The sequence below is a fragment of the Nyctereutes procyonoides genome, unplaced genomic scaffold (genome assembly GCF_905146905.1).
Source record: "Nyctereutes procyonoides isolate TBG_1078 unplaced genomic scaffold, NYPRO_anot_genome, whole genome shotgun sequence".
Taxonomy (NCBI): domain Eukaryota; kingdom Metazoa; phylum Chordata; class Mammalia; order Carnivora; family Canidae; genus Nyctereutes; species Nyctereutes procyonoides.
Genome location: NW_026575134.1, coordinates 25042149 through 25108860, shown reverse-complemented (window position 1 = coordinate 25108860; position 66712 = coordinate 25042149). Strand labels below are relative to the sequence as shown.

The 66712-nt window shown below is 53.1% G+C and overlaps 6 protein-coding genes and 1 long non-coding RNA gene across 13 annotated transcripts in view; 3 read left to right on the top strand and 4 right to left on the bottom strand.

Moving 5' to 3' along the window:
• The first annotated feature begins 12312 nt into the window (after positions 1-12312).
• On the top strand, positions 12313-14040 carry LOC129494304 (uncharacterized). The gene is made up of 2 exons (XR_008661322.1): positions 12313-12720; positions 13875-14040. It is a non-coding gene; the product is annotated as an uncharacterized LOC129494304 (long non-coding RNA).
• Positions 14041-14321: 281 nt separating this feature from the next.
• PSMD13 (proteasome 26S subunit, non-ATPase 13) lies at positions 14322-27970 on the bottom strand. Its single transcript, XM_055301140.1, has 13 exons — positions 27837-27970; positions 25399-25477; positions 21850-21884; positions 21705-21760; positions 21203-21246; positions 20937-21023; positions 18998-19169; positions 17772-17851; positions 17562-17687; positions 16182-16244; positions 15571-15651; positions 15299-15415; positions 14322-14780 (listed from the first exon to the last, which is right to left on the bottom strand). Exons 1-13 carry the CDS (start codon positions 27929-27931, stop codon positions 14685-14687), a joined length of 1131 nt encoding a protein of 376 aa, XP_055157115.1. The 5' UTR covers positions 27932-27970; the 3' UTR covers positions 14322-14684.
• Positions 27841-49615, top strand: SIRT3 (sirtuin 3). 5 transcript variants are annotated; one of them, XM_055301142.1, is made up of 9 exons: positions 31629-31908; positions 32356-32539; positions 33631-33778; positions 34701-34889; positions 34979-35211; positions 36934-37034; positions 43226-43387; positions 47495-47704; positions 49087-49615. In XM_055301142.1, the coding sequence occupies exons 3-9, from the start codon at positions 33702-33704 to the stop codon at positions 49105-49107; spliced, it is 993 nt and encodes a 330-aa protein (XP_055157117.1). In that variant the 5' UTR covers positions 31629-31908; positions 32356-32539; positions 33631-33701; the 3' UTR covers positions 49108-49615. The 5 variants fall into 5 exon arrangements, with proteins under 5 accessions (XP_055157119.1, XP_055157121.1, XP_055157116.1 ...); XM_055301144.1 differs by lacking the exons at positions 31629-31908; positions 32356-32539 and adding an exon at positions 27841-27918; XM_055301146.1 differs by lacking the exons at positions 31629-31908; positions 32356-32539 and adding an exon at positions 27841-27918 and having other exon boundaries at positions 33631-33893.
• Positions 49366-55798, bottom strand: RIC8A (RIC8 guanine nucleotide exchange factor A). 2 transcript variants are annotated; one of them, XR_008661321.1, is made up of 11 exons: positions 55574-55798; positions 55334-55381; positions 54661-55248; positions 54125-54216; positions 53452-53602; positions 52320-52415; positions 52093-52237; positions 51875-52019; positions 51360-51479; positions 50422-50946; positions 49366-49503 (listed from the first exon to the last, which is right to left on the bottom strand). XR_008661321.1 is itself a non-coding variant. In XM_055301139.1 (10 exons), exons 1-10 carry the CDS (start codon positions 55655-55657, stop codon positions 50826-50828), a joined length of 1590 nt encoding a protein of 529 aa, XP_055157114.1. In that variant the 5' UTR covers positions 55658-55798; the 3' UTR covers positions 50160-50825. The 2 variants fall into 2 exon arrangements, 1 of the variants encoding a protein (XP_055157114.1); XM_055301139.1 differs by lacking the exon at positions 49366-49503 and having other exon boundaries at positions 50160-50946.
• A 1182-nt stretch (positions 55799-56980) lies between these two features.
• BET1L (Bet1 golgi vesicular membrane trafficking protein like) lies at positions 56981-60374 on the top strand. The gene is made up of 4 exons (XM_055301320.1): positions 56981-57100; positions 57616-57707; positions 57918-57974; positions 58096-60374. The coding sequence occupies exons 1-4, from the start codon at positions 57082-57084 to the stop codon at positions 58261-58263; spliced, it is 336 nt and encodes a 111-aa protein (XP_055157295.1). The 5' UTR covers positions 56981-57081; the 3' UTR covers positions 58264-60374.
• Positions 60375-61752: 1378 nt separating this feature from the next.
• On the bottom strand, positions 61753-64519 carry ODF3 (outer dense fiber of sperm tails 3). Of its 2 annotated transcripts, XM_055301315.1 has the most exons (6): positions 64411-64519; positions 63878-64078; positions 63449-63550; positions 63136-63257; positions 62231-62371; positions 61753-61842 (listed from the first exon to the last, which is right to left on the bottom strand). In XM_055301315.1, exons 1-6 carry the CDS (start codon positions 64517-64519, stop codon positions 61753-61755), a joined length of 765 nt encoding a protein of 254 aa, XP_055157290.1. The 2 variants fall into 2 exon arrangements, with proteins under 2 accessions (XP_055157290.1, XP_055157291.1); XM_055301316.1 differs by lacking the exon at positions 62231-62371.
• Positions 64520-66034: 1515 nt separating this feature from the next.
• The window catches only part of SCGB1C1 (secretoglobin family 1C member 1), a 2246-nt gene continuing 1568 nt past the window's right edge, over positions 66035-66712 (bottom strand). The window contains exons 2-3 of the mRNA XM_055300760.1: positions 66638-66712; positions 66035-66183 (exon numbers count right to left, since the gene is read on the bottom strand). The exon at positions 66638-66712 is cut by the window's right edge and continues 125 nt beyond it. Coding sequence (XP_055156735.1) covers positions 66151-66183; positions 66638-66712 — 108 coding nt within the window. The 3' untranslated portion in view covers positions 66035-66150. The remainder of the gene's footprint in view (positions 66184-66637) is intronic.

Below are 66712 nucleotides of genomic sequence, written 5' to 3'. Positions count from 1 at the left end.
CTGGAAAAGTTTGTGCAAGATTGCTACTATTTCTTTCCCTAAATTTTGGCAAAATTTACCAGTGAATCTATCTGGGGCTTGAGTTTTCTTTCTCTCTCTCTCTCTCTCTCTCTCTCTCTCTCTCTCTCTCTCTCTCTTTTTTTAAGGTTTTATTTATTTATTCCTGAGAGTCACAGAGAGAGGCAGAGACACAGGGAGAGGGAGAAGCAGGCCCCATGCGGGGAGCCCGATGCAGGACTCGATTCTGGGACCTGAGCCAAAGGCAGACGCTCAACCGCCGAGCCACTCGGAGGTCCCAGGGCTTGAGTTTTCTTTGTATAAAAGGTGAGGTACAATTCACTGGTGAAGCCATTTGAACCTCAAATTTTTCTTTGTGCAGAGGCTTTAAATTATAAATTCATTTTCTTTATTACATTTCCAGAAATAAAATTACCTAGATTTTCTATTATTTCTCACAACAAAATAATTTTTTATACTTGCATTTTTTCTGTGAACTTGTCAAATTTCATCTATATTTTCATTTTATTAACATAAAGTCCACAATATTCTCTTATTAATTTTTATTTGTAAGGTCTATAATAATGCCCCCTTTTCGTTCTTTTTATTAAAACTGGAAATTGGGGCCCCTGGGTAGCTCATTTGGTTAAGCATCCGACTCTTAGTTTCAGATCAGGTTGTGATCTCAGGGTCATGAGATTGAGCCCTGGGTCCAGCTTTGCGCTCAGTGAGGAGTCTGCTTGGAGATTCTCTCCATCTGCCCCTCCTCTCCTCAAATAAATAAATAAAATCTTAAAAAAATAAATTTGGGGACTATAATGGGAAATGGAAGTTTACAAAAGATGTGAAAGGAAAAGCTCAAAGTCCCTGGAATAATCCTCTTCTCCTCACCCCTTCCCTTGGAGGTGGAGACAGAAGTCCCAGATCAAGAGACAGTTTCATTCTGGATCCCACTTTTTTCATACAGGTAAAGTCAGGACAGAGGACTTGAAGTAGAAGAGGAAAAAAAAAAAAAAAAAGAAAGAAAAAAACACCACCAAAATGTGAGGTAGTAAAATGAGGGAGAAATGGGAAAGACCATTCCTTCCCCCCTTTATCTTGTGGACGGGGTAGGATTTAAGTAGTGGATGTGTTTTTGTTAGTGATTTGTTATAGTTGTTATGGCTTGTTTGTTTGATTTTTAATGCCCAAGTTCTAGGCAATAGGTAGAATGGTGCAGTTCAGCTGATTATAGGGCTAGGGAAACACTGGGTCATTTCTCAAAAGTTATAACTGACTTAAAATTTTGTATTAGTTTCAGGTGTACAATATAATGATTTGTTAGTTGTAAATATTGCAAAATGATCACCACCATAAATCTAGTTAACATCCATCATCACACGTTACAAAATTTTTTCTTGTGTTAAGAATTTTAAGATCGACTATCTTAGAAAATTTCAAATACACAGTACATAGGATAGTCACAATAACAACTGTCACCATAATGCCGTACATCAAATCCCCATGATTTATTTCTTTTATAACTTTTGGCCTCCTTCACCCATTTTGTCCACTCACCATCCCCCTTCTGTGGCAACCATTAATCTATTCTCTGTATCTAAGAGTTTAGTTTTTGTTTGTTTGTTTAGATTCCACATATAAGTGAAATTGTATGGTATTTTTCTTTCTCTGTCATATTTATTTTACTTAGCATAATGGCATAATGGTACATCCATGTTGTTGCAAATGGTAAGATTTCCTTGTGTGTTTGTGTGTGTGTGTGTGTTTGTGTGACTCAATAACAGTCCTTTGTGTATTTATGCCACTCCTTTAAAGTGGTATAAACTTTGGTTTATTGGTTGATTCATTGGTTGATTAACACGTTTCCATGTCTTGGACATTGTAAATAATGCCGCAAGGAAAATGAGGGTTTAGATATCTTTTCAAGTTAGTATTTTAATTTCCTTTGGGTAAATATCCAGTAATGGAATTACTGGATCATCTGGTAGTTCTGTCTTTAACTTTTCGAGGAAGCTTTGTACCATTTTCCACAGAGGCTGCATCAATTTACATTCCCACCAACAGTGCACAAGGCTTTTTGTTTCTCCACATCTTCACCAATATTTATTTCTTGTCTTTTTGATAGTAGCCGTTTTGACAGGTGAGAGGTGATACATCACTGTGGTTTTGGTTTTTATTTCCCTGATGATGTTGAGCATCTTTTCATGTACCTGTTGGACATCTGGATGTCTTGTTTGGACAAATATCTGTTCAGACCTTCTGGCCATTTCTTAATCATATTGTTTCTTTTTTTTTCTTTTTGCTATTGAGTTGTATGATATATATATATATATATATATATATATATATACATACATATATATATGATTTATTCATTTATTTTATGTTTTTTTTTTAATTTTTTTTATCCATTTATGATAGTCACACAGAGAGAGAGAGAGAGGCAGAGACACAGGCAGAGGGAGAAGCAGGCTCCATGCCCCGGGAGCCCGACGTGGGATTCGATCCGGGGTCTCCAGGATCGCGCCCTGGGCCAAAGACAGGCGCCAAACCACTGCGCCACCCAGGGATCCCTATTCATTTATTTTAGAGAAAGAGAACATATGAACTGGCAGAGGGCAGAGGGAGAGGAAGAGAGGAAGCAGACTTCACACTGAGCAGGGAGTCCATGCAGGGCTCCATCTCTGGAGCCAGAAATCAGGACCTGAGCCAAAATCAAGAGTTGGACGCTGAACCAACTGAGTCACCCAGGTGCCCCTATCTATTTATATATTTTAAATATTAACTCATTATCACATGTATGATTTGCAAGTATTTGCTCCCATTCAGCAGGTTTCCTTTTTGTTGTGTCAATGGTTCTCTGGCTGTGCAGAAGCTTTCTTGTTTGGTGTAGTCCCACTTGTTTAGTTTTGCGTCCTTTGCCATTGCTTCTGGTGTCAAATCCAGCAATCATGTCCAAGACTGGGGTCAAGGAGCTTACTGCCTGGGTTTTCTTCTAGAACTTTTATGGTTTCGGGTCATACATTCATGTCTTTAATCCATTCTGAGCTGATTTTTGTCTGTGGTGTAAGAAAGGGGTCCAATCTGATTCTTCTGCATGAGAATGAGACTGGACCAACACTGGCTGTCCAGTGTTTCTGGCACCATTAGTTGAAGAGACTGTCCTCTCCCCACTGTATGTTCTTGGCTCTTTTGTCATAAATTATATGACCATATGTGTATGGATATATTTCTGGACTCTATTGGGTTCCATTGGGTACATTGATTCTGTGTCTGTTTTATATCAATATCAGACTGTTTTGATTGCTATAGCTTTGTAATATAGTCTGAAATTAGGGAGCATGGTAACTCCAGCTTTTTTTTTTTTTGTCGGGATTGTTTTGACTATTCAAGGTCTTTTGTGGTTCCATACAAATTTTTTGGGTTGTTTATTCTATTTCTGTGAAAAATGCCATTGGAATTTTAATAGAGATTGCACTGAATCTGTAGATCACTTTGGTACTATGGACATTGTAATGGTGTTAACTCTTCCAAAATATGAGCACAGAATGTCTTTCCATTTACTTGTGTCATCTTCACTTCCTTTCATCAATGTCTTATAATTATCAGTATACAAGTCTTTCTCTTCCTTGGTTACTTTTATTCCTAAGTATTTTACTCTTTTTGATGGAATTGTACATGGAATTGTTTCCTTAGTTTGTCTTTCTGATAGTTTGCTATTAGTGTATAGAAACACAACAGATTTTTTGTAGATTGATTTTGTATCCTGCAACTTTCCTTAATTCACTTATTAGTTCTAACAGTTGTTTGGTGGAGTCTTTAGACATTCTGTATATAATATGTCATTTACAAATATTGACAGTTTTACTTCTTTTTTTATTTGGACGCATTTTATTTCTTTTTCTTGCCTAATTGCAATGGCTAGGACTCCCAATACTATGCTGAATAAAAGTAGCAAGAATGGGTATCCTTGTCTTGTTCCTGGTCTTAGAGGGAAAGCCCTCAGTCTTTCACTGTTGAGTATGATCTTACCTACGGGCTTATCATATATGGCCTTATGTTGAGGTATGTTTCCCCACTACCCACTGTACTGAGAATTTTTATCACAAATAGATGTTAAATTTTGTCAAGTGCTTTCTTTTCCTGCATCTTTTGGGATGATCATATAATTTTTATTCTTCATTTTGTTAATGTGGTTATCACACTAATTGGTTTGTGGATGTTGAACCACTATGGCATCCCTGGAATAAATCCCACTTGATTGTGGCATATGACCCTTTTACTGTTGAATTTTGGGTTTGTTAATATTTTGTTGAGGATTTTTGTTTCTGTGTTCATTGTTTTTCGTTATTGAAATTGGCTATTTGTATCTTCTCTTCTTTTCTTGAATAGTTTATACCTGGAATATCTCTATTAATTGCTTAAAGAATAAAATTTTCACCTCTCTTGTGCATTTATTTTCTACATTTATTTATTTATTCCTTTTACTTCTTGGAGTACATGGAATGTGCTCTTTTTAATATGCTTAATATACTGTTTTTCCACCTAAATTATTGAGAAATTCTTAGATCGTTGGTTTTCAGTTTTTCTTCTTTTGTATGTATCCTTTTAAAACCGTAAGTTTCCCTCAAGGCATGAGTTTAGCTGCATCTCACAAGTTTTCATATGCTGTATTTTTTAAAAGGGTTTATTTATTAATTTGAGAGAGAGAGAGAGAGAGCCTAGAGCGACAAGAGAGAACACAAGTGGTGGAGAGGGTCAGAGGCAGAGGGAGAGGGAAAAGCATACTCCCCAGTGAGCATGGAGTCTGATGCAGGGCTTGATCCCAGGACCCTGGGATCAGGACCTGAGCTGAAGACAGACACTTATTTGACTGAGTCACCTAGATACTCCTTCATATGCTGTATTTTCATTATTCTTTATTTTTAAATGTATTTTTGCATGTATTCTTTTTCTTTTCTTTTCCCTTTTTTTATATAACTGTTTAAAAATGTAAAAAACAAAACAAAACAAAACCATTCTTTACTCACAGGAGATACCAAAACCAGATGTGACCTGAATTTTCTCATAGGTGATGGTTTGCCAATCCTTGAGGTTGACTGTAGGTTGCTGAGCCTGGCCCTTTCACTCAGTGTAGTTTGATTCATCCATGTGGTAACACATCTGTTCCTTTTTATTGATGAATAGTATCCCATTGTGTGGATATGATATGATGCTTCTTAATTTGTTTTTTAACCAACCAATATGGTTTGGACATCTTTTCCATGTTGGTGTATATAAATATATCTCATTCTTTTCACCCTTCATTGACCACAAGTTATTTAACTAGTATCTTACTAATGCAAACTAGATTATTCCCATTTTCTCCATACTATAAACATAGCTCTAGGAAACAACTTGATGCATGAGACTGTTTATGGTCAGACCAGGAACTTACTCATATCGCTTCCATTCAGAATCGTGTGGTCAATCCTAACAGCAGGAAAGGGTGGGAAAGGTAGTGCAGCCATGTGTCCGGGAAGGCAGTTATGTTACTCATTTGTGTTTTCTATTGAGTTGGCTTTCTACTGTATAAGCTGGAGTGACACACTGCAGTTTCTTTGCCTCTATCTGTACAGGCTCCACTCATTTCCTGTTACTGGGGTCAGCGCCTTCCCCCACTCCCTTCACAGAGATTGTTTCATATATGTATAATGGGATTGTTTCATATATGTAACCTTTGTTCCACACGAGGAGTCCCTGAGATCCTAATGATATTTTAAAATTTGCACACATTAATGTTCACTCTTTGGGCTGTGACGTTCTATGAATTTTGACAAATGCATTAAGTCATGTGTCTACCCACTGCCCAGATCTTGGTTTCTAGTGCTATTCACCAATAAAAGGGACCAGGTCTCCTTGGCTTATTTTCAGACTGGGGCAAAAAATAGGCAAGATGAGGCTGGAGCATTTTATCATGCCAGGAACTGAGGAAGTGCTCAAAACAAACAAAGGAAGAAACAAGCCATAACGATCAGGCTATGTATGTGAAAGGGATACAGGAGCCAAAAGAAGGAACTCTCAATGCCAAAAAAATTGAGCAAATAAAGTAAAATAGTATTGGTTATAATCCAACATATAAAGCAAAGCCCATGAGTTCATACTGACATAAATAACTGAATAAATAATAAGTGGATAAAACAATAAATAGGAATAAATGGGAGACAAATATCTCATGTAATAATTCCAAATAATTTATGCAGATATTCCACCCTTTAGAGGTGGATCATAACCCTGCACTTTTTAAGTGTGGGCTGCGCAGAGGGCCCTCCTCCCAAAGAGCACAGGATGGAAGAGGGGGCGGTGAGCAGCGTCACGCAGGAGGCCCCGACGAGCACGCACAGCCAGGCCATCCAGGGCGGCACCACTTGCTGAGTCACGGCAACGTGCACACCTGTGACAAGACGTGATGCAAGTGGCACTTGGCCTCTGCGCACATCCTCCCAAACCCCACAACCCCAGCCTAATGGGGAGAAAAACCGCCGACACATTGCAATACCGCAACCTCCTACAGCATACCCGACCCGGCCTCCTCCAGACTGTCAAGGTCATCAAAACCCAAAAGCGTGAGAAGCTGTCACAGCCCAGAGGGGCCTCGGGAGACACGAGGACTGAACATTATGTCCTGGGTGAGGTCTTGGAATAGGAAGAGGACATTAGGGGGAAACTGAGGAAATCTGAATAGAGTGTGGACTTTTTGTTTTTAAAGATTTTATTTATTTATTAGAGAGAGAGAGAGCATAAGCAGGAGGAGCAGCAGAGGGAGAGGGAGAAGCAGACTCTCCTCTGAGCAGGGAGCCCAACACAGAGCTTGATCCCAGGACCCCTGGATCATGACCTGAGCCCAAGGCAGACACTTCACTGACTGAGCCAGCTAGGCACCCCAAAAGTGTAGACTTTAGTTAATAATGATGCATCAATATTCGCTCATTAATTGTGACAAATGTACCCCACTAATTGCATTAGCCAGGGTTCTCCAGGGAAACAGAGCTAACAGGATGCAGACAGTTATAGATTTGTTACAAGGAATTGGCTCACATGATGGTGGAGACTGAAGTCCCAAGATCTGCAGTTGACATGCTGGGGCCCCAGGAGACCTGATGATGAAGTTCCAGGGTTTGTTTTTTTTTTTTTAAGATTTTATTTATTTATCCATGAGAGACACAGAGAGAGGCAGAGACAGAGGCAGAGGGAGAAGCAGGCTCCATGCAGGGAGCTCGATGCAGGACTCGATCCCAGGACCCCGGGATCATGACCTGAGCCAAAGGCAGACACTCAACCGCTGAGCTACCCAGGGATCTCCTGAAGTTCCAGTTTGAAAGTGGCAGGCCTGAAACCCTGAAAGAGCAGAAAGGGATCCCTGGGTGGCTCAGCGGTTTAGCACCTGCCTTTAGCCCAGAGCGTGACCCTGGAGGCCCGGGAGACCTGGGATCGAGTCTATGTCGGGCTCTCTGCATGGAGCCTGCTTCTCCCTCTGCCTCTGTCTCTGCCTCTCTCTCTCTCTCTCTCTCTCTCTCTCTCTCTCTGTGTGTGTGTCTCTCATGAATAAATAAATAAAATCTTTTTTAAAAATGCCAGAAGGATTTGAAGCAAGAAAGATTCTCTTGCTGGCCTTGAAATAGCAAACAAGATGTTATGAATTACTTCTTGAGGGAGCGAGGATCCAAGGGTGGCCTCCGTGAGCAGAGACCCCGGCCGACGGCCAGCCAGGGGTCAGGACTTCAGCCCTACTCCCTCGAGGACCTCAACTCTGCCAACCAGCCGACCTTGGAGGAGGACCCTGAGCCTCGGATGGGAACCATGGCCTCAGGACTCCTGAGGTCAGCAGGTGAGACCTGAGCAAAGGACCAGCAACCACACCGGGGCTGCTGACCCCGGAACCCCGGAGACGGTCAGCACACCGTTCTGGGCTGCTACATCTGTAACCGCTCTTGACACAGCCAGAGAAAGTGGTGCTTCAGGTGTCGATGGTGTGAAGCGTTTCTGCTAGTGGCATGTCTGGGTTACATTAGCATCATTTAGTATGATCCACATTAAAGACAGGAAAGTGTAATAATTGTATTTTTATTGCCAAAGGTGAAAGGACAAAGCAGCTAAAGGGCTTCTGTTCTGGCACAGTCTTTTTTTTTTAATTTTATTTATTTATTCATGAGAGACACACAGAGAGAGAGAGAGAGAGAGAGGCAGAGACACAGGCAGAGGGAGAAGCAGGCTTCCTGCAGGGAGCCCGACTTGGGACTCGATCCCAGGACCCCAGGGTCACGCTCAGAGCTGAAGGCAGGTGCTCCACTGCTGAGCCCCCAGGGGCCCTCTGCTGGCACAGCCCTGTGACCGTATTCATTAGGGTCCTACCACAGAGTCAGGACCAACAGGGTGTGTGGGGCTGGGGTAGGGGTTACTTTAAGGAATGGGCTCATGTGACTGTGGAAGACTCCAAAATGGGCCGGGTGGGCCAGCAGTCTGGAGGCCCAGGGAGGAGCTGATGCTGTGCCTCGAGTCCAAAGGCCATCTGCTGGCAGGATTCCTTCTTGCTTGGGGAATCAGTCTTTGTTCTGTCAAGGCCTTTAACTGATTGAACGAGGCCCACCCACATTGTGCAGGGTGATCTGCTTTACTCTAAGTCCACCCATTTAAATGTTAGTCTCAACCAAAAATCGCCTTCACAGGAACATCCAGAATAATGCTTGACCCAATATCTGGGCATCGGGGCCCGGCAGAGCTGACACATGCAATTAGCCGTCATGCCAGAGAACGGGGTGCTGGTGAAGTACTGACTGTGGAGTGGCCCGGAGTGTCTGCGGGCACGTCCCACATGGGCAGGCCCCTCTGAGAGCGGGCTCCAGGGCAGTGAGGCAGAGGTGGGCTGAGGAAGGCACGGCTGGAGACTCCATCTCTACCCGCAAGCTGAGTGTTCACTAGGTGCTGCATGGCTGAGAAGCACGAAGTGGACCTGTGTCTGTGGATAAAGGGAAGGGGCTGAGTTTTGCCGTCTGGGTGAGAGTTTAATCTTTTTGGAAGTGGAAATTTAGTTTTGAACAAAATAGCATGAAGCATAAATTTTTATATGACACAAAATGGTTCTTAGCCATATATGTGCATCATAGTTCCCTAGGAAGGCTATTGTCACGGCAGCCGAGACGACCAGACTTCCTAAATGAGTTCTAGAAGTTTCCAGGTGACACTGATGCTGCTGGTCCACGGGCCAGACTTTGAGAACCGACGTTTTAAGTGATGAAATCGATTTTCAAAAGTTTGGGGCACCTGGGTGGTGCGGTTGTTTGAGCATCTGCCTCTTGATTCGAGGTCGTGATCTCTGGGTCGTGGAATCGAGCCCTGTGTCGGGCTCTGCACTCAGCACTCAGTCTGCTTCTCCCTCTCCCTCTGCTCCTCCCCCTGCACCTGCTCTCTGTCTCTAAAATAAGTTAATAGAATCTAAAAATGAGTAATATGCACGTTTGCATGCACGTGCCTGTTTTCTGGGTCCCTGACGCTAGAACCTGTGCCTCAAGGTCAGCCTCTCTGCTTTGTCTCCTGTGGTTCCAGGTACGGACACAGGGTGGTGCCATGTGCCCACAGTGTGACCCCAGACCTTCCAGGAAGCCTTGAGAGGGAGGATGTGTGCAGGTGGCTGGTCTCCCACGTCAACCCCCAGGGGCGGTAGGGTGAGGGCAAGGGCAGGGGAAGCTATGTGCCAGGTGTGGGTGGAGGAGGGAGATGGGGGTGAAGATCCAGGCGACAGGGTATGTCGAGCTTCCAGAGCCCTCGGGAGCCCTTCCTGATGCAACTCCTGCCACGACAGGTGGGACCAGGCCTGGCTCTACCTGGTCCCTGGGCCCTGCTCCTTTTCCAAGCCTTGATTTCTCCTACAGTTACGGGGGGGACTCATCCCACCCTGCACCCCTCAGAGCCTTTTACTGTCTTATTCAACATGACCCCTCATCCCCCACTTGGCCACCGCCCCTTTCTCTGTGGGTCATCGCACTGTCCTTCCAGGTGGAGGAGAGTCCGGCGCACAGAGCAGCACTCTGTGGGGGCATCGTGCGGCCTTGGGGCAATGAAGGGGGGCCGTGCCAGGCTCCCCACCTCCGGCGGCATCTGTGTGTGATGCGGGCAGGACGGATCTGTGTAGGGTTTGGTTTGAACCCTGAAAACGTGGTCATGGTGAAGTCTGAAGCTCACTGTGGTGGCCGGAGGAGCCCCCAAAGCGACATGAGCACCGAGATGCGGAAGGCACGTCTGCGCCGGGGGAAGGCTGGAGAGCCCAGGCCTCTGGGGATGCAGGCAAAGGGGGTCAGGCTGGTGCGCAGAGGTCCTCTGGAGAGGGGGGGATGCTTCCCGCCCTTGGGCCGCGGCCCCCAGCAGGGCGTCCTCCATGTGGCGGCACCCCACCCCTACACCCCGGCCCCCCAGGCTGGGGACGCGGAGGAGCCCTCCCTGGGAGCCAGGCCTGGGTGCCTGGGGACAGCGGGCCTCCTTCGTGCAGGAAGAAACACTGTAGGCGCGTGACGGATCGTGACCCGCGGCCTATTCCCGACCAGACCCCAAAGCTGTGATTAAGGGCTTAGGCGGAAGGGATTACTGCAGAGGAGGGACCGAGGTCACAGGGCAGCCGTCCTCCCGCCCCGAGCGCTTCCTCCTCCTCGCGGGAGAGCCAAGCCGCTGGGGCTGCGGGCGGGGGGCGGGCGGCTCGGCATCTGCACCCCGCGGCTTCCAGGAAGAACCACCACGGAGTCAGGCGTCAGCCTGCCCGGAGGCCGACGAGCTGCGCGCCGTGGCCGCGGGGATGACGGTGGCCGTGCTCCTGGGCCCGACAGCCACGGAGCGCCCGGGCTGCGCATGCCCATCCAGGCTGCGCTGACGGTGCAGCGAACTGCTGCCGGGCCTCGTGTCCCCAAGTCACGCCAGTACCGGCCACGCTCGGGCCTGTCCCTGCCGCCCCGCGGCCACACCGGCCCCTGCGGCCTTCCGCAGCGCTGCTCGCCCACCAGGCCCAGCCGCTCAGGGCAGCCAGCAGGGCCTGGTCCTCATGGCTCGGGCCGCCGGGAGCAGCCCATCAGCACATGGGTGTGACCAAGGGGAGGCCGTGGGGACATTGGGACGGGGCCCGAGGCCTCGGAAACAGGAGGCAAAGGCTGCCCAGGTGAGGCCGCAGGAGGGTGTAGGGCAGCAGCTGAGGGCCCCGAAGCCAGGGGAGCAGCTGGGTGGGGCACGGGTGGGCAGGGCGGCGGCTCCCCGAGGGCCACCCTGGCCGCTGGGTGGGGCCCCTGGGCTGGCAGCCTCGGAGCACACGGTCAAGGTTGGACTGGGCGGGGCTGGGGCCTATGGAGTGTGAGCAGCGGAGGAAATGGGCACGGTGCTCACACTTGGACCCGAACAGCCGGGCAGGGGACGGGCCGGCCCGGACGGTCCGCAGGGCCTCGGCCAGTGCGCTCAGGGCGGGGACAGCGGTCATGAGCGTCGGCACACCCTAAATACCATGGCCGGTCAGCAGCTGCAACCCCGAGGCCCACGTGTTCAGCAGGAGGTGGACGGGCTGGCAGCACTCAGGCAGGACTTGGAGCAGGGGTTCAGCATCCAGTGAGCAGGGACAGAGGGCTGCAGCAGCTGCTGGGGACGCGAGCTTGGCCGCGACTCAGCCCAGGGGCTCAGGGCCACTGCTGTCCTGGAGCAGAGTCACTGCGGTCGACAATGGGTCACATCTGGTCACGTCTGTGACTTCGGGGAAATGAGCAGCGGGAGCAGAGGGTTGTACAGTGAAACGGGGGGACACAACCCCTCAGAGCAGGAAAACAAATTCTCGAGTAGATGATCGTTGTGGGAAGACACGAGCGACGCAGTCTCTGAAGAGAAGAGAGACCGGGAGGCTCCGAGCTCACACGCGGTGTGGGGTGGCTCACAGGCCGACTCCCCGGGGCCGCTGGGCATCGCAGCCCCAGCACAAGTGGCCCTGGGACCCTTCACAAGCGACGTGGGCCCAGAGCGCCCCGGGCCTCCTCGGGGCTCAGCGCGTCTGCTCAGCTTCCCTGGGCTTCCCGGCGCTGCAGACCCGGGGTCCCCTCTGGGGGCGAGGCTGCACCGCTTGGACTCGCAGCCGGGCCCGGGACGGAGATCCACAGGCCGGGCAGCTCAGCCTGGAATCCCGAAGTTGGAGAACTTTAAAATAGCTCCACAGGGCGCTGTAAGTGGCCACTCCAGGAACTTGGGTTCCTCTTAAATCCTGTCACTTCTCCCCCTGCTTTCTCAAATTCTCCGACTTCCCCAGTCCTGCCGCTTTGTCGGACGCCTTCTTGACGGAGACCTGCAGGCTGTTCGCAGAGAAGGCCAAGCCTGCCTGCGCGGGGACAGGCTCGAAGCCCCTGGGGGCCACAGCACAGGCTGGGCCTGGAGGCTGCAGCCTGATGCCGCCGGTCTCCCGCTTCCAAGCTGGTGTCCTGTCGGCCAAGCGCCGTGACAGGAGGGGACAGCTGCTGCTCCCCACTTGAGCTATAAAAAGCCCCAGCGCCCGAGTGAGCAGAGGACGCGCTGAGCGGATACACGGACCTTGCTGGACTCCCGGAGTGCGGCTGGACCACCATGCTCAGGTTGGCCTTGGCCCCCAGGCTGCTGCAGACGCCCCTGAGGGGCTGGGTGGTCCCCAGGGCACACGTCTCCGCCAAGCCGGCCAGGACGCCCACTTCTCCCATGGTAAGAACCTCCACGGAGGGGTGCTGGCTGGAGCACGGGGAGTGGGCAGTCCTGCGTTGTTTTGCAGATGAGGTGGGTTTGGGGGCAGGACACGGGAGGCCAGGCTGATAAAGGGGAGGAAACTTGTATTCTCAGGCTCACAGATCCCAAAGGTGATCCTCGCGCTAGAAATCAGCCCCCACCCCGGGAAGGGGGAAGGGGGTCCTTGGGTCCATCGCCTGGAGGTCAGGCTCCCAAAGCAGCTAGCGGTCAGCTGGGGATGCTGGTCTTTCTGTTCTCAGGCCCCCATTTGCCCTCCGGCCAATGGCAGAGCTTGAAGGGCACTCAGTGTACACTCCAGCTTCACCGCCCACGGGTGGGGAAAGTGGGCTGCTCGGAGGGCCCGGGAGAGCACAGGCGAAAACACAGCCCTCAGGCTCCCTCGGGCTCCGGGAGAGCACACAACTACCTCTGGGTTAAGCAGCAATAAACTAAGTCTAGAAGGTCATCTGTTCAAGGTCACGTGGTGAGGCTAAGCTCAGAACCCCGCCTAAAGGCCTCGTTCTGGGCTCACGTTGCTTTGAAACCACTGGGAGGCAAATTCAAGAGGAAGGACTGGTCTCCAACCTGGCGTCTGACTGCTTAAGGGAACAGGCAGGGATGATTGGGCCCAGGCTGTTTCAGGAGGAAACTGAGTGAAGGTGTAGTGTAGTAGGTTCTTTGGAACCGGGCCCCGGGTGGGATGGCACACAGTGCAGGGAGTCCCGTCTCCTCCGTCCAGGCTTCTGAGCAGGACCGCCATTTAGGGAAAATGACCCTGCCCTTGTATGGCCGGAATCCGTCCCGCACAGCACCTGACGTGCACATGTTTTGCCAGGTCAGGAGTTCAAGGTTGAGGCACACAAGGCCAGGCCCAGCAGGCTCTTGGGGGGTTGCTGAGGAGAGGGTCCTGCTGCATAGACAGAGGGCTGCCAGCCCAAGTCCACGCTGAGGACCAGTGTCCCCATTCACACACCAGATGTCAGGCTGGGCCGAGGGGTCCCATGGGAGCACAGGGGGTGGGGCAGAACGTCCCTAAGTGTGGACTGCCACTCTGGTTGCCAGGGGTCCACACTGCGGTGACCCAGGAATGTTGGTACTGGCCTGGTGGACTCACATGTGCTTTCCTCACCCAGGAGCAAGCCATCGGGCTATCCGTGATGTTCCTCAGCTTCCTGACCCCCGCGGGCTGGGTCCTGTTCCACCTGGAGAGCTACAAGACAGGCTCCACCAAATGAAGGCCCTGCAGCTCAGGATCCAGGCACTGGATGAAAGATCGCATTAAACCTTCCCTCCACCTAGTGTTCACTTGGTGATTCTTTCTATATGAGCATCCCCCCTCCCTGGATGCCCTGGGCTGAGGGCCAGCTGGGTGGTAGTGGGTGGACGACTCTGTCGATCTCAGTGGACACGTCTGTGCCCAGCTCTGCTCAGTGGCCGTACATGCAGAGACGCCCTTTTCCCAGGGTAGGAGAGGAGGGCCGAAGCCAGACCCCCACCAAGCCATCTTCCATCTCCTGCTTTCTTATCTCTTGGGCCCAGGCTTGACCTGGGAGCTAAGACTAAGAAAGCAGAACCACAAATAGACAAAACAAAGGCGTTTATTACAGGAACATTCTTGAACAACAGCAAGAGATGTTCACACAGGTAGATGGTGGAGATGAGCCTGAGTGGCGTCCCCACACACTTGAGGGCTACTCCTCGTTCCTTGGGGCACACACACACTCTTGCCCGCCTCCTCCTCACTGGAGACCCGTGACCCCTCCCCACCGAGAGCTACAGGACACCCCCACAAAGGAGGCTTCTCTCTGCAGGCGGGCCCCCCATGAGTGACGTCCTGATTTCACAGCAGGGAGAACAGTCCCCACTCCACAAACACAATCCCACCCCCTACTCCCTCAGGAACACAGGTCTTCCCAGCTGCCACAGACGGTGAGGCAGGAGCACTAGGTGAGGATGTCGTGGGCCTGGTGCTCCACCAGCATCTCCATGCTCCTCACATCGGTGCACCAGAACTCCAGGCGGTCCTTCATCCCCTTGATCTGAGGCAAAGCAGGACCAGGATGTTAGGATACTTGGGAATCACAGCTGCACCTCTCCAGCTAATTCTATGGTGCATCAGAGCTGGGGGAGTGGGCTGTGCGAGATGGGATTATCCCAGGTAGTTCTTATCACAATGACATTTAAAAAAAAACCTGCATGAAAGAAAGCAGGCAAGAATAGAGGAAATCCACAGGATTAAATTTCCAGCAAATATGGACAAATGGACCTGAGCTCAAACCACAGAACTAGGAACATATTTGATCTGAGTACCAATTTTAAGATTAAAAGGCATCATCAGCACAGCCAACACTGTAATTAGGATAAGCTTTTAAACACAGGGTTCAAACCCAGGCTTGCATTAAATTAGGTTCTTTGAAAAACCCCTATTCCAAACAGCAGTAACAGATTCTCCAGAATCCCCCGTCAATACTGCTTTCTTCCTAATGGCTTCCATCCAAGTGAAACCGAGACAAGCACAGAGAGCATACGAACCACCCACGGACATGAACTGTGTTACCTGCTGCAGATCCAGCACACGGGGCTGCACCCAGGTCATGTGAACCCGCTTATCCACCTCGTCAATGCTGCCTTTCACCAGCCCCACTGAGAGCGCCTTCATCACCAGCAACTCCACCTGCGCAGAGAGCGGCCGTGGGAGACAGCCCAAGGCCCCGTGTGTGGGGGGACATGACACCATGTCTTCTGTGGTCTGGGGCCTGGAGCAGTGCTCACAGGAGGCCCGATCCCTCTGGGCTTTCCCACTGACCCTCCTGAATCCAACAGCTGTACCTCGTTCACAGTGATTTTAGCACTTTTGGCAATTTCTTCAAAAGTGAGTTGTCTGTGATTGGCAGGTCGTGTGAAAGTCATCTGAAAAACATTTTTTTTGTTTGTTAACTATTTTTCCAAATAAAGACTGTCAGAGAGCTGACTCATAAGGATGCTTCTGATAATACAACTATTACTATCGCATACACTAAACTCTTCCTTAACTGTAGTAGCCGTGGATCTTATTAGGAGCGAGCTTTCCATGCTTAGATGACACAGTGAACTGAACTCCACAGCTACTGTCGGCAACGGTCAGTATTCATGCCCTGAGCAAGTGCTTGAGCTGGGGACAGTGTGCTGGCCCAGACCCACAAGGCTGCTTTCCTTAAGAAGCTTACACTCTACAGGGAAAGAGAGACCAGCATGTTGATGAAGAATGGTGCATACAACGAGGCGGCAGCTACTCTAGCGCAGTCATCATCGAAGATGAGACCCACATACAAACTTAAAAATGCAAATGGTGACAGAAAAAAAGGGAAGGTGATGGAGAGGGGGTGCAGCCTAGAGTGTGCAGGACCCCGAGGGCTCATCTGCAGGGTCTGAAATCAGAGTAGTTCCTGCAGCTTGCTTACCTCCATGAGGCACAACAATTGGATTTTCCTCAGCAGCTGGGCCTCGTTGGCTGCCAAATCAGGCTGAAAAGGAGAAAGACATCACTTACCTAACCTGGGCTTTGAAATTCTTTCTACAGCAGATCAAACGAAAACACCATATACTGCAGGGTCCCGGAGGCTCACTTCTCTCAAGACATCACTAACTGGTGCATCCCTGAAAAACCGTGCTCCTGCATAAGCCATTTAAGAGGTAAGATTTACACTAATGCCAGGGACACCAGGGGCCAGGACCCAGGTGCAGGCCTTTCAAGGAGACTCGTGGGTCATGGGTTACTGATGGGCAGAGACAAAAAGGAGGATGAGTGCCCTGATTCAATCATCTAGGAACTCACACCCCAACACAGGCAGAGCTCCTGGGGCCATTTCTGCCACAGAGACAAGGCAGGAAAAGTTCTTCAGAAAGAGCCCACTCCCCTGAAATGGGCCCTCGCTGCTTCGATAGCGCTGGCAACACACCCCTGAAGTTCTTTTTCCTTAGGTTTCTACAGCCAGTCAGCTTGTTTGCCAGGCGGCACATTTGTTTCTTTCAGAGATCAACACACGCTACAGCTGGGGTTGGATGGATTTGCTCTCTGCCTCTTCACAGTCCATTCACATCTACTCAGCTCCATTATGTGTCATTTCTATTAGCTTATTTTGAATTTTAAAAAGTTGAAGTTTCAGAAAAGTATAAAAAACAGTAATACAACCATAATCCCTATCACTATGAACAATTTAGTAATATTTGCTTCTAATAATTTCATTTAAAAAAATAAGCTTAACTATGAAAGCTCAGGTCCTCATTCAATACCTCTTCTCCTTAATTCACACCTCCAGATGGCTCCTCTCCTGGCCTGCTGGCCTCTCCCCTTCCCACCCCTTTCCCTCTATACTGACCACTCCCTTCCTGCAGGACTGTCCTGCCGTCCCACACCTGAGGCTCTCCCCAGCTCTCATCAGTCACTTTAGCCTCACAGACTGTTTCAGTTCAGAACATGCGAAAGGCTTCCCTTTCCTCTGCTGTATGTACTCTTCTCATATTCTTCACTTGGCTAAACTCTACTCATGCCTAAGATCAGACAAAGGGCATTACTTCTTTTGGGTAGTTTTCTGTGACTCCCCTGTCACCCAGATGACGCTCCCCCATCACACTGTTCACTACCACAGTAACTAAGTACCGTAACAAGCCCCTTAACCCTCTGCTCTGAGAGCAGGACAGGCCTGTCTTAATCTGTCTTCCCAGTGCCTGGTGTGTAGCAGGCAGGTGAACAGAAAACGTCTGTGGAATAAATGTACAGACGCAGGATGAACGAGAGCCAGGAGCGTGGCAGGAGTGCTCAGTTGTCCTTCCTGACTGACCTGCTGGCCCCAGGCAGTCTTCAGCGTCTGGAATCTCTCTACGTTACCACTGTTAAAGGCATACAGGGTGTCAATCAGCCACTGTCGGTCAGTGCTCCTCAGTGATTCCAGCACGGGGTGCATGAGCTGCGAGGATGAGATGGTTAGCTGGCATAAAAAACCACATTAGTCTCCCCCTTGTTAAGAAATCTGTGCCCAGGATCCACTTACGAGTTCTCCAAAGTTAAAAACGCCCTCGCCAAGAAGTCCTGCTAGTCCCAGCGTGAAAGCTCTCTCCTGCTGTTCAGACACTACGGCAACAACACAGCTCCAGTGACATATCCCAGTTATGAGCATCAGTCCTGTTTGGCTTTAAAAATCTCATAAAAAAGTAAAGAAACCATTCCCCACAATGGTTATTTCACAAAGCCTTTGAAAATTGTTTTATCACTTTTGGGTTTTTTTTTGAGAGGTGGGGAGGGGGAGAGGGAGAGAATCTGAAGCAGGCTCCATGCCTAGCACAGAGCTCTGACACGGAGCTCAATCTCAGGGCGTCCAAGATCGTGACTGGAGTTGAAACCCAGAACCGGTTGCTTAGTGACTGAGCCACCCAGGCGCCCTACTAGTCATCTTTTTTTTAAAGTACTGGAGTACCTTAAATTATACCTGGAACCATATATACGGGTTTTATGGGAAAGACGTTCATTTACTCATCTTTACCTAAATACGTGAATCTATTTATATTTTCAGCTACTCTACTTCCTGGAAGCAATACCTTGTTTCTCTTAAAATCACCTCATCTAGCCTCTTTTTGGACTAGAGTGAACCTACTTCTGTTCCTACACAACAATTCCCCTCGCCTGACTGCAGTACTTGCTTTTTCCAGTATGTTTTTCTGGAGTTGCTGGAATTAAAACTGCATTAACATTTCTACGGGACGCTGGCCTCCACAGCCTCAACAAGTGTACTGCAAGAAACATCTAAAATGGGCTCACATTTCTTTTCTAAACATACTCCTTGCACTTTTCCTAAAACTCATTGTTCACTTTTCTTTCTATTCCTCAAATCCTTGAAAAGGTTTTTGTAAGGAATCCCCCTGGGTCTTTTCAGTTTCCAGAACCAGGTTCTCAGGTACAGGGCTTCACCACACCCTTCATGAGCTGGGGCCAAGGCGTCGACATGGCTGGCTTCTCACCAAGGCCTCTGGTTCAGAGAACAGGCAAGATGGAGAAGGAACAGGGAAGGGCTATAGGGCGCAGCCTCATTTTCACCTGAGCTAAATGCTGAAGGCAGACTCACACAGAAACTAATGCTTGCATGGCTCTTTCCACCCTCTCACTACTTGGGCTTTCTTCAGTGGATGGATGGATACACCAGAGTAATTTCCCAGCCCAGACCTGCTACTACACCTCAAGAACATGCTCCTTCGACATGGACTTTTAACGGCTCCATGTTACCTGGCAGATCCTTGATATCGACGCAGCCCAGAAACCGCAGAGCATCTTTGTAGTAGGATGCATGGTTTCCGATTGTTTGATAGTATTTACTGGAGAGGTCGTAGAAACGACTGTGAACCGAGGTCACACCAGGGAGGTTGTTGAGCATCTCTTCAACATCTTCAATTGTTTCCTACACGCAGGAAGCAAAATCGCCTTTCTTTTTAACTTAAAACTTTTTTTTAAAGATTTATTTGAGAGAGAGCGTGAATGTACACAAGTAGGGGAAGCGGCAGAGAAAAAGGGAGAAGCAGGCTTCCCACTGAGCAGGGAGCCTGTTGTGGGACTTGATCCCAGGACCCTGGGATCATGACCTGAGCCGAGGGCAGATGTTCAATCCACTGAACCACTCAGGCGGCCCTGACTTAAAACATTTTTAAGGAAACAGACAGACAAGACTATGTTAAAATAGAGAGCTTCAGTTCATCCAAGACAGAAGAAGGAAAAGCTACAGACTGGGAAAGGACATTTTTCACGTAACCCACAAGGGGGTACAACTAAAGCTATATAAAGAATTCTTACTAATCAACAGAAGTAGCACAGTAAAATGGATAAAAGAAAAAGTATTCACAGGCAATTTACAGAAGTGGAGACATGAATGGAGCTGTCAAAAAAACCCCCAATGAGATGGCATTTCATCTTCACCAGACTGGCAAAAATTAAATAGTCTGAAAATACCAAGTGTTGATGATACGGAGCTTTGGAAGTGCTTGTACGGTGCCAGGGAAGTGTGAGCCATCTTGGAGAAAGGTCTGACCCCATCTGGTAAAGGCAGAGGGCACACACCAGGCACGTGCCTTGGTGAGATTGTGCCCACGTACACGAAGAAGCAGCCATAGAAATGCCGAGATAAGTAACAGCACTGTTCCTAACACTCTGAACACTCTGAATCCCTTTAATAGAGAACTGATACATACACTGTGAAAGTCACAGTGAAATATGAAGGGCCAGTAAGAACGAATGGGTCACAGGTAGCAACACGATGATTCTTAAACCTCACACTGAGCCCGTTAACTTAAAACAACACTAAACCTCACTTAGACGTAACACATCCCTGTCTAGTGAGCATCAGGACATGCGCAGAGCGCGCTGCTGGAGCAGGAATGTGCTGTGACGGCCCAGCAGCTCCGACTGTGCAGTGCTGCGTCATTCCTATGCTGGGTGGGGATTTCTTCTAGTATTCTGTGGCTTTCGAGAAGTGTTAAATATTTCAAAGCAAAATGTAGTAAGTATGTATGCAGACTAGAACCGGGAAGCAACAAAAAATAAGAAGTGTTACTTCAGGGCAATGAGAACATGAACGGTTACCCCAATATTTTCTTAACACAAACCCAAACAACATAAACACACATGTAGTCTCTGGTTCAGTAAGGTAGACTGACCACACAAGTTGGTTTTACTGCCACTGATATCCACATCTGTCCCCAAAATTACACTAAAGCAAAAATAAGGACAGGAAATTTCAGCAAAGATCAGGAGGCAGAGAGAGAGGAGGAGCAGCCTGTGACCTGTTGCACTGAGTGAGCTGACCCTGGTCAGCGAGGGCCCATGCGAACAGTCTGAGGCTGTCTGGACCCCTCCTGCTGATGGACGTGCTGTGCTCACCCAGGGCAGTCCGCTTATGTTAAATGGTAACAAGACTCATATCAGCAACTGACTGTCAATGGTTTTGGAAAAACAAAACAAAACAAAACAAAACAAAACACCACAAGCACACACAGAGAATGATGGAGCAATGAGAGAGTGTGAGGGAGGTAAATGAGAGTTCTTTGTGCTGTTTGCAACTTTTCTATAATGTAAAGTCACCTTAAAAGTTAAAATAGAAAAAATGAGATTTTTCCCCATGACTCCATAATCAACTTTTTAAACTAAAGATAAACCTGTATTATGGTAACATTACCTTTGTAACCTGTAGGTCCCCGATGTTTAATTTTAGAGCTCCAATTGCAGTTTTACACAGGATCACTGCCTCATCGCTACTTTTCACCTACAGACATCAGAAACAAGGGAACCTGAGAAGTGTGGGCAGGAGACTAACAAAACATCTGCGTATGGCTTCACTTACATGACTAGAAACAAATTTGTCTCTAAAGTGTGTGTAGCAAACGTAAACACAAACTATAAGTCATGCATATTCTAAAGATTTGACTCAGACTTCACATTTACCTTTTCGCGAGTCTTTTCCAGAAAAGTAAGAGCCACATTAGGATCTAGAAAAGGCAGAAGAACAATGTCAAAAAAAACACAGTGTCTTTTAAAAAAGACAGTGTCTCCTTAGAGACCAGTTCCTACCAATCACAACACTTAGGTAAGATAATCTTTAGGTTAGAACATACAATACAATAAAAAGGTAACTTAGAGTCTGATATTTTCTTTTTTTTTTTTAAAGATTTTATTTATTTATTTATTCATGAGAAAGAGAGAGAGAGGGAGGCAGATACACAGGCAGAAGGAGAAGCAGGCTCCATGCAGGGAGCCCAACGTGGGGCTTGATCCCGGGTCTCCAAGATCATGCCCTGGGTCGATGGCAGAGCTAAATCGCTGAGCCAACCAGGCTGCCCGAGGCTGTTATTTTCTATCAAAATGTAAAAGTTTATTTAACTTATATTTTGAAATAATTTTAATTACCATTTGTATCTGCTTCTTTATGAAACAAAGTGAGACTCACCAGTCATCTGTCTAACTACGTGAAGAATAATTTCTACCAGGGACAGAGGATTCACCCTGAAATAAAAATCACCAGGCTTTGAGTGTCATTAGTATCAATGTTCAAAGTTCATGTTCAAAGTAAAAAACTGACAAAGGTGTTTTACCTGTGTTCAAATTCACTGATGAAGTTTTCATAAAGCTGTGGAACCAAAACACGTAGAGTGATTACAGGATGTCTTTCATTCTACAAAGTTGAACGTGACTGCAATGCCTGCCACACAGCAGGCACCACAGAAATGTTTGTGAAATCACAGGGGACCCATATTTAGGTGTATTAATCACCAATGGATTATGAAAGAAGCTATGATTTTTTTTTTCTGGAAATTAGATCCCTGACCTATAACAATCTCCTAAAGACCAATTCCTACATTCTTTCTCCAAAATACTTTCAGTAAAAGAGACTATCGATTTGAAAGATTCACTAACCTTCATATTTTAGAAGGTTGCAGCCTATGTTACCAAATTTATTAGCTATTCTGCAAACACTCGAGTACTTATACAGACTCTTTGCTAGGTACTACAGACACAGAATGTGTAAAATAAAAGCTGGGCTTTCAAGGATTCCTGGCCCAGGAGAGCAGACTTGTGAACAAATAAATGACAATACTGTGAGTTTACAAACAAGGGAAAAAACCCACATGGGTCGATCAGTCAAAAGGAGAGGTTCCAAAGAAGGTGATTCCAGAAATGGTGATAACTGAGTTTTAAGGAAGGAAGAGCAGTTACAGACCTGAACAAATTTGGTATGGGAGAGGAGGTATGGCATTGGGAGAAAATTCTGGATGGGAATAAACATGTGCAAAAGCACTGAAGCAAATGCTGCAGTTTCAGGAGCACTTTGAAGGACACAGACAGTGGGAGGCACTGGGGCCCCGTCCTTGCCCGGAAGGCAAGCCTGAACCCATGGAAACTCCTGACCTCACTCCTACCTGATAAGCATGACTGGGGGTGGGGAGGGGAGGGAGGGACGAGTGAGGGACAGAGACCAGCTGAGGCCACTAGTCAAGACAGGAGATGAGGGAGCAACGACAGGGTCTGAGAGATTTGCTGCTCGCTGGAAAGGGGAGCTGACAGTGAACTCTGAGCTTGTCAAGTAACTGGGCAGAGTGGAAGAAGGGAGCCTCGAGATAAGGTCTATTCTGATAAGGAGTCTGCAATTCCTCTGGGATAGGAAGAGAGAAAGATGGAAATGTCCCTGTGAAAGAAAATGTGGTGTATATGCACACAGAGTGTGGAATATTATTCAGATATTATTCAGTCATAAAAAGAAGGAAACCCTGCCATTTTTGGACAACATGGATGAAACTGGAGGGAGTTTTGCTTAGTGAAATAAGCTAAGACAATGAAAGACAAGTACTGTGTGACTCACTACTACGTGAAACCTAAAAAACTGAACTCACAGATACAGAGAGCAGATTGGTGGTGGCCAGAGGCAGGGGCTGGGAGCGGGGTGCAAGAAACGGGTGAAGGTGGTCAAAAGGTACAAACGTCCAGTCATAAAATAATTAAATCTTGGACATATAATGTACAGCACAGTGACTACAGTTAATAATACTGTCTGTATATTTGAAAGTTACTAAGGCAGTAGATCATAAAAGCTATCATCATGAGAAGAAAAAAAAAGTATAATTATGTGAGGCAGATGTTAACTAGACTTACTGTGACCATTTTGCGTATATACATGTACCGAATCATTACACTGCATACCTTAAACTAACACAGTGTTACACGTCAATTATTTCTCAATAAAACTGGGGAGGGGGGAATGTCCCCCCAGGAGCCACTTTGTTATTTAAGTTTGGCACCCAGGACAGCCTGAGTGGCCCAGCGGTTTAGCCCCTCCCTGCCTTCCGCCCTGGGTGTGATTCCTGGAGACCCAGGATCAAGTCCCACGTCAGGCTCCCTGCATGGAGCCTGCTCCTCCCTCTGCCTGTGTCTCTGCCTCTCTCTCTCTGTGGCTCTCATAAATAAAATCTTTTTAAAATAAATAAATAAATAAATAAATAAATAAATAAATAAATAAATAAATTAATTAGGGGATCCCTGGGTGGCGCAGCGGTTTAGCGCCTGCCTTTGGCCCAGGGCGCGATCCTGGAGACCCGGTATCGAATCCCATGTCGGGCTCCCGGTGCATGGAGCCTGCTTCTCCCTCTGCCTATGTCTCTGCCTCTCTCTCTCTCTGTGACATACATACATACATACATACATACATAAATAAATAAATTTGGCACCCAGAAAGAGCCATCTAAATAAAATGGCTTTTTCACTACGAAAGACTATTTCAAAGATATCTTCTTCAAGAAGATATTAAAAAAAAATGGATATTTTCAACTTTTCTGATACCTGCTATAATTGATGGAATTACCTAAGCAAAAACTTCTCCAAAGAAAAAGGAAACTGAAAATTACTACTGGTGACTGCAGATTCATGAACACTATATATATATCTGCAAGTCCTGTGGGCTGAGTCCCTACAATTTTTAAAGGTTTGCTTGTCCACTGAAACAGTAAACTCTAGCCTGCCGACCTAAATAAGTGTTATGTTACCTGTGGGTTGAAGGAATATTTTGCTCTGTGTAGAAAGTGATTTAAAGACAAGGAAGAATAGAACAGAGATGAATAATCATAGATTATTTCATCACTGGAATATAAAACTTCAAGGAACAAATATTAAGATAGACCCAACTTGTCATTTTTTCCCACATAATCCAGAAAACAGAATGCCCAGCCAAATTTTTAGGTTTGCAGATGAATACAAGATCCTCTGAAGTAGTGACATGTTGTGGGTATAAAACACGAGTAGGTCTTAGGGCACCAGGCAGTGGGGTAAAAAGGTGGTAAGTAAGCTCCACTGGGGGCTTGTATAAAGTAATGTATCCAGGGTGAATACCTCAAGCTATCAATAACCAGTTTTTGGTTCCAATGCAGGCATAAATCTCTGATTCATTCAGCATCTGAGAGAAAGGCATCAAAGAGTAAGATGTCAGGAAAGATTTCAAAGAGGAAGCTACCACTGAACAAACTGGTGGGGGTTTGTGAGGGAGTGTGGGGAAGGGTGGGGCAGAGAACTTTGTTTTTCCCTGTTGATAAAACTCTAAAAGGGCTCTGCCTTCCACACTACCCAAGACAAAGCATTTGGGCAAGCAGGCGGAATCAGAGAGTGAAGGAGAGCAGTGATGACGGCTATCTGTAAGAGTCTGATGGTTATCCTCCACTGTAGTTTACCCGCGCCGCCGCCCCCCCCCCGATTTTGCACTTTTAGTTTCTGAATAACAGTTTCCAAAAACAGTACTGAAAAAAACAATTTATGAACAATAAGATATAAGGCTATCTTATCCTATCCTGTAAGATGGCATTTTAGGCATGGATCTTAAAAACATCCAGACTGTGAAGTCTCTCTACCACCTGTTAGCTGTGATCTCTGGCAAGTTACTCAATGTCTTGGTGTAAAGTTCTACACCGAATAAATAGGATGACAGTAATGCTTATCTCCCAATCTTGTTGTAAGGAGTAAATAAGTAAAGCCCTTAGAACGGTACCTGTCTTCAAGTGACTGCTGAGTGGGTATAGTGTATTAATATAAAGCCCACCTCTTATTTTTAAAAGTCTTTTAGCAAATTTATATCATCTGACCTGGCATGGCAAATCATTTACCTTAATGAGGCCATCTCCTTGGGCAAAGCATGGGTCCTGCACAAAATCAAGCACCTGGAGTGTCAGTTGATGCCACAATCTGAAAAACATAAGGTCCTTCAGAGATAAACTAATACTGAGTCACAGGCCCCTCCAGCGTGGTGGTTCTATCAAACAACAAACAGTAGCCAGTTTCTACCGTGTAATAGGAAGAAAGCTAAACCTGAGGTCTTTTCCTGGCTCTGCTATGCAACAGTATATTAGGCCGGAGAACATCATCTTAGATTCTCTCTAGTTACTATGAGGTTTGACTGAAAACACGAATTTGGAATCGCCCCTAAGTTGAAATGTAGGCTCTTCTACTTAGCCGACTATCTGGAGCTTAAAGTGAGCTTGTTTCCTCCCCTGTAAATGGGATGAATGAAGGATTAGGTGGGCAAACGAATAAACCCTCTAGAAAAATGACCGTACATATGAAACCAAAGTCTAATTTTTAAGAATGCAAATAAAATGCTTTGAAGAATACAAAATGCAGTTATTGCCAAACACTAAGAATCCCCTCTCAAAAAACACTAAGAGCCGAAGGCTGCCGAACATCCTCCAAACATGTATTCACCCTCTGCGTACAAGGCACCAGGCTCAAGGCCAGCGTTAGCAGGGGAGTCGCCACAGAAGGTGCCCTTTCCCACGCCACAAGGCTAGCGGGTTCTTCTCTCCACTCAAGGCCAGGCTGGTGCGTGGCTGTGCGAGGCGACGGTAATTTGTCGCAAAACTCATCCTGCTTCCAAGCCCAAACTCCGGGATCTTCCAGCGGCGTGAAGCCCCACGTGAAATGCAATGGAAAGGAGGGACCCTGGGAGAGCGGCGCCGGGGCTGAAGCCCGGGGAGTGGCCGGACACAAGCAAACAGGGGAACCAACAGCCGCACCGCGCTCGGGCTTATGGAGACAGGCTGCGACACCAGGACCCTCCAGTCACAACGACGGGAACCGAGAGCGAGCGTCTCTGAGAGCCCCGAACCCTCCCAAGAGAGCCGAAGGAGGGTTCAGGTCCCTCACGCAGGGGCCCAGCGCACCCGACACCCCCGAACTCAGCCTCGGGCTCTGTCCTCCGTCCCCGCGGACCTAGCCCCACCCCCTCAGCGCCCCTCCCCGTGAGCCTAGCCCCCCGCCGCCCAGCGCCCCTCCCCCCCAGCGTCCCTCCCCGCGGGCCCAGCCCCCCCGCCCCCTCAGCGCCCATCCCCGGCCTGGCCCAGCCTAGCCCCCCGCCCCCTCAGCGCCCATCCCCGGCCTGGCCCAGCCTAGCCCCCCGCCCCCTCAGCGCCCCTCCCGGGCCTAGCCTAGCCTAGGCCCCCGCCCTCTCAGCGCCCCTCCCCGGCCTAGCCTAGCCCCCCGCCCCTTCAGCGCCCCTCCCCGGCCTGGCCCAGCCTAGGCCCCCGCCCCCTCAGCGCCCCTCCCCGGCCTGGCCCAGCCTAGGCCCCCGCCCCCTCAGCGCCCCTCCCCAGCCTAGCCCAGCCCCCCGCCCCCCCAGCGCCCCTCCCCGCGGGCCCAGCCCCCCGCCCCCTCAGCGCCCCTCCCCGCGGGCCCAGCCCCCCCGCCCCCTCAGCGCCCCTCCCCGGCCTAGCCTAGCCCCCCGCCCCTTCAGCGCCCCTCCCCGGCCAGGCCCAACCTAGGCCCCCGCCCCCTCAGCGCCCCTCCCCGGCCTAGCCTAGCCCCCCGCCCCCCAAGCGCCCCTCCCCGGCCTAGCCCAGGCCCCCGCCCCCTCAGCGCCCCTCCCCGGCCTAGCCTAGCCCCCCGCCCCCTCAGCGCCCCTCCCCGGCCTAGCCTAGCCCCCCGCCCCCTCAGCGCCCCTCCCCGGCCTAGCCTAGCCCCCCGCCCCCTCAGCGCCCCTCCCCGCGGGCCCAGCCCCCCGCCCCCTCAGCGCCCCTCCCCGGCCTAGCCTAGCCCCCCGCCCCCCAAGCGCCCCTCCCCGCGGGCCCAGCCCCCCGCCCCCTCAGCGCCCCTCCCCGGCCTAGCCCAGCCCCCCGCCCCCCCAGCGCCCCTCCCCGCGGGCCCAGCCCCCCGCCCCCCCAGCGCCCCTCTCCGCGGGCCCAGCGCCCCGCCCCCCCAGCGCCCCTCCCCGTGAGCCCAGCCCCCCGCCCCCTCAGCGCCCCTCCCCGTGAGCCCAGTCCCCCGCCCCCTCAGCGCCCCTCCCCGCGGGCCCAGCCCCCCGCCCCCCCAGCGCCCCTCCCCGCGGGCCCAGCGCCCGCCCCCCCAGCGCCCCTCCCGCGGCCTAGCGCCCCGCCCCCTCAGCGCCCCTCCCCGGCCTAGCCTAGCCCCCCGCCCCCTCAGCGCCCCTCCCCGCGGGCCCAGCCCCCCGCCCCCTCTCAGCACGCGGGGCCGAGCCCCGCGGCCCGTCACGGCCGCCCCCGTCCGCCTCGCCCTCCCGTCCCGGGGCGCAGGGCCCCGGCTGGGCGCTCACTTCTTCGTGTAGAGCTCCTCCAGGCGGTGCCACACGGCGGCCTGGCCGGGCCCGGAGCTCTGGCTCTGCTGCAGGAAGCCCGGTACGTCCTTCATGACGGCGGGAAAGCCCGGGGAGCGGCCCCGCAGAGGCGTCAGCACCACGGGGAGGGCCGCCGGAAATGCTCGCTCACTTCCGGCGTCGCGCCGCGCGGGGCAGGCCGGGAGCGCCCCGGCGTCCGGCGGCGCCCCCTGGTTGTCGGGGTGACCGCGCGCGGCCTAGCAGGGAATTCGGGTGCGGTTTGCCTGGTTTCCCGCGCGCCGGCGGAGCGGTTCGGCGGTTCGAGAGCCTCGGGCCGCCCGGCCCTCGCCCGGCGTGGTAGCCGACGTTCTCCCTCCGTGGGGGCCTCGGTAGGACTGGCTTCCGCGGACCGTCGCGAGGACCGCCGAAGATGTGATGCCGGGCGGGAGTCCGCCGAGCGTGCGCCTCCCCCGCCCGGCGGAAAACGGACGGGGAGCGGGGCAGAGACACGCAGGCTCCTGCTCTGGTCTCCGGGGCGAGAGGCGGGAGCCCGACCGGCTAGGAAGCCGCCCTCGCCTGGCGTCCGCCCCAGCCTGGCTCGCGGGGCGGGGCGGACCTGCGCCCTGGGGTCAAGGCTGCGGGCGGGCGGCGGCGGAGCGGGGTCATGACGCGGTGCGCTCGGCCTGCTCTCGCGGCCCTCGGGCTCTGGGGCCCGGCAGGTGAGTGGGCCTCGGTCCGGCCCGGCGGCTGGCAGCCGCGAGGGGGGCGCGGGCCGGGCTTGCAGAGCCGGCGGGGTTCGGCTCTGTCCTCGCGCGGTCGGTGGGACCCGAGAACCTGCAGGAGCTAAGTACTGTCACGCGCCCGGGGTGTTCCAGAGGTCACCGTGGCAGCGCTGGGCTGCGTTTGGCTTTCTACAGCGTTTTGCATGTGCACAGGCCGCACTTGTGTGTTCGTTGTTGACACCCGGGTTCTGGAGTGCAGCTTGCTGGTTCTACTAGACAGTAGGTCTTGCGCTTGCTTTCATCTCAAAACATAAATGCTTCCTTAGTCGTTTACACTAATCTGTAGACTTCTTTTTTTCCCCACGACTGTTTTTATTCGAACCGCCAGATCTACCCCAACGAAGAGCTCCCCAGACTGCCTCACCTTATGGGGGGAGCGTACAGTTAGGGAAGAGGGACCTGTTGCTTCTGTCCCCGCAGAGAGGGGTCGAGATGGAGCCTGGACTTCTTGGGCGTTGACCATTCGGAGTCTCCCACTGCCTGTCTCTGCGGGAAACTGAGGATGCCCCACCACCCCGTCCCAGGTTGGGGGTGATCTGTAAAATTCCATTCGATTGAGGTTTCCTGATGTATTTAATCTTTCTTTTATTGAAATTAGTTATTACAAATAATGCTCGGGTGTATTGTTTATACCCACTTTTTGGATAAACGTAGTGGAACTCAGCCTCAGGGCACATACGTTTTTGGTTTTTTTTGCCCCCAATAAGTGTGCAATTAATACTTCTACTAGCATATGTTCATACCCTTCTATGCAGTAATTGTACATTTTGGGATCCTTGCTGTTGACCTTAGAAATAAACCTGTTATGTTGCCAGCAAAATAGATGTATTTAGTATTCAGTTCTCTGCCATTCAAGGAAGAAAGCTATGGCAAAACCGTAGGCGAGTTCCCGAAACAGAGGACCGAAATGCTCTTTTAGAGAAGAAGGGGGTGGGGCTTGGGAATAATTAAAAAAAGATCCTTTGGAATAAACGGAGCGGGAAGTGTAGTGGCTTTTCATCGGTGGAACTGTGCTCTCTGGGCAGGGCTGTCACTGGCTGTGCTGGGCTCTCATTGGCTGTGCTGTGTCTCACTGGCTGGGCTGGGCTCTCACTGGCTGGGCTGTGTCTCACTGGCTGGGCTGGGCTCTCACTGGCTGGGCTGGGCTCTCACTGGCTGGGCTGGGCTCTCACTGGCTGGGCTGGGCTCTCACTGGCTGGGCTGGGCTGTGTTTCACTGGCTGGGCTGGGCTCTCACTGGCTGTGCTGTGTCTCACTGGCTGGGCTGGGCTCTCACTGGCTGGGCTGTGTCTCACTGGCTGGGCAGGGCTCTCACTGGCTGGGCAGGGCTCTCACTGGCTGGGCTGGGCTCTCACTGGCTGGGCAGGGCTCTCACTGGCTGGGCTGGGCTCTCACTGGCTGGGCTGTGTCTCACTGGCTGGGCTGGGCTCTCACTGGCTGGGCTGTGTCTCACTGGCTGGGCTGGGCTCTCACTGGCTGGGCTGTGTCTCACTGGCTGGGCTGGGCTCTCACTGGCTGGGCTGTGTCTCACTGGCTGGGCTGGGCTCTCACTGGCTGGGCTGTGTCTCACTGGCTGGGCTGGGCTCTCACTGGCTGGGCTGTGTCTCACTGGCTGGGCAGGGCTCTCACTGGCTGGGCAGGGCTCTCACTGGCTGGGCTGGGCTCTCACTGGCTGGGCTGGGCTCTCACTGGCTGGGCTGTGTCTCACTGGCTGGGCTGTGTCTCACTGGCTGGGCTGGGCTCTCACTGGCTGGGCTGTGTCTCACTGGCTGGGCTGGGCTCTCACTGGCTGGGCTGTGTCTCACTGGCTGGGCTGGGCTCTCACTGGCTGGGCTGTGTCTCACTGGCTGGGCTGGGCTCTCACTGGCTGGGCTGGGCTCTCACTGGCTGGGCTGGGCTCTCACTGGCTGGGCTGGGCTGTGTTTCACTGGCTGGGCTGGGCTCTCACTGGCTGTGCTGTGTCTCACTGGCTGGGCTGGGCTCTCACTGGCTGGGCTGTGTCTCACTGGCTGGGCAGGGCTCTCACTGGCTGGGCAGGGCTCTCACTGGCTGGGCTGGGCTCTCACTGGCTGGGCAGGGCTCTCACTGGCTGGGCTGGGCTCTCACTGGCTGGGCTGTGTCTCACTGGCTGGGCTGGGCTCTCACTGGCTGGGCTGTGTCTCACTGGCTGGGCTGGGCTCTCACTGGCTGGGCTGTGTCTCACTGGCTGGGCTGGGCTCTCACTGGCTGGGCTGTGTCTCACTGGCTGGGCTGGGCTCTCACTGGCTGGGCTGTGTCTCACTGGCTGGGCTGGGCTCTCACTGGCTGGGCTGTGTCTCACTGGCTGGGCAGGGCTCTCACTGGCTGGGCAGGGCTCTCACTGGCTGGGCTGGGCTCTCACTGGCTGGGCTGGGCTCTCACTGGCTGGGCTGTGTCTCACTGGCTGGGCTGTGTCTCACTGGCTGGGCTGGGCTCTCACTGGCTGGGCTGTGTCTCACTGGCTGGGCTGGGCTCTCACTGGCTGGGCTGTGTCTCACTGGCTGGGCTGGGCTCTCACTGGCTGGGCTGTGTCTCACTGGCTGGGCTGGGCTCTCACTGGCTGGGCTCTCACTGGCTGGGCTGGGCTCTCACTGGCTGGGCTGGGCTCTCATTGGCTGGGCTCTCCCCGCTGGGCTGGGCTCTCTCCGCTGGGCTGTGACTGGCTCTCCGGGCTGGGGCGCCTGTGCTGGAGGATCTCGCCTTCCTCGCGCTGGCGCCGCGAAGCCCGGCTTCCTCCGTCTGCGGGAAGGGGGGGAGCGCCCCCTGCTGGTGTCCGCCGTGCGTTAGGCGCCGCCCGTTCTTCCGGTTCTCATTGCCTGGGGACCGAACGCGGGCGGGGGGATGGCGTGGGCGCACAGCGGTTAAAGTACCTTAGGTGCGCAGCAGCGGATTCATGCTTCAGGACTGGTGCATCTGCGTGATGCCGTCTTACAGCTACTACAAGTACCGGTGAGGAGTTTAAGGGATGCCGAGCGATCTTCTATTCAATCCAGGGCCCTTTACTGCGCTGACCGGTGTCCCAGCAGGTGAACCCCGTTCCGGTCTAGACAGCACTGCGGGTGAGGGACGCACTCCCACAAGACAGCCCCCAGTTCAGACACCAACCAGCTTGTCTCCTGTGCTTCCGACTGACCGGCTATGGAGCCGGGTCCTCAGGGTCATCTCTGGTTTCGTTCGTTTGCTGGAGCAGCTCACAGACCTCGGGAGACCAGCTGACCGAGTGGATTGCAGTTTTATTGACTGAATGAGAGGCCGGGTGGAGCGATACATGGGGTGAGGTCTGCAGGGGTCCCTGGTCCCTTCTGCCTCCTGGAGTTTGGGGCCCAGGGGCCTGGGCAGGTGGTTCACTGACCTGGAAGCCCTCTGACCCCTCCCCCCCTTGAGTTTTGATGGAGGCTCCAACCCTCCAATCACAGTTGGTTAGCCCTGACCCCCAGCCCCCATCCTTAGGACCTTCCCAAAGTCCCCTCATGAACATATACCCAGCTGTGGTGGGTAGGGGTTGGGTAGGTAAGACGGGACGCCCACCTTACCTCCACAGCTCTGGGGGATCTCTGGAACTGAGGACAAGAGACCAGCCATGGTCACAAGAGATGTGCCCTTTGCTCTTAGAAATTCCGAGGGTTTGGGGATGAAGATCAAAAACGTATTTATTATAAATCACAATATCACAATTTCCCTTTAATTCCTTTTATGTTTTTCCTAATAACTTGCATGTAGGAGGAGCTCAGTAAATGTTTGGGTGAAGACTGTAGGGGAAGGGTTGTTCCAGATGCTGAGTGACATGGGGCGTTTAACAGCTGTGGCTGTGGCCAGAGCACCTTCTCTTCCTGACCATCCAGCCAGTCTTCACTAGAAAATCTCCTTTGGAGACTTAGAAACTTGCACTCAGAAAAACTGCTTGGTAGGTGCTTTTACAAAAATCTCTGATGCAGCACAACTTCTTCGAGGTCTGTGGGCATCTCTGCAGGAGTGGGGAGGAGAAGGGGGAGGCACTGTTTTCTGTGCTGTGTGTACTTCCTATACTTTCTGAGGAAAAGATCTACAGCTATAGGTCTTCTCGAGCAAGACTGTGAGAATCATTTCTTGCTCTTGGCACTAGCAGCCAAGGCTCGGTATGTGTGAGTGACCTGGTGAGACCAGCAGCAAGCTAGGGCTCTGACTGTCCTTTCGCTCTGCACACGCACCTTCCTTTGTTCTCCTCCCTTTTCTCTGGTACGTACGTTTCAGAAATCCATTCTTTTGAAAACCAAGATGATGCTTTATGTGGTGGGCGAAGCAGCAACCCAGAAGCAAGTGGGCTGTGAGCAGCAAGTCCCTGACCCCAGGGTAGAGTGTGTGAGGTGCCGTGCAGGGCCACCGCGGGAAGGGAGGGATGTGAGCCTCCCCGAAGAAGCAGGGAATCAAATGAGGGCAAAGTGATTGCTCATTGGGGTTCAGCAGCAGCTTCACGAAAGAGGTGGCATTTGGTCCTGGCCTTGGCTGTGGGAGATTTGGACATACTGAGGGGAAGAAAGGTCTTTTCAGGGCAGAGGGAGCTGGGTTTGGGACATAGACAAGAGCCAGGGGGCCCTTTTACTTGGTTGGAAAGGGGGTATATAAGAGGGCATGGAGTTGGAATTGTCACTGGGGGGGGGATATGCTGTGTTAGGGTGGGGAGCAGAGAGTTTCAGGGAAAGCCTCACTGACCGTGTGTCCACTGGGTGGGTCTGCACAGAGCTTGCAGTGCTGGTTCTGTAAGGAGCAAAGGAATACAACAGACAAGGAGCAAACAGGAGAGTGAGTTGGGGCCATACTTCTAGAAGATTCATACTCCTGAATTGTTCTGATGTGTATCTGACAATGTGCTTTTAGGGTGCTTATTTCTTGCCTGCATCACAAATGAGTAAAAGAAGTGCTGTCGGTTTCCTGTTTTTATGTCTGTATTCACTTTAGATTCGTCACTCATTTGAGGAGGGTTGTCAATTCCATTTGTTGAATCTCTTTTCCCATCAGGGTGGAGGAGTCTCTATACCGGAGTCAGAGATGTCCTGGGGGAGGGTCATCAACGGCCTTCTCCCGGAAGAATGGACATGGGGGCCGCCAGTCTTTGGGGTGTGAGAAAGGCGCCCTGTGCAGTGGAGCTGGCAGTCCTGAACTCTGGGTGAGTTGCCAGCGTGATACCAGGAGATGAAGAAGTCGTGCAGCTTGGTCAGATGCCAGGCAGGGGCCCTAAGAGCAGAGCAGTAAGCCCAGAGGCCCTTCCAGGCGTGTATGAGGTGAGGCTCTAGTGACACATACCTCCCATGGCTGCAGACTCACTGCAGTGGGACATTTTCAGAGACGAGAAAGGCTTTGTGTTCTTCATACTACTTTTGTTTCTTCCTGTTGCTTTCCTGGTTATAGAGTCATATTTTATAAGTCCTGAGGTCCTGCTGAAGCCTGTGATTTGTTCATTGTGTTTTGCTCTCTTTTCCTACAGAAGACCATCCAGTGTCCCTAATACCATAGCCTTGTGAGCGTCTCGGCTCCTGGCTCCTGGGGGTGACTTGAGAAACCTTCCAGTGGTTTGCAGAGAGAACCTGAGCTGAGTCTACCCACTGCAGTCAGAGCATGAGTGTTTCTTTCTGGAATGGTCTCTAGAACCCATTTTTCCTCCTGATGATATTTGATGTACAGTCTGAGACATTGGCTTTCTTTAAATGTCACTGTGTATTTGTCACATCCCGGGTACGCTGCAGTGTATGTCTCTACAGAGAGCACACCCAGAGCCCCCACTAAGCCCCTACACCTTTGGTGTGGACCCTTGTTCTCTTAGTGCTGGCACTGGATAGCAGGAATTAAGAGATGATACATCCCTTGTTTGCACAGTTCCAAGTAATCTGAATTTTTTGCTCCCAAATAAGTTTTGATTTCTGAGTTGACACTTCTTTCTCTTGTAGCCCAGTAGTCACCCATGATGAGAAAAGTGATCATTTTGGGGCGCAGGAGGGAGGTGTCTGATCATTCTCATTGCTGGGGGTGGTAGGAGGGCTAGCATGAGCTTGACAGTCCCTGGTCACCTGGCCACTCTCTTTTTCTGTCAGCATTACAGGCGGAAGAAGACCCATATCTTTTTCCACTAGAACCTCAAGCATCTTTGGAAGCGGAGGTGACCATAAGAAGAAGCTTTTTCTGCAGGATATAGCAGAACTGATTCGAGCCAGAGCCTGCCAGAGGGTGCTGGTCATGGTGGGGGCTGGCATCAGCACGCCCAGCGGCATTCCGGACTTCAGGTGCCCAGCAGCTCCTCCCTTGGCACCCCGGTCGGCCTCATGGCCCTGCCTCTTCCTCAGGGCTCAGAGCCTCTTGCTGTTCTTCGCAGGTCTCCCGGGAGCGGCCTCTATAGCAACCTGCAACAGTATGACCTCCCATACCCCGAGGCTGTTTTTGAGCTGGCTTTCTTCTCTCACAACCCCAAGCCCTTTTTCACTTTGGCCAAGGAGCTGTACCTTAAGAAATACAGGCCCAACATCATACACTACTTCCTCCGACTGCTCCACGACAAGGGGCTGCTTCTGCGTCTCTACACGCAGAATATCGATGGGCTCGAGAGAGGTGAGCTCTCCGCCTGTCGCCACCTCCTCTCTGCACAGAAGGCTTGGGTGCCTGTCCTCTGGTTGATTTCAAGCCAGCTAGTGATGCCATTGTCCCTGACAAAAAGTGCACCATGTGTCTAAGAGTCACTGTTGGGATCTCATTGGTGGACCTGATGTTCTGGCATAGTTGCTGGGCTGTGAGTTTTGGACAGAACTAAAATTGACATCAGGAGCTTCTAGTTTTGCTAATCTGGTAGGGTGATTTTGTTTAAAGAAATTTATTATGACATTTTTTGAGCACATAAAAATAAAGAGAGGAATGTAATAAACCCCCATGCCTTCATCATAGCCAGTCCTTACTTTATCTGTGTCTTCCTACCCCCACCTTTTCTCTCACCCCTGGTTATCTTGAAGCAAATCCCTGACATCATAAACTTAATCTATAAATAGTCTCTAAGTACTTCACTGGTTATTTCTAGAAGATAAAGACTTTTATGTATTTTTAAAGATTTTTTTAAATTTATTTATTCATGAGAGACACACATACACAGAGAGTGGCAGAGGGAGAAGCAGACTCCATGCAGGGAGCTCAACATGGGACTCGATCCCGGGTCTCCAGGATCCCACCCTGGGATGAAGGTGGCACTAAACCACTCAGCCACCCGGGCTGCCCCAAGACTTTTAAAATATAATTACAATGCCATTGTCCACAGAGAGACCACTATTAATGCCTTAGTATTATCAAACAGGATGTGTAATGGTTTCTGACTGTGTCGATAGCAGCCACAACCAGTAGTTCACAGATGCTGCATCTTAGAGAGACACTCACCGAGCCTTTCTCTTATGGGCATCGATGCTGCTGATGGGTGCTGTTAGAGCTGACTTAGCATCTTGTGATTTGAAAAAAGGAGTCATTCCTGGACTCCAGGAAAATGATTCCTTGCTAGAAGGGTTCTGCAGCTTGGAACTACATAGGCAGCAGTGGATACCCCACGGGGATGATCTTTTCTGGAGATGGAGTAGGACAGGCCTTGTGGGAAGGTGGGAGCATCTGGCTGTGGCTTTAGCATATGGAGGTTTTGACAATAACGGGAATAGTGGAAGCCACTTGTGGCTGGGGCTGCTTGCCACCCACAGCTCAGTGGCTGGCAGTGGGAACAGGGAACTGTCATAAGTTACCTCTGTTTTTCTGCAGTTTTTTGGAAGCTACTGTCTTTATATAGTTTTCTTGAGGGAGAGTATGAGAGCATGCGTGCATGTACCCGTCGGGGGAGGAGCAGAGGGAGAGGGAGAACCCCAAGCTGACTCCGTGGAGCACGGAGTGTGAAGCCTGCCTGGGGCCCAACGCCACGGCCCTGAGATCATGACCTGAGCCAAAATCAAGAGTCAGATGCTCAACTGACTGGGCCACGCAGGTGCCCCTATATAGTTTTTTCACTTTTGCTTGGTCTCTATGGAATAGGTAATTTTTCCCTAGGTATCAAATATAATTTTATCTGAGTTTATAGCAAACTTGTTGGCAGGCTTTGTTTTACCGTAATTTGGCTCCGTCTGGAAGCCCTCATCCCTGGTGCTCATTCTGGTCAGTGGGACATCATCTGTAGGTGGGGGAGGCACGGATAGCCAGGCTTGCACTGAAGGCTGTGACTCCCTCTGGGGTCTGCCAAGTTCAGAGTTTACGTGCTGGGGCTTGTGCACCCACCCTGGGGCCAGCAGCACTTAGCTTTGGTTTGAATTTCAGTATCTGGGATCCCTGCCTCAAAGCTGGTTGAAGCTCATGGATCCTTCGCCTCCGCCACGTGCACTGTCTGCCGAAGACCCTCCTCAGCGAAGGACATTTGGGTGAGTTGTCACGCTGACGGTTCTCTCCCTTCTGCACTTTGCAGTGGGAGTGATCTGGAATAGTGACATTTTATAAGCATTGTATTGGAAGACACCAGAACTGTAAAGCTGTGGAGTGCTTTTCTTTGTTTTCAAATTGGAAAAGTAATACACACTTGTAAAAAATTAAGAAATATGTAGGGAAAAACATATCTCCCTTCAACCTATAGGGAGTTTCTATAGCCCACTCTTAACAGTTTAGTGTATAATGTTCTAAACCTTTAAAAAAAAAAAAGGCGTATCTAAACGTACGTGGCCGTGTCTGTATCCTTACACTACACAGTGACAATTTTTTTAAATTAATGGGATTATTAAAATTCTTAAAAATTTATTTGTGAGAACATGAGCAAGAGGGGCAGAGGGAGAGGGAGAGAGAATCTCAAGCCAACTTCCCACTGAACACAGAGTCCGATGTAGGGCCTGATCTTATGACCCTGAGATCATGACCTGAGCTGAAACCAAGAGTTTGCGGCGCTTAAGCGACTGAGCCACCCAGGCTCCCCAGTAATAGGATTATTAGGGTTAATGTTCTACAACCTGCTTTGTTATAGAACAAAACTTCATGGATGTCTGTGTCAATAACTACAGCTTTGCTTACTATTTTTAGTAACCGGAGTGTTAACATGTAGCCATTCACCTACTGTGGGGTATTTTTTGATGTTTGTTATTTTTACTCTTAGGTTTAATGCATCAATTATACCTGTGCTCATACCCTTGTGTACTTCTGGGGATGTTTCTGTAGGATGGGTTTCTACAATCAGAATAGGATAGACTGGAAAATCTTAAATAAAGATGAAACTCTGAAATATTGATGAGGCATATGTTTTATTTTTTAATGAGTTGAAAATCACATAACCATAAAATTAAACATTTTAAAGTGTACAATTCATTAGCATTTAATGTATTTCCCAGTGTTGTGCAACTACTACCTCAGTCTGATTCCAGAACATTTTCATCACCCCAAAGGAAAACTCTGTACCCACTAATCAGTTAACCCCTGCTACACAACCCTGGGGAACCACTGATCCTTTTACTGTCTCCATGGTTTTGTCTTTTCTAGAATTTCAGAGTTGGACTCATACATATGCAGCCTTTTCAGACTTCCGTCACTTAGATGCCTTTAAGTTTCTCCCATGTCTTTTCATGCCTTCATAGCTCACATCTTTTTAGTGTTGAATAATATTCCCTTGTGTGGTTGGGCCTTAGTTATCCATTCATCTACTAAAGGACATCTCGGCCGCTTCTGTGTTTTGGCAATTATGAACAAAGCTGCTATAAACATCCACATGCGATATTTTTGCATGGACATGACTTTTCAGCATCTTTGGTAAATACCAAGGAACATGAGTGCTGGATTGTATGGTCGGTGCATGTTTAGTGCCTTTCAATGTGGCTGTACCACTTTCTATTTCCACCAGCAGTGAATAAGAGCACGCAGCATTTGGTTTTGTCCATGTTCTAGAATTTGGCTGTTCTGATGGTATTGTGTTGTTTTAATGTGCAATTCCATGGTGACATATGATGTGGAGTATCTTTTCAAATGCTCATTTGCTACCTATGCATCTTCTTTGGTGAGCTGTCTACTCAGGTCTTTGGCCCATTTTTAAATTAGGTTGATCACTTTCTTATTGTTGAGTTTTAAGAATTTTTTGTATATCATGGATAACAATCCTTTATGAGATGTCTTTTGTAAATATTTTCTTCTTTGCAAATATTGTCTTCTCATTTTCTTGACAGTGTCTTTCACAGAGCAGGGGTTTCACTTTAATGAGGTCTAATATATTTTTCTTTCATGAATTGTGCCTTTGGTGTTATCTCTGAAAAGTCATTTGCTGCAACTCTTGTTCTGTGTAATAGCAGCAGAGGGGATCCCTGGGTGGCTCAGCGGTTTAGTGCCTGCCTTCGGCCCAGGGCCTGATCCTGGAGACTCGGGATTGAGTCCCACATCGGGCTCCCTGCATGGAGCCTGCTTCTCCCTCTGCCTGTGTCTCTGCCTCTCTCTCTCTCTCTCTCTCTCTCTCTCTCCCTCTCCCTCTCCCTCTCCCCCTCTCTGTCTCTCATGAATAAATAAATAAAATCCTTTTTAAAAAGCAGCAGAGGGGATCCCTGGGTGGCGCAGCGGTTTAGCGCCTGCCTTTGGCCCAGGGCGCGATCCTGGAGACCCGGGATCGAATCCCACGTCGGGCTCCCGGTGCATGGAGCCTGCTTCTCCCTCTGCCTGTGTCTCTGCCTCTCTTTCTCTCTCTCTGTGTGTGACTATCATAAATAAATAAAAATTAAAAAAAAAAAGAAAACCCTTTAAAAAAAAAATAAAAAGCAGCAGAAACAAGTGGGGTTGGGGGGAGCTGGGGTGGGGGAGCTGGTTGTTTAGAGGCCTCCATTTACTGGAGTGAAAATTGAGAATGATAGTGGTCTTTCTTTTAGGTGACTCATCTAGGATGCCAGAGAGGTGGTTTGCCAAATTAAATAAACCTGGAGTGTACAGTTTCCCATAAGATGCTGGTTCAGCTCATTAATAAGTAGAGTTAAAGGCTACCTGGGTGGATTTAGCATCTAAAGGAAGAATTTTCTTTGAAGACAGTGTGGTGTCAGTTGTATAGTCATGAACATTTTCATCAGGCTTTTCTGCGCAAGCTTGAATCCTGTCCAGTCAGCAGGCTTAGGAGGTACTGTAATCCTTTGGTGGAGATTTCTAGCGAGTTCTAGCACTTTGCCAAAACTTTAGGCATCTGTTTCTCTCAGTCCCTTTCAGGGTGCTCCCATTGAGCTGGTTTCATCCAGCGTTTGGTCTGACCCTCAGCAGTAAGTATGTGGACCAATTGATACAAATCTGAGAAATCAGATCAGTAAGTTTGAATAACTGTTAAATCTTCAAACATAATAGGGTCCTCAGTCACTTTGGGAAATTGTTTCAGTACGTCTCCAAATTCAGCCTTAGTCTGGGCAGCGTAAGCCATTTGGCGTTCATTTGGACCTCCAGCAGAGTTTACTTTAGAGGGGTAGGTGTTAATAGGGTCAGGAGAGGAGGGGTGGGGAGAGGTTTGGAGATAAAGGGAAGCTCGGTGAAAGGATTAGAAGGAGGAATGGGTATAGGGGAGGGGAGGGCCAGTGCCAAGGGAAGAGGGAAAAGGCTCCAGAGGCAGGGCCCGAGTATAAGGTGGCCCCACCTGTCTGGAGACAAAAAGGGTGGGAAGGGGAAGAGGCCTCAGAAGCCCCGTTGACTTCTTACAGTTGTTTGCCTCCTTGCAAAATACTATTTCTAAATTAACTGAGGCGAACAAACTTTGAATCCTAAAAATGTTTGGAAGCCTCAAGGTACCAATTAAAATAAGCATCCAATACAGTGTTGACAAGTTTCCAGCCATGGCTGTCCAATTCCATTGTGAGAAAAGTCAATTTGGGGAGATGGGAAGTTCCCCACGATGGCTGTTGAGGTTGTGAATGCCTTTTGGTTGAGTCAGTCCATTTAGTTAAGAATGCACACGAGGAAGGGCCACCATTCTGAAACCTAGAACTGGCTGAGGTCCCAGAAGTGTGGGCGCAAGGCCGTCCTCACAGCATTTTGATCGCTGGGATCCCACTTCCCAGAGGCTTTTCTCTAGAGGGAAGAGAACAATGTCTAAACGGCACAGTTCCAGTAGGAACAGCCTAGCTCTAGAAAGGAGTCAGACCAAAGGCCAAATGAGTACTCTCAGGAAGGACAAAGCCTTAAAACAGGTCCTGAATAAAGGCTGGAGAGCTCAGAACAGAGAGTGAAGCTCACGTCCAGGAGACGACTATTCTCAAACCCCAGGGCCGGCAAGAGAGCAGCAAGCCTGACCAGGTCTGTGGGGACCGGCACCTGTGTGTTTGCTCACCAGCCTCAGAGCCGCTGGAGGTAGCTGCCTGCGTCCCACTTCTGACACCAGGTAACGTTTTCCTTAAAAATAAAATTGCCAGCTATTTTACCAACAAATGGGTTTATTCAGGAGAGTGGAAAATTGTAATTTGGGACAAGCAAGCTATGACAAAACCGTAGGCACCTCCAAACAACAAAGGAGAGGGACATTTGATGGAGAGGAAGGAGTAGGGAGGGGCTTGAGAGACAGGTCTGGGGAATAATGGTGTCTCACCAGCTGATCGCTGGGGTAGCCAATTTGTTGTAGAGGGGGGGTGGACATCTTCCCCTGTTGGGACCTGCCATTGATGGTTCTTCCTGTTGAGGGTTCTTCTGTTGGGTCTGTAGTTCACACTTCTTCATGTGATTGATGTTTGAGCAGTAGGGCTCCTTCCGACCTCCTGAATCCACATTAGCAGGGTTTCCCTTTATTAATTTTCATAATGTCCAGCACCATTTGTTGAAGAGATGAGATTTGGTCCTTTGTCAAAGAAGAGCTGACTGTATTTGTGTGAGGGTACTTCCAGCCTCTCTGTTCTGTTCCCCTGATCTATTCTGCTCCCTACAGTAGAGCCACAATCCTGATTCCTGTGGCTTTTTATAATAAGTCTTGAAGTCAGATAGTGTCAGTCTTGTCCTTTGCCATCAATATTGTGTTGGCTATTCTGGTCTTTTGCTTTCCATATAAACTTTAGAATCAGTTTGTATCTGTTCTCTGCTTATTTTTAAATATTTTCTCTTTGTCTTTGGAGTTTTAGAGTTTTACACTGTTACTGGGGTACCTCTCCATATGGATTTCCTTTTGTGTACTTATTCTGCTTAAAATTTATAGGGCTTTCTGAATCTGTGGTTTTTCATCATTAGTGGAAAAATCCCTGACTGTTGCCTCTCAGATGTCAATTGCATCTCCCACTCCCTCACCTCCCTTGTGGAGCTCTACTTAAACTCCCATGAGACCTCACGCTCCCACCTGTGGCTCTTCTGTGTGTTCCATCTTGCTTCTCTGTGCTGTGTTCTGAATAATGTCTTTTGATCTATTTTCCAGTTTACCAACCTTCTATTCTGTTGTATAAAATAAGGTTCTTCCACTGAGTGCTAATTTTTGTTACTGTTTTGTTTGGAAAAGGTTTAATGAGATGCAAAACCTCAATCAGCTGTGGGCTCATTTCCAGATCTGAATTACTTGTCCCATTTTTTTCTTCCTAATTTCTATTTGAATTTAGTTAGTTTACATATAGCGTAATATCAGTTTCAGGAGTACAATTTAGTGATTTATCACCTATATACAACACCCAGTGCTCATCACAATAATGCCTTCCTAATTTTGTTACTTTTATTACTGGAAGTTCTCTTTGGTTCTTTTTCAAATCCACTACATTATTTTTTATAGTTTTCTATCCCCAACAGATACTTCAAACCCTTTAAAAAAAAATTAAACACAAAATGGCCTTAATGTGTCTCTAATAGTATCTGAAGTCTCTGAGTAGTGTCTCTTTGGTCTGTTGTGTCTGCTGGTTCTGGCTGGGCTCAGCTTGCTAAGACAGGGCCAGGAAGGTTTGTCTTAGAAAGCTGGTGTCCTCGTTCTTAGGCTCCTTCCTTTGACACCCAGCCCAGCACATGAACACAGGCATCTTAGGGCAGAGCAGTGATTTGCGTCTACCTCACCTTGGCCTGCAAGCTAGTGGTCTGTGGAAACGCTGCTTACAGCTCCTGCTTGAATGCCTTCCAGGTCTAGGGTGATGTCATGATCACTTCAATCAGGGACAAACTTTATACCAGCTTTCTCATTGAATCATGTCTAGTGTAGGCCAAATGCCTGCAGAGTACCTCCTGAGGACTGTGTCACATACTGAATATTTCCTTAGCATCTGAATGTCTCTGATAAGCCCCTGAAGGGCACAGCCTGGCGTTACATGTGCTAGATATCGTGGGCTCTTCAGGATGCACCTTCAAATACTCCAATGTGTCCCCAGTTTCAGGGAGCCATTGAAACAAAATTGGCAAAATGTCAATAAATGCCAAATCTGGGTTCATTATTCAGCTGTTGTGAATGTTTGAAAATTTCTTAGTAAAAGCAGTCTTTTTAAAAAGTTTTATTTAAATTAGGTAATGTACAGTGTTACATTAGTTTCAGGTGTATGATCTAGTGACTCACTTCCATACGTCGCCTGGTGCTCCTCACAGCAAGTGCACTCCCCACCCCGCCTCCTCCCGTCTGGCAGCCTGAGTATGTCGTGACATTGTCCTTGGCCTGTTGTCTATGTGTGTTGCACAGGCCGACGTGAGCATGGACAAGATTCCCCGCTGCCCAGTGTGCACTGGTGTTGTGAAGCCTGACATCGTGTTCTTTGGGGAGACACTGCCTCAGAGGTTCCTGCTGCATGTACTTGATTTCCCAATGGCAGATCTGCTGCTCATCCTCGGGACCTCCCTGGAGGTTTGTCAGCAGGTCCAGTGGTGGACTGAGTGTGCAGGGGGCAGGGGAGGCTATGAGGACAGGGCCGAGGAGGTGAGGCTGCTGGGGCTGGGGGTGGCACCAGCTGCTCTTGGGAGCCTTCACATCTGGCGTCCTAGCTTCGGAAGATGAGTAGGTTCAACTGGTCGGGAAGCAGAGGTATTCCTGGCCAAGAGGTTGGCAGTCTGGGCAGAATGGGGAAGAGGGAGGGTGCTCAGCTTTGGAGGCACCATCAGCATGGGTGGGGCACGGTGTGTAAGGGAAGGGAGGAAGGAGGGACCTGGAGAGTAGGGCAGGACAGACTTACCAGGCCACATCACAGAGGCTGGTTTTGTGCTAGAAGCGGTGGACTTGAAGTGGTTGAGCCAGGGGCTTAGCCAGTGCTCAAGGTCCCAGAACCTGCTGGGGAGTGGGGATTGAAGGAGATGCCTGGGAGGTGGGTTCTCATGAAGGTGAGGCTGTGGGCCCGGTCAGATCATGTGACCATGAGAGAGGACAAAGAGAAGAACGGCTGGACTTGGGGGCAGGAGATGGAGTGGTCTGGTTGTGTCTGTGGGCACTCAGGCCTTTTTTTGGTAACAAGGTATTTGGAGGGAGGGTTCCGAGCTCAGTTCTGTACAATTGTGTTTGAGGTACCTAGGACACACCTGTGGACACATTCTAGAAGCTGGTCTACCTCTAGATCTGAAGCTCAGGATGTGACAAGAGCAACAAATGCGACCCTGCGATGAGCTCTGCCTGGTTGGGTGCCGGTGCCGAGGAGCAGAAGCGCCAGAAAGGCCTATGCTCAGGGCCCCGGTTGGCCACAGAGGCCTAGAGTTAGGTGCATTCATCCAGCAAATGCGCCCGCTATGTGCCGGGCCCTGTTGTAGGGCCTTGGACAGACAGTATGATGTTGCAAGCACGTGACACAGTGTTAGGTGCTGACACATGGGTGAAATAACAAGTGGGACAGGAAGGCTGGGAAGGGTTAGGAACTGATTGGGACATTAGCTTGGTTTCCATGACTGTTGGGAAGGGGACCCCGGAGCTGAGGGCAGAAGGGGATGCACATGTCAGCTGAGGGTGTCTGCCAGCAGGCACTGCGCAGTGGCCACAGCCACATGGAGTGAGTGAGCAGAGGGCAACAGTGACAGGGTCTGACCTCCTGACCCCGCGGGTGTTGTGGCGGGGAGAGCTGCTGGAGACCCTGCAGGTGGTGGTCCGGGTGGCGATGGCGGGTGGCCAGGTAACGCCGCAGAGGGCAGTGTTCATACGTCACATAGATCGAGGGCGAAGGAAGGAATCCCTCCACCTCCTCCAGCACCGCGAGTGTTATGCGGTGTCCTCACAGCTTTTCTGCTGCACCTTGTGGTGACCTTTTAACCAGAGGTGGGGCAGCACCGTGCATAGAGACCAACTACCTTGTTAGCGCCCAGTGTCCCTGCTGGGACCCCCTAGTCAGAGTGCTTGTCTCTAGCACCGAGTAATCTGCAGTATTGCTCCAACTTCATCTCATATGCTGTGTGGAAGAAATACTCAGCAATAAACTTGATTATTAATTGCCCCTCCAGATCCCACTGAGTTGTGACATAATAATTGTATATAAACCAAATGATGTTTACTAAAATCTGAAATATTCTGAATTCTGGAACACACCCAGCCCCCAGAGTTTTAAGATAAGGGATGATGGATGAATAACTAAGCAAATTTCTATTGATGGGCAACAAAAATAAAGTAAATAGATTTTATATTAAAAATAATGTAGTGGGATCCCTGGGTGGCGCAGTGGTTTGGCGCCTGCCTTTGGCCCAGGGCGCGATCCTGGAGACCCGGGATCGAATCCCACGTCGGGCTCCCGGTGCATGGAGCCTGCTTCTCCCTCTGCCTGTGTCTCTGCCTCTCTCTCTCTCTGTGTGACTATCATAAATAAATAAATAAATAAATAAATAAATAAATAAATAAATAAATAAATAAATAAAGTGAATAACCAAGTGTACACATGTTCACACATTCATGTGAGAACCTCAGTAAATAGGAGATGTTGCCTTCCAGAAAAATACACTATGTAAACTGTCACCAGTCATATATGAGTGGCCATTTTCCTCATCCTCCCCAACAGCAAACATTACCTGTGTTTAAGTTTATCCATCTGATTTGGCTAGAAATTGTGTGTGTGTGTGTGTGTGTGTGTGTGTGTGTGTGTGAGAGAGAGAGAGAGAGAGAGAGAGATCTCACATTTCTGTAATAGTGAAGTTCATCTTTTCATGTTTTATTAACCACTGTATTCTCTTTGGATTGCATATTTGTATCTCTTGCTCATTTTCATCCTTTTTTTTTCTTAGTCATTAGATTAGCAATATAAATCCATAAATGATATAAAATGTTTAAAATTAGTTTAGCAATTAGCAATATTTGTGACATGTTGTAAAATGCTTGCAGTTTATGGTGATGAGGTTTAAAAATTATTTTCTACGTCGTATTTTTATGTAGATAATAATGTGATAGTATTATGTAGTCAGACCTATCATGACTTTCCTTTGTCTCATCTGACTTATCAGGCCTTAAGGGTCCTTTCCTACCTTTACTTATAAAACCTAAGTCGTCGTCTTCTTTTTTTTTTTTTTTATTTTTAAATTTTTTTTATTTATTTATTTATGATAGTCACAGAGAGAGAGAGAGAGAGGCAGAGACACAGGCAGAGGGAGAAGCAGGCTCCATGCACCGGGAGCCCGACGTGGGATTCGATCCCGGGTCTCCAGGATCGCGCCCTGGGCCAAAGGCAGGCGCTAAACCGCTGCGCCACCCAGGGATCCCTCTTTTTTTTTTTTTTTTAAAGATTTTATTTATTGATTCATGAGAAATACAGAGAAAGAGAGGGGGGCGGGGCAGAGACACAGGAGAGGGAGAAGCAGGCTCCATGCAGGGAGCCTGACCTGGGACTCCATCCAGGGTCTCCAGGATCACACCCTGGGCTGAAGGCAGCACTAAACCGCTGAGCCACCTGCGCTGCCCTGAAGGCAGACACAACCCACTAAGCCACCCAGGCACCCCTATTACTTCTGTTTACTATTTATCTTTGAATTTTTGTTGACCTTTTCCTGTCTACTGTTATCTCCTATCCCATTGGTTTTGTGGCTTTATATATCTCCATTTCTTTTTTTTTAATAAATTTTTATTGGTGTTCAATTTACCAACATACAGAATAACACCCAGTGCTCATCCCGTCAAGTGTCCCCCTCAGTGCCCGTCACCCATTCACCCCCACCCCCCGCCCTCCTCCCCCTCCACCACCCCCAGTTCATTTCCCAGAGTTAGAAGCCTTTATGTTCTGTCTCCCTTTCTGATATTTCCCACACATTTCTTCTCCCTTCCCTTATATTCCCTTTCACTATTATTCATATTCCCCAAATGAATGAGAACATACACTGTTTGTCCTCCGATTGCTAAGTCTTCTTTAAGAATTGTTTTGTTTACATGTAAATCACGTAACATTTCTTTCACTCACCCGAAATTTTTTCAGCGAAGGCAGGAATTGAGCATTTTCCTCCCAGATAATAAGCCAGTCTCAATTATCTCTTTCTTAATATTATTGCTTCTGAATGGAAATTTCACGTGGGAGCTGGATGAAGCAGCCCAAAGGCACCGAGTTGGGACTCCCCAGAAGTCTAAATGGTGGAGAGTGTGCAGAGGTGGGGCATCCACCCCTATGGGCGCCCCAGGAGCCCCCTGTGAGCCCAGGTCCTTGTTCCCAAGGAGCAAGGGCAGACAGACGAGATGCTGCTGGGAGGTGACGTGTGTGGTGGGGCAGGACAGATAAGAGAGGGCGCAGTTGCTGGACCCTAGATGTGCCTGGGCAGGGAGACCCGCAGAGGCCAGGACGTGTGGGAAGCAGAAGGACATGGACAGAGGCATAGAGGGACCCAGGCCTAGAGCCCGGGCAGGCTGTGTGACTAGAAGAAAGGAAATGGTGGTGTATGTGCCCTGTATCCAAGGCTTTACCATCGGTCTGAGCTGCCCTTTCAAAGCCTCAGGCTGTGCATGAAGTGTCCTGCGGGGCTTGGAGGACAGGGTGGGTGCTGGCCTCCTCACGTGTGGGCAATTTTTCAGGTAGAACCTTTCGCCAGCTTGTCTGAGGCTGTGCGGAGCTCAGTGCCCCGACTGCTCATCAACCGGGACGTGGTGGGGCCCTTTGCCTGGTGTCCTCGCAGCAGGGATGTGGTCCAGCTGGGGGATGTGGTTCACAGCGTGGAAAGGCTGGTGGAGCTTCTGGGCTGGAGAGAAGAGCTGCAGGACCTCATCCAGCAGGAAACCGAAAAGGTACAGACTGCAAGCAGGGTCCTCGCTGCTCTGGGGTCCAGGTACCCCTGATGTGGAGCCCTGGCTGGCTAAGACAGTGACAGGAATAGCGCACATCCGTGTTAACCCAGTCCCGGCCACTATCCGAGGCTGTCCGTGTGCTTACAAGAGCGACGCTGGCTGCCTGTTCCCCAGCGGCGGAGCTGCGGTTGGGTGCAGGCAGACCAGCTGGGTCCTCTAAGTAAAGCACCACCAGCAGCTAGCTCCGGGCTGAGTGTGGCTCGGAAATGAGCTTTGAGGAGCTGAACTTGTGTGTGCTGATGTGGGGTGAAGCCCACCCTGGGAAGGCGTTCCTGTGATGATCACGAGAGTTGCTGGCCCGTATCGATCTGCTGCGGGTGCAAAGCCAAAGACGCTCGCTGCTCCTGAGGTTCCAAACCTGTTCCAAGTGAAGTTTCCCAGGAGAATCGGTTAGCGTGCATGGCCCTGGCATGAGTGCTGATTTTCTAAAGGAGGCAGCATTAAGCTTTCGAAGTCCAGTCATTGCAGAGGATCCTCATGTGACACCGCCCAGGGGGCAGGGGTCTCGGGTCCGGGGTCAGGCCTTCCCCTCACCCTTCTGGGCAGAAGCCCCCAGCCTCTGGCTGCAGTCTGCTTTCTTACCAAGTTGAACCAAAGAAAGAATATAAGGCTTATTAAAGCCAGGAGACTTCCACACATTTTAGACATTGTGGCTGCTGTTTTTTCTATCCCTCCATTCCAGAATTTGGCTCTAATGGCTAAAATGTAGGCTGGTATCACCCCTTATCTCATTATAAATGTCAAAGTCATATTGCTGGATCATTTTAGGGAAGTAGAGAATGCAGGTAGCTCCGGAGCCTATACTTTGCACATCAGGAGGACAGGCAGCGGGTGGGCAGCGGGTGCTTTGGTCAGATCCACCTAGCAGCTTCCTGGCTCTGACGTCCTATTTCCGTACAAGACTAAGCCAAGTGGCCCCCAAGGACTTTTGGAAGAAGTCCTACAGACTTTGGTCTGTGCGATTTTATAATCTTATGTGAAGATGTAATTAAAATCTTTATAATTTTATGTAAAGTGGGTTCTGGTTTTGGTTTACGCATACGAAGAGTTGCTATCCAATAGGAAATACCGAGGGATGAGCTGCAGTCCACCTTGGGGTTAATTCCACAAATAATGCCTATTTTTGAGCTTGTGAGCTTCAGCACATCTCACCTGGTTACTTAAATGAAGCCCTGTGTTTTGCCGCCCAGCCCCGCTGGCGTCATGTTACTTGGGCTCAACGGCAGCATTGGCAGAGGCAGAAAAGCTTTTATTTGATTAAATAGTTGGAACCCAGGCCCTGAGATCTGCAGGACTGATTCCCTTTCTCCTCCATGTTCCAGCTCGATGGACGGGACGGATAGGATGATGGCTGGTCCCCCACCCCTCCTGGGAACAGAAACGGTTCCAAGGAGTCACTGCTCACCTCTGAGTAAACAGTTTTGGCTGAACCAGGACCGGTGGCCTGAGGAAGAGTGTGAGGCTGCCCGAGTCGTGTTCTGCTCACACTGTGGGCCACCCCAATCTTGGGTGCCAAGCTGCCGGCATCTTTCTGCTGTTTGACTCTTCAGTCTGAAGCTCTTGATGCCAAACAAAAGCTTTCTTCTGACAGTGACCCTCTTGAACTCAGACCAACAGGAAGCCCAGACTGAATCTGCTCAGTGTCCAGGTCTCCATCTGAAGGGCAGGCTCAGCCTCTGTCCCTTAGACCTGGTCTTGGGCTGAGTGGCCACAGCTGTTCCAAAGGTGTGGTCCTGGGTCTGAAGTAATACAATAGGGTCCTATAGTCTGTTGGCCTCTTTTGTGGGGTTATCTTTAATTAGAGAAATGTTCATTTTTGGCATGAAATAAACACTGTGGTCTCAAAGGGAATGTGGGTGTTGACAATGGATGTAGAAAGGGGACCTTGGGCGTGTGTGGACATTCCTCCCCACTGGAATAACTCAAGGATGGAGAACATGCCCCTGGATTCACCCTGGAGTGGGGCCTAGTGCTGTTTCCCACAGAGCCCCAGCACCCCTCATTGAAGGGCGTCGTACCTTGTTCACTCTACCTGGATGCCTCCCCCTCAGCTTCCCCAACAGGCCTTCCCAGTAACCCCCTCAGGATTAACCTCTATGTGGTGGAAGGCGTTTCTGAGAAAACCTCAGCTGGCCCCTGGCTCACCCCGCACTTCTTGCTCCTTGCTCCTGTCGAGGCCCTTTGTGCTGGGGCTGCTGCAAGGCCCAGCTTGGACAGCACCACTCAGGCACACCTTCCTGATCGCTGGCTCCTACCCTGCGTGTGGTCCCTCCTGCTAGGCATCGTTTCCCTGCCCATGGCACACTTAACAGACTCCTCAAAAACAGATGTGACTAATGTTGTAGAAAAAGGGCTGAATTCTGAAAAGAATGAAATTAATTCCTCATACATAGGCTCCTGCTTGAAACTCTTTATTCCAAGATGGTGTTTCTAAGATGCTTTGTGTAACGTGATAGAAATCCAGACTTAGGGTTTTACAAGGTACATTTTCCTCATGTATTTATGGTCTACGCCAGTGGGAAGGTCAGGACTCCACTGTCACAAGCGGTGAGCGCTTGGGTGCTGTGGATACTAGAGCAGATGGCTGAGCGAGGACCTAGGATGCAGAAGAGGCTACCAGTCCTGAGCTCAGTGGGGACAGAAGTAGCAGCGCATACCTTGGATGTATGTTTCTGTCCTTAGTGTGTACAGTTCTGGCAAGCTCTTTTCCTGTGAACTGCAGCACTTGCTTGCTGTGGAAGCTCTAGGCAGGCATGCCAGACTGGGACATGCTTGGGTGTGCCCACACTCAGCCTCTGCCCCCATCCTCTTGGCACACACCCGAGGCCACTTCATCAGTAGAAATCAAGGCTGAGTTCCCAGAGTCGCAGCAGGACCAGACCCTCACAGTCCTAAAGATAAGAAACCGGACCAGAAACAAATCATTAACAGAACTTTGGAGGTAAAGAGAGAGAGGGATCTCTGAGCTGGAGAGAGGGACATGGTTTCCCCGGGTCACAGTCCCAAGGACATCTCTGGAAGCAGCACCAGTTCTGAAGGGGGAACAGAAGCCTGGCTGTCCTCAGTCGGGGTCTGAGTCAGGTTCCGAGGAGAGCTGCCCCTCCATGGTCTCACAGATAGCATCCTGCAGAGACGTCAGCTGACCCCGGGGACTCATCCCCATGGGCTGGATGACTCTGTGCCTGCGAGGGAAGAACACGGTGAGGCTGGGGAAGGGGCCCGGCAGGTGGGGCAGTCCCGCTCACCCCTGGCTCCATGCATGTGCTCCAAGCTGCTCCCGTTTACTAGGGAAGCCAGGGTAGGAACTTGTGTCAGACACGCCTGAGTCCCAACTACTACCTGGTGGCTTTGGGGCCTTACACAGTCTCTTAATTTCTCTAGGTCTCAATTTTCATCTCATCTATGAGATAAACCTAATACCAACCTCAAATCTAATCCTTTCCTGAGGTGTTTCCTTTGTCTCCAACCTGAGTGAGGCAGCCCTGCGTAAGCCCGTCACTGACCCCACCCCCTGCAGCTCACTAGGCTGGACCCGGGCCTGGGATTCTGTTCTCCCTTCTCCCCGCCAGGGGCCCCTCCTCACCACACCACGCACCTGGAGAGCTTGTCAAACATGTTCACCAGCTTCATGGCCTCGTGCTCCTTCTGCTCCTCCGTCATGCCCTCCATGGGGTTGGGCGGCTTTTCCTCCACCCTCCCGGTCACCGGGTTTATGCTGCTTCCCAGCGGAGGGGACATAGGGAATGCATGAGTGACTCTCTAGAACAAGAGGCAGCTGCCCCGGGTGGGTGGAGTCCTACACATCCTGCTTGGGCCTGGACTGCCAAGAAACCCATTCTCCTAGGAATGGCAAGAAGCAAGGTGGCTGCAGGGGCCTCCCTCCAGGAGCAGCAGTGAACCAGTTCCTGCCACCTGGATCTGCTGGTCCCCTAACTGCCTGGCTCCTGCAGCCCATGTTCTCAATGGAATAACCTGATACCAAGAACCAGGGCCTGACTCCCCAAAGTCTGACCCATCTGTCATCCTGTCCCACTCACCCTGCGGGACCCTGTGGGTGTGGGAACTGGGACCAGGCCGAGTGAGGGCAGCCAAGGGTGGAGGGGCACACACCTGGCCTTGGCTTCCTTGTACTCATCTGTGTCTGTGTCCTCGTCCTCCGAATACTGGCCCTCAGGCCGGCTGCCTGCCATGAGGCCCCTGGCAGCCAGGAGGCCGGCAGCATTCCCGTAGCCCGTGTACTTGATGAATCGGGGCACTGAGGAGCAGGGCAGAGGTCAGTTTATGAAGGTGGGCAAGGGGCAGGTGTGGGGGCAGATCCCAGCACTCACCACTCTCAGAGCACAGGACAAACAGAAACTCCGCGGCCACTCGCTTCACGTCAGTGTCCAGGTGCGTCATGAGGCGAACAAGCTTGTTCCGCAACAGCTCCCCGACCTCAGGCCGAGTCCTCACGTCCCGCAGTGGGGGCAGCACCTGGGAGGCAGCCGTCCCTCAGCCTGGGCCTGGAGCGGCTGGGGTCTGACCAGGGTTCCGTCTTGGCCCCTAGCCCCCATACCTGGGCCTTCAGGAACTTCCTGGCCGGGCGGTGCATGCGAGCACACTCCGTCAGCACGCTCAGCACGGGGGCCACACTCTCTTTCAGCCGGTGCGTCTGCAGAGGAGCCTCTGTCACCGGGGCTATGCCCCCACCTGACCTGAGGTCAGGGGGCTACACGCGCACACCAGATGGTCCTGGCAGGAGGCGCTTGGGAAGACGCCTTGCCACAGTTAGTCAGCTGAGGGGCCAAGAGTGGGCGTTGGGTGTCTGGGAGCCTCAAGGGGCCGCGGATGGAACTGCACTTAGGGCTCTCGTGTGCTCTGGGACTTGGGGCCACTCATCTACTCTAACCTCCTCACCCACACACCAAAGTCGTAGAGAAGATACAAAACATTCGTAGTCGTTAGCACACCAGTGGCACGTGACCCGTCCTCAAAAAATAGTGACCAAAACGCAAAAACAAAATCCCTACCCTGTGGGCTTCATGGACCCAGTGAGCAAAGAGCTCCTGTCCTTCCCCGGCTTCCCCCCTCCCAGTGACCTCCCTGCCCCCGCCCCCCGCCCCCAGGTTGTGGTAGGAGCAGACAGTCACAACCTTGATGTGCAATGCAAGGGACCCAGCTCATAGCGCACGTGAGCAACGTGACAACTAATCTCACTCCATCTTGCTCTGCAGCATCCCAGAGGGGCTGGTTGGAGGTCTGGGTGGCCAACGTCGTGTGTGCAGGCATGGGAACCAGGCAGCCTCTGGCTCGAGGTGGTGGTGGGTTCCCCAAGGCATGCCAAGAGACAAGTGTCGCTCGTCCCGAGGGCTGCCTGCACACAGCAATGCTAGCGCTCTGACGGCACAGGCAAGGACTCTAGAGAGAGCCACAAACAGCTCTAAGACACAAACTCCGCTGTTGACTCTGAAAACCCGTTGAGATAACCAGCACAGGTAAAACCTTCAAGTGTGTGCGTGTGAGAGGGGCCACATGTTTCTGAGGGAGAAAGAATCTGGTTTTCTGCCAAACTGGACCACGAAGCAGCTGGAGAAATGGCCCGAATCACACTCTGCTTACCAGTGTGACCGTAAAAAAAAACAGTGACCAAGGCTGCTTGGGAAAGTCAGAGCCACTGAGGACCCCACAGGTCAGGTCCCTCTGCCCACCTGGTGCAGACGCTTCTCCAGAAAGCTGAGAAGGACGTGAATCACATCCATGTTCGCTCCCAGGAACTCCAGGGAGCCTTTGTGTGGCTCCAGGGTAAGGAGGACGTCCAGACACTTGAGGGGCAAGTTCCCCAGGAGATTCACTGTGTGGCTGAGGACAGATCAGGAGGAGGGCTTGATAGGTCCGACCCCCCAGCATAAGTACAAGCCTTGCTGCCCCCTAAAAAGGCCGCGTGTGACTTGAACTAGCATCTAGGGATTTGATGACCAGAACCAGGGGCCGGTACTGAGGGTGAGACTGACCCTAGAGATGTTCCCACATAGTCGGTGGGGTGAGTTCCTAAGAAAGGGGGCACGCTCCGTCTGGGTTGAAGCCCCGTGGACAATCTCTGGAGCGCCAGAACCTGCCCAGGCACAAGTCACCGAAACAAAGCTCAGCAGTTACTCGCTAACTACCACGTGGTTGGTTACTACTAACTCCACTGCAGACACACATACCGTTCTTGGATTCGTTTCTCTTGCCCTAGCCCCTTACTGTGGACACGCACTGATGGAAATCCCACCCCTGTAGGTGAAGGCTCTCCAGGGGGAAGCCTAGCCGACAGCCAGGGTGGGAACCGCTGTCTAGACCCCTGAGCACACTTCCCTTCCATCGAACGGGCCCCACCCTCACCCGTGGAACTCCTCTGTGCGGTCTCCAGCAGCAGCGACCATCACACAGTGCCGCAGAATGGTCCCCAGGTGCCGATAAAGGGCCGCATCTTCCTGACCAAAAAGAAAGGGGTTCCTGTGAGAGGAGGCCCCACTCTGGGATCACATGCACGGACCACACATCTTCTCTACTGTGTGCCCAACCCCTCGTCCTCCCCTACGTAGCCTTGAAAGCATTTCCTTAACCAAGACCATTACCAGGTCTTCTTGGGATAAAAATCACAACCTACTCTAGCGCCCTGCTCATGACCTCTCCATGCACCAAACAGCCCTCCTACCAGGCTGCATGTGCCAGGTATGCCCTCTGCCTCTCTCGGACACAGTCTCTGAAGGCCCCTGCACATGATGTACAGCTCCCTGCCTCCTCCCGATAGGCTGAGAGCTCCTCCCGTCCTCTCCCCATCTGATACCTGGAACCCGCAAGTTCGCTATAGGCAAACAGAACCAGCAAGCATCCACATCGTTAAGCCCTACCTGTGGGCTCAGGTCAGTCCTCACCTCATCTACCTCCCTCTTGATGGAGTCGAAGGTGATATTGAAGAGCACTTTGAGGATCTCCATGGCCCGCTCGGTCTCCTGGGGAGGAAGAAGCTCTGGGGGGTTGTCGTCAGGGCTCATTCCCAGGGTCAGCTCCAGCGCATCAGTCAACAGGTGCACTCCCCGCAATTCCTGAAACAGCTGCTGCCTAACGTCGGTGCGAAGTGCCGTGAGCAAGAAGAGGAGGCGCAGATCAAAGAACTGGATGTCGTGTGGAAAGCTACTCTTGCGATACAGCCCCACGCGCTCTGCGAGCCTCACCACCAGGCGGGCCTCTGCTGCCAGCACCTGTGCCACCGGGCTGCTCAGCACGAGGTTGCACAGGCACTTCAGGGACTCGAGGACAACGTCCATGTCCAGAGGCTCCGGGCCAGACCCCTCCAAGGCGATGCCGGCATAACAGGCAAGGGCCTGCAGGCTCTGGCGGCTGGTGAAAGGGTCCAGGCAGCTTCGGTCCCTGGACAGGATGCGGATGCTCTGCAGCCAGGTGACGCGGCGGGGGGGTGGCAAGCCCTGCTCCAGGACCGAGACCAGCAGCTCCGCCAGCCTCTGTGGGCGGGAAGAAGAGCGGCTCCAGCAGGCCCCCTACCCCGGGGCCACGCGCCCCCGCCCCCTGCCCTCGGTCCGCACCCACCTTCCGGTCCTCCTGCTGGGCGTCGTCAAACGTGAAGCTCTGGGAGTTCTGCAGAGACGGGGAGGCTCAGCGGGCTGGGCCGCCGCGGGCGCCCGCACCCCCCCCCGCCTCTCTCCGCCCCCCAGCGTGCGCACAGACCCCGGCCCCTCCGCCGCGCGCCGCCCGCAGGCCCCGGTCCGCACACGCGAGCCCCGCCCGGCCCACCTCTTCCGTGCAAGCACGTTCACGGCTCGCGCTCACCTCCCGGTTGTACGTGCGCAGAGCCTCCATGATCACGTCCTCCTCGCCCGCTTCCACAGCATCCGCTACCACCCGGGGATCCATGGCGCCTCCGGGATCCCGCGCCGAGCCGGCGGGAAGGGGAGCTGCTTCCCGGCTCCAGGCGGAGTTCCGCCACTCCGCCCCGACTGGGCGCGCGGGCCAGGCCGGGAGTGGGAGCGCGAGGGGCGGGGCGGGGCCAGGGCTGCGCGCGGGGCAGGCCGGGAGTGGGAGCGCGCGGGGAGGGGCGGGGCCAGGGCTGCGCGCGGGGCAAGCCGGGACTGGGAGCGCGCGGGGCGGGGCGGGGCCAGGGCAGCGCGCGGGGCAGGCCGGGACTGGGAGCGCGCGCCGCGGGGCGGGGCCAGGGCAGCGCGCGGGGCAGGCCGGGACTGGGAGCGCGCGCCGCGGGGCGGGGCCAGGGCAGCGCGCGGGGCAGGCCGGGACTGGGAGCGCGCGGGGTGGGGCGGGGCCAGGGCAGCGCGCGGGGCAGGCCGGCACTGGGAGCGCGCGCCGCGGGGCGGGGCCAGGGCTGTAGGTTCCTTAAGGGGGCGAGACCTGGATCAGCTGGCTGGGACTTGAGTGTTTTGCCGGGGAGTGAGCGCGAGTTTCAAAGGTCCTACTAGGTGATTTTTCGACCTCGGGGCCGAGCGGCCTCCGAAGCTAACGGGGACCTTCCCACGCACGCCCCCCTGGATGCCTAGCACCAGTGCAAGTCCGGGGGAAAAGCGAGGTGGGAAGGACTCTGCGGCCCCGGGACCCGCAGACCGCTGGTTCCCGGCCCTCTGGGAGCGTGAGCTCGCACGTGAGGGCAAGGAGCCACGGGCAGCGGTCTCAGCGCTGTGGCGAATAAAGTGGGCTGCAAAGGGATGTGCGGAAGTGGCATTTCTGCTGAGGCCGGACGATAAGAAGGGATCCGGGGGAAGGTCGTTCGTGGCCGCAAACACGTCCCTGAGCTCCAGGGGAGGGCGGGGAGGGTCAGGATCACCGGCAGCCATGTCCCAGGTGTGTGGCTTGGACTGAGCTCCCTCTCCCGTGTGTGTGGTCGCAGCGGTGCCCGCCGTGCAGCCAGCCTTTGTGGGCCGCTTCCGTTCCCGGGGCGCCGGGACCAAGGCAAGAGGCACCGGCCGCTACGGCCTCTGCTGCCCCCACACTGCCGGCCCCCGTCTGGCTTCGCTTCCCTTCGGAGTGCGTCACCCCTGCGTCTTCCAGGCCCTGGGCTCCACCGCGTCCCCCCGGCAGCGCCTGGGACCGGGACCCGCGGCGGAGAGCCGGGACGCCCGGAGCCGGCCCCGCCCTCGGCGCCATTGGCCGGTGGCGGCGTCTGTCACGTGTCCTCGGCACTTACGGCCCGCCCCCTAGTCCGGAAGTGGGCCGGACCTCGGCCGGAAGTCGGCGGGCCGAGCGGAAGCGGCGGGGTCCCGGTCCTCCCCGGTTGCGCCACGTCCGCTGAGGCGGTGGCGGGGCCGCTGGCGGGGCCGGGGGCGGGCGCCATGGCGGACTGGGCGCGGGGTGAGCGGCGGGGAGGGGTCGAGGGGCCCCTCGCGTGCCCCGGAGCCCCTGGTCTCCCCGGGAGGGGCGGCAGGAGCCGAGGGCGGGCGGCGGGATGCTGACAGCCCCGCCTCGGCCTTCGTGCGCGCCCGGGCCCGCCATCGGGGCGCCCGGCCCGCCGCACGTCCGCGCCCCGAGTCCGGGCGGTGGCCGACGGTCGGGGTCGCCCCGGGGCCGCGCGGGGTGCGGGGGCCTCGGGCCTGCGCTGCTCAGCCTTGGCTGCCGGCCGACCTGCGGGGCCGCCGCGCCCCCGCCAGTGCTGCTCCGAGCGGCCCCGTCGGGTGACTGCCTCCCAGCGCGGGCCCACCCCGGGCGCTGTCCTCCGCGGGCTGTCCCCCCCCCCCCCGGCCCCGGCCCTTGGCTTGTACGCAGGACGGAGGGAGCCCCGGGGCAGCGCGGGGGCCGAGCAGGGGCCGCGGCCCCTCACCGGGGCCTCCGCGCCCGCGGTCCTAGGCTCAGACTGTCCCTTCTCACAGCCCAGAGCCCCGCGGCCGTGGAGGAGATCCTAGACCGGGAGAACAAGCGGATGGCCGACAGCTTGGCCTCCAAGGTCACCAGGCTCAAGTCGGTCAGTGCGGTCCTCCCTGCGAGCGGGGACAGGAGGGCAGAGGCTGGGGAGGGTCCGGGCTTCCTCGGGGCGCTGGTGTCTGAGGCCCCGGGAGGCCCGGCCTGATCCCGCCGGCGGGTGTTGGCGGGTCCGCTGGCCTCGCGGGCGGGGGGCGGCGCCCACCGAGTCTTTCTGGCCTGACCTTGCCCCCCCCCCCCGTGTTCTGAGCAGCTGGCCCTGGACATCGACAGGGATGCAGAAGACCAGAACCGGTACCTGGACAGCATGGTAAGGGGCTCCGTCGGCGCGGGGCGCGGGCCGCTCGGGCAGGCCCTGGTGGCGCTGCGGCACCCGCGTGGCAGTCGTGGAGGCGCCGCCCTGTGTGACCTTGCTGGGATTCCTCCCTCAGGACTCGGATTTCACTAGCATGACAGGCCTGCTCACGGGGAGCGTGAAGCGCTTTTCCACCATGGCGAGGTCCGGGCGAGACAACCGGAAGCTTCTGTGTGGCATGGCCCTGGGCCTGATCGTGGTCTTCTTCATCCTCTCCTATCTTCTGTCAAGGGCAAGGACGTGAGCCACCAGAAGGCGACTTCTGTGGGTGCGGGGGCAACCAGGGTCTTCCCCCGCCTGGTGGCCTAGGCTCCAGAGGACCTACCTGCAAAATACTCCTTTGAAAGGGGGATCCCGGCCTGGGAGTTTTCTTGCTGTGTGCCTGGGAGTTCACGGCTGCCTGTGCCCAAGTGAGCTCCTGTTGGCTGGTCCCATGCGAGTGCGGCTCCTTCCCTTGGGGACACCAAGCCTCAGCCCCTGTGCTACTCGGGGTGTGGAGGCCCTGGCAGAGCTGGGTGTGAATCCTCGACGAGGCCACCTGTGGCCAGCAGCCCTTCCTTGTCCCCTGGGGCTTCGACGTCTTGAGGATCTGGGTAAGGCCAGGTCCGATACGTGAGCAGCCTGGAGCTGACACATGAAGGGGGTTCGGTTATGAACTTTGAGCACCATCTGCTCTGTTCAGAGAGGCAGCTACTCGGCTAGGGCTGCTCAGTATGGGCAGGTCCGCGCCAGGGGTTCCGCCCCGAGGTCACGTCTGCCCCCCAGACCCTCGGAGAAGGGCAGGGGGTTGTGGATGAAGAAGTGGACTTCAACCTTGGCCAGAGGCACTGGGTCCTGATTCTTCTGGATCCACAGTCTTGTATTCAGGAGCAGGAACTCAGGATCTACCTAACACCAAAGACGTATTTCTGCGAGACCAGAGATTGGAGCTCTAGAAGGGTTTCTGTCTGTGTGTTTGGGGTGGGGGTGCAGCACCTCTGTGGTCAAGACGAGAGGGCTCCCTAACAATTTTTATAAGACCCAGGGGTCACTGGGCAGCTTCCCCTCCACCATGTGAGGCCTTTCAACAGTGAGTATCCCCTGACTAAGGGGACTCTTCATCATTGCCTCATCCCTGGCCTCTCCTTGAGCCCTCGCTGCCCGCTTGGCCAGCCCCATGTTCACATAAACCAAAGTGCAGGCCCAGCTGGGCATCCGCACCCTCGTATGTGCATAAAGACACATAAGATGATTTGCTAGCTGTGTCCTCCCCGGTTCCTTCCCCTATATTCCCATCCTCTGCCAGCCCAGTCGCTCCCCCTTCCTCCCAGAGGACACTTGGTTTGCTGTCCGCCCATTCCCCCCCTCATCCCGTGGGTAATCACACGTGCGCCAACCACACATCAGCTCCGTTCTCTGGCCCTGGGCGCCTCCCCTTAGCACTGCCACTGCTCTGTGTTCTTGCCTCCCTCCCCTCCCTTGCCCTTGTCCCTGCAGCAAGCCTGGCACGTGGTCATCATAGCTTCCTTGTCTTCTGCACAGCAGCTGTTGGGCTGCTCGGCCTCGTCTTCTGAGTGCCCCTAGCCTCCAGATGCTAGTTGCTCATCCAGGGAGGTCAGCTGACCTCCCTGCCTGTGGGGCTTTGCTGTGTCCCTGACTCGACGTTCCCTCTTGGGCCCCGTGGTCTTCCCTCCGCAGTCCCCGCGCACACACCATGGATCTGAGTTAGCCCTCTGGTTATCTCCTGCTACGTCTTGTCTTGCCACCAGGACACGTCCGCTGGTCACCAAGGTTAATGGAGCCTGCAGTGTCCATCTGGCCACACGGCAGGTGCACCCGTGGCCTGCGTCCCCCACCCCCCCCCCCTTTCCTTGGGCCTGTGCTGCTGACCTCTCCCTGAGAACATGCCTCAGCTGTGAGAGCCACACCAGACTACGGGGTCGATGTGGGCTGGTTTAGGTTTTGTGTTTCGGGTAGTCTTGACAAGTGCTTTCTGCTGTCCCCTCGAGACAGCTGCACCCTGTCCTGTCTCCCCACCTCCACTCCACAGCTCTGTGTGGCCCTTCCAGCTATTTGGGGTCTGAGTTTCAGTTCATTTCTGATTCACTGTCTTATTTCTCATTCTCGCATTGGGATGGATCCCAGGAAGGGGGCGTGGCAGCTCTGCTGCTGACCTGCCGGAGCTTTTGTCCTGCCTGAGACCACACCATTCAGGTTTACACACGGTTTACTGATGGTCCCTGAGACCCCTAAAACGACAAGGACCAGGGGCTCAGCCCGTGCCAAGTGAGGACACACTGCCAGGCTCTATCATCATTCAAGGACAAGGCACTTAACAATACACATTTGGAATAAACAGCTTCGTGATGAAGTAAACAGTCTTGCTGTTCTCATTTTCTTGGGCACTTGACGGTTTCATCTGGCGCTGATCCCGGACGGCAGGCTGGCTGTGGATACTGGTGGTCTGGGCCCCCGCTTCCCTCTGTCTCTGGTTCTGCTGTGTCCCTTCCTTGTGTGCCCCCCCCCAACACACACAGGTGGGTGGTCACAGGCTTGCCACTGTGTCAGCCAGGTTTCTGTAATCACCCCCCAGGGGTAAATGAGTAAATGTGAGGTGCTCAGAATACAGCCTCACGTGGTCCCAGGTCAGTGGGGTCAGTGGCTGTACTGAGCTCCATATGGCTATGGCTGATGGGCTCATGGGGACAACAGTGGGGCCTCCCCTCCCCCCCTGCAGTCTGCACGCACCCTCTCTCTGGAAATGAGGTGAGATCCACACTCCACTCCTCAAAGGCCTGGCCTCAGACTCCCTGCAGCCTCTAGAAACAGCAGTCCTTGGCCTCACTTGGGAGGCCCTTTCCTGGCCCACATCCTCGAGCTCCCCGTGTTGCCTTTGCTGTGTGACAGATCACTTTAGATGTAGTCACAATTAAAGTAATAATTTACATGTTAGGATTGATGTGGTTGGAATTTGAGTACAGTGTGGTGGGGACTGCTGTCTGTCTAGAACTTTAGGCCTCGGCCGTCAGACCTGAGCCTTCGGCTGCTGTCACCTAAACCCATGCTCGTGAGCCTGCTGGTTGACGCTGGCGTGGCCTTGTTGAGTGTCATGCTCACACCACGGTGGCTGGTGCTGGAGTGAGCAGAGGGGGGGCTGCCTAGCTGCACAGAGGAGCTGGTTCCCCTGTATGCTGTATGGCCTGGGCTCAGAGGCCACGCAGTATCGCTTTCCCGAGGGTGGCCCCGGGTTCTCGTCCAGATTCCAGGGTGAGTCTCACGCAGGGAGACGACCATGTGGAAGGGGACAGATGCTGGCGTGACTGTCCCTGGAGTGTACAACGAAATGGGAAGTGCGGGGCCCAGGGTGGAAATAGGAGGGCGGGCATGGCAGGGCATCCAGGGGTGCCGTGCCCTCCTCTCCACTCGGACCCCAGGCCGTGGAGGCCAGGATAGGACCCAACAACTAGGCAGGGGGCTCCTTTCTGGAAAAGCTTGATTGCGCTGCCAGGACAAACCTGTTACTGTGAAATCTGATTTATTAAATATCTGAGCACAGCAGGAAAGAAGATTAGCACATGCGAAAGCAGAGTAGAAAAAATAACCGGTCCCCATTGTCCAAGTGTGTCCCGCCCTGCAGCTCGGGCGGCCACAGCCCAGCCACGCAGGGGGTGCCGCGGCCTCTGGGGCCCACCCCGGCCTCTGCTGTTGCGGGAGCCGGACGTGCGGAGGCTCTGGGTGCCGGGCTTGGCCGGGGCTACTCCACGTCCACCACCAGGGGCGTCATGTAGTCGGAATGTTTGATGCCGAAGGTGACGACGGGGGCGCTTGGCTTGGTCATTGTCACCTGGGAGCGGGAGGCCGTGAGAAGAGCCGGCTCCCCTCCCGCCCCCGATGCACTGCCCTCCCTGGAGCCAGAGCCGCTGCCAGGAGCTTTGCTGTCGCTCCTGAGGCTGTGCCAGGGGGACCAGAGCGAGACCACACTGCCAGGTTTGCACACAGGCCGGCGTGCACAAGCGCTCAGCCCACGAACACTCACTGGTTTCTGGGGAGGCAGGCCTGCCACCGGGGGTGCTTGGCCCCTGGGACCCTCACAGGCCCTTCCCCACCACACCCACTCTGCATGGTGCCCCTACTCCGCCCTGCACCCCCACCTCCTCGGGGCCGTGTCACCCCCATCCCCACTCCCTCCCTACTGTACCCCCCCACCCCTCTGGGCCCTGCTCTTCCTAGACCTTCTCAGGACTGTGGGCTCCTGGTCCTGGCTTGAGGGTCTTGTCCCCTGGGGGCTCCACCCGGGCTGCCATGGTGTACCGTGGAGCCTTGAGCTTTGTCACCTGCACATCCGTCTGGCGGTAGGCCGCAGGACCTGGGGTCTAGGAGGCGAAAGAGGCTCAGACAGCCTCAGCCTGCCAGGGCGTAGGACCCCAAAGGGTAGGGGGCCAGCATCGGGCCGTGGGTGTCGAGCCTGGGTCACTGTGTGTCTGTGTCAGGGGTCCCCCTTTTGTCTCTAGACAGCAGTCACACTGTGGGGATGACCTCTGTGTGGGACATGGCCCTTCTATAGCAGCACCGCCGTGGCAGTGACACCCCAGTTTGCACCAGTCCCAGGCTTGTCCCTTTGGTGTGTGCTAGAGAGGCCCCTCTCCAGCTGGGACTCTGTCCTGTGGGACTTGATGGCCATGGGCTGGGCTGGCGAGCTCAGCAGTGCTGTGATGGCACCTTGGGACTCTCCCCAGGCTCCTCAAGTTCCCGTGCACATGCCCACCTCAGGGCCTTTGCACCTGCAGCTGGAACCCCCCCTCCCCCAGGCAGCTCACAGCTTTTCTTTCTCTTTCCATATTACTTGGTGCCACCTTATCAAAGGCTGCCCCTTGTCCTCTCCACAGCACACTGCAAACCCCTTCCATGGTCAAGCCTTCTCAGCACTGTGGTCATGGTCATCTGTGCCCTTATCCATTGCCTTCTTCACCCTAGACTGTAACCTTGCTGGGGGCGGGGCATAGATACCCAGAGGACGGACAGTTGATGGGCTTCAGTCTGGTGGGAGCAGGGTCTGGGGGAAGGGCCAGAGGACTACCTCTGGGGGTTGAGCAGTGCTGTGCCCTGGCAGGGGTGTGTGTGTGGGGGGGGGGCTTGCCTTGTGTAGGTCATCACTGAAGCTGCCCAGCTTGCTGCGACCCTTGATGGAGAAGGAGGGCTGGGAGGCCTTGCCGACAGTGTGGGGCCCCATTACCACAGGCAGCATATAGGCGGCGGGGCCTGCGGGGAGCACAGGCCCTGAGTGTCTGGCTGGACAGAGTGCTGCCTCCAGGGCCTCAGATGGCTCCTTCCCCGGGGGCCTCCACTTCCAGGGGTGCAGCCACCAGGCCGCCCAGCCTCCCCACCCTCCCCCACCACCCCGGCTGGGACCCCCAAGCGGTCTGATGTTGGCTGACAGAACGGCTGCACACCTGGGGTGCTGTCCACTCGGAAGGTCTTGGTGCGGGCGGAAATGGAGTGGCTGGGAGCAGAGTCAAACACGTGCTTGGTAGATTTCTCTGGAAAGTAGTCACCTGGCTCGGGAAAGGAGTGCAGGGAGTGCTGGGAGGGAAAGGACCTTGCGACGGGCTCCTGGCCCTGCCCGGGGAGGGGAACACCTCTAACACCGCGGGGCTCCCAGGCCCCAATACCTTGGTCAAGGGGTGTCCAGGGGCTGCGGGGGTTGGGGAGATAGATGCAGCTGTGGAGCAGGAGGTCGCAGGCTCTGATGTGGGCCTCGTGAGGAAAATGAGGGGCTAGGAGGCCCAGCATGCCTGTATCCCTCCCACCTCATCCCAGCAGGACACACTGTGCTCGTCAACAGGGCTGGGCAGGGCTGCAGGCAGATCGGAGTGACTTACCGGGGCCAGGAGTCATGATGGTCTTGGTGCAATAGCGCCCCAGGATGGAGTAGGCGGGGCCGAGGTCCTTGCCCGTCCTCAGTATCTTGGGGTTCACACTGTAGCGAGGCCCTGGGGAGCAGTTCTCTGCCAGGAGCATGGGAGCCCCACGGAAACTATAGGCTGGTGCACGGAGCTTGGTGGGAGTGTGCTTCATAAAGCCTGTGGGACAGGGTCTATGAGCGACCTGGAGCCAGACACCATCCTCCAACCCCCAATGGCCCCACAGGGGTTCAAGGGCTGGGAGTCAGGGGTGAGCCCCCAGGCCCACCCCACACACCCATCTCTCAGGTCCCCACACATTGTCTAAACTCTCCCCAGGCCTGTCCCAGATCCCCCCGGACCTTCCCCAGACCCATCCCAGACTCCCAGGGCCACCCCACGCCCCCCTCGACCCTCCTCAGTGTCCCAGCCTCCCACCCCCAGACCTTCCCCAGACCCTTCCCAGGCCTACCCGAGCCCCGGCTTCTGCCCCTAAGATCCCAGGCGCTTACCCGTGGTGGGTGGAATCAGGTATTTGGGTCCTGGGCTGCTGTAGAGGGCCATAATGGGCCCCCGGGGGCGATGGGGCCTCCACGTGCCCACCCATACTTCCTCCACCATGGCTGGCTCTGTCCATGGACGGGAGGGTGACCAGGTGGCGGGAAGATCAAACTCACACCCCCCCCACTTTGTCTGCAGTGATGGGCAGGACCTCAGGCCACAGCCTCCTCAGTGAGGTCTTGACCTGGGGTCCAGACTTCCAGAACATCTGCCCGGAGTAGTGGGCTTGCTCTGCCCTCACCAACCCCCAGGAGGAGGAGCGCCAGCCCTTTGCTGTGCACAAGCCCAGAAGGGCCGCCTCTCCCAGCCCTCACCGAACACCCCTCCCTGGCTCTCAGGGGGCTCTGGGCAGGTACCTCCCACTCAGAGGACCCCAGCCACTGCTGGGCAAGGGGCAGCGGGCACAAATGGGAAATGTCTGGCTGAGACTGCGCCATGGTCGGGGGGGCAGGCTGCCCCAGGGGGACACTCACTTCTCTGGTGCAGGAGCTGTGCTCAGAGCAACCTACAGACCAAGCCTCCTCAGAGGTGGTCCCGTCGTGCTGGCCCCAGTGCCAGGGGGTTCTCGAAAAAGGGGCATGGAGAGGAAGGCTTCTTCCTCTCTCTCCTCTCCCCAAGGGGCTTGGAGAATTGGGGAGGGGTCCTAGCCTCCAAGCTCTAGAATGTGGCTCTGTGGGCAGCAGGTTCTAGATCACTATCTGTGTGCTGGAGACAATGGCCTCTGCCTGGAACCCCTCCTCACCAGGCTTTGGGACTTTGCTCTGCTCCCCATTGCGATGGGCGGGGCAGAGGCTCTGAGGGCTGGAGAAGGGACAGCAAGGTTCTGAGCTGGACGAGGAAGCCATGGGGCCCAGACCTGGAGTGGTGGGGAGTGAAGCTGCGAGGGACAGAGATGGACCTAGGCAGCCCCGCCTCCAGGGAAGGCCACTGACCTGGGGGAGCTGAGGCTCCGGTAGTTGGGACCCTGGGATCCAAGGTGAGGGTAGGATTGGCGCTGGCTGGGGAGTTGCGGTGGGCGGCTGCTGCCTCCTGTGGAACCTTTCTCAGACCCTGATCTTCCTCCCTTGACACTGCTGGCCATGCCCACCCCTGGGGGCATGAGTGTTCTCAAGAGCAAGTGTGCTTTCTTCTTGACTCTGTCAAGGTTCCTCTTGGGGCTACGGAGCAGGTCAGCATTACTTCCAGGTAGACTCTTGGGTACCTTTGGGGAGATGGCTTCCAACCCCTGGCCCTGTGCCACGTGCATATCATGTATGTTTATCACCTTGGAAGGACAGCCTTCAGACAGAGCGCCCACCCTGACCTCCCAGTCCTGGCTGGGTCCTCCCCCAGGGGTTTTTCCCCTCCCTGCACTGAGGCACTGCTCTGCTTCCCCCAGTGTCTCCGCAGACCTTCCTGGGTCTACCCACCCGCCTGTCTGTCTGTCTTGCTCTATCTTCACGGGGGTCTGGCGGGTCTGCCCTCTGCGTGGGGCTACTTCTACGTGCAGGCTCTGTGGATGGGACCCTGTGCATGCAGGTGAGCCCCGAGTGTGCGGAGAGACAGCAGCCAGAGCCTGATCTGCAGGAGGCTTTATTGACTGAATAGTTTTTCGGATAAGTTCACGCACAGGAAAGTGGTGATGGGGTGACGTGGCCGTGGCTGATTGTGTAGCTGGTCCTGTGGCCGCCTGGAGCCATGACTGGGGTTTGTTAGGCTTCATCTTCACTGCCCAGCACTTGCACCTGGAAGGCAGACAGGTGTAGGCCAAGGGGGCTGGGGGTCCCATCGCTGGTGATCAATAACTAGAAAGCCCCATCTCCATTGGACAGATAGGCCCAGGCCAGCCCCTGGGGAATAGTAGGCTCTGGCAGTTTTTGGCCAGTCCCCCCCAGCAGCTGGGGAAAGGGTGTGTGCGCCCGTGTGGATGTGTGCGTGTTCTTGTACACAGATGTTTCTGTGCATGTATGTGCGTGTAGGGGAGGCTGGGGGTGATTGTGGGGAGCGAGGTCTGGGATGTCCACTTCTGACGGTGCCGGGTCAGGGTATCTGTAGGGGTGGTGGGCTACATTGGGGGCATAATCGGGAGCCATGGCATTTGGTGGAAGGCCAGTAGGGCAGGGTGGTGGGTTCTGCTGCGGCTGCAGGCTTTTAGGGAATTGGGTTACCCTCCCCCCACCCCGGCCGCAGCCCCGGTACCAGTAGCTTGACCAGCTCCGCCTTGTGCATGGGCTGTAGGCCGTCTATGCAGGACTTGAGCTCAGTCAGCGCCGC

Excerpts from the sequence above, each read along its gene's own strand:
- PSMD13 (XM_055301140.1), bottom strand. The coding sequence starts at position 27,931 with ATGAAGGACGTACCGGGCTTCCTGCAGCAGAGCCAGAGCTCCGGGCCC. Across the intron at positions 19,170-20,936 it reads GGGACCTACAGGTTACAAAG|GAAACAATTGAAGATGTTGA; the intron begins GTAATGTTACCA and ends TCCTGCGTGTAG. Across the intron at positions 15,652-16,181 it reads AATTGTTGTGCCTCATGGAG|ATGACTTTCACACGACCTGC; the intron begins GTAAGCAAGCTG and ends AATGTTTTTCAG.
- BET1L (XM_055301320.1), top strand. Across the intron at positions 57,708-57,917 it reads AGGTCACCAGGCTCAAGTCG|CTGGCCCTGGACATCGACAG; the intron begins GTCAGTGCGGTC and ends TGTTCTGAGCAG. Across the intron at positions 57,975-58,095 it reads ACCGGTACCTGGACAGCATG|GACTCGGATTTCACTAGCAT; the intron begins GTAAGGGGCTCC and ends TTCCTCCCTCAG.
- ODF3 (XM_055301315.1), bottom strand. The coding sequence starts at position 64,519 with ATGGTGGAGGAAGTATGGGTGGGCACGTGGAGGCCCCATCGCCCCCGG. Across the intron at positions 64,079-64,410 it reads CCTGATTCCACCCACCACGG|GCTTTATGAAGCACACTCCC; the intron begins GTAAGCGCCTGG and ends CCTGTCCCACAG. Across the intron at positions 61,843-62,230 it reads GAGCCCACAGTCCTGAGAAG|GTGACAATGACCAAGCCAAG; the intron begins GTCTAGGAAGAG and ends TCCCGCTCCCAG.
- RIC8A (XM_055301139.1), bottom strand. The coding sequence starts at position 55,657 with ATGGATCCCCGGGTGGTAGCGGATGCTGTGGAAGCGGGCGAGGAGGAC. Across the intron at positions 55,249-55,333 it reads CCCAGCAGGAGGACCGGAAG|AGGCTGGCGGAGCTGCTGGT; the intron begins GTGGGTGCGGAC and ends TCCCGCCCACAG. Across the intron at positions 52,416-53,451 it reads TGGAGAAGCGTCTGCACCAG|ACGCACCGGCTGAAAGAGAG; the intron begins GTGGGCAGAGGG and ends GCTCCTCTGCAG.
- SIRT3 (XM_055301141.1), top strand. The coding sequence starts at position 28,501 with ATGACGCGGTGCGCTCGGCCTGCTCTCGCGGCCCTCGGGCTCTGGGGC. Across the intron at positions 28,556-33,630 it reads CGGGCTCTGGGGCCCGGCAG|GGTGGAGGAGTCTCTATACC; the intron begins GTGAGTGGGCCT and ends TTTTCCCATCAG. Across the intron at positions 35,212-36,933 it reads TATCGATGGGCTCGAGAGAG|TATCTGGGATCCCTGCCTCA; the intron begins GTGAGCTCTCCG and ends TTTGAATTTCAG.